The sequence below is a fragment of the Lytechinus pictus genome, chromosome 3 (genome assembly GCF_037042905.1).
Source record: "Lytechinus pictus isolate F3 Inbred chromosome 3, Lp3.0, whole genome shotgun sequence".
Classification (NCBI taxonomy): Eukaryota; Metazoa; Echinodermata; class Echinoidea; order Temnopleuroida; family Toxopneustidae; genus Lytechinus; species Lytechinus pictus.
This window is the reverse complement of record NC_087247.1, coordinates 10,020,107-10,092,195: the sequence shown is the minus strand read 5'-3', so window position 1 is coordinate 10,092,195 and position 72,089 is coordinate 10,020,107. Positions and strand designations below refer to the sequence as shown.

Genomic DNA, 72,089 nt, shown 5'->3' with positions numbered 1-72,089 from the left:
AACTCTTCGCATCGAATCGTTTGCCTGAGCTAGCAGTGGAAGTAGTGAGACAATCATTTAGCATGATGACATCATAGCACTAATTTAGAGGAGTCAAATCAGCTGTAAAATTAGTGTATGGCGAGTGGTCGGTCCTAAAAGAACGGTGCCAATGTGCGAATTTGAAATCGTCACATTCATTGGTCACCGATACAGAATCTGGGTCGTCAATCCAAACATGGGATTCTGATTTTTTCAATTTCTGCACAAATCAGACGAAAACTAGGTAAAACTTAGAAAATTACATGTGGGGGTAGGTCCACCCATACATTATCTCTCCCACTTTATCTGATTTTTCATCCACTTTGGTTCACTTTTCAGCAATATGTACAATCTCTCCTATTTGCAATTTATTCTGATTTTTTTGTTCATCTGTTTTGATAATCATCAGGAGAAAGAATTTTATTTTCCTACCATAACTTTTCAATCATCAAAGGGAATTTTGAAGTTGATTGTTGGACCATGTAGTTCTTTATTATTCTTGAAATATATAAAACTGAACACACTTTGGATTTAGTCTATTATGATGTTTTCATCAATTTTGTGTTCAGGAGCTTCTGTTATTGCAAGAACTCTTATGCTTAATTTTTTTTATAAATGCACTGTCTGGAATTGTAAGGTATTTTATTACAGAAAATGTGGACTAGAAAGGCTGTGTTCTCAATGACCGGTATAGCATTCATAAATGAAGCTTTATTTTGGGAGGTCCTAAACTTGATTTACATTGCATGTCAATATGTCATTTTAAAATGACAATCCTGTCTTTTTGGGAGACCTTGCAAAACAAGTAGAAATCTATCAAAGAAGACAGAAAGGTGTCAAACACTACCCACATTGACCCAAATGACAGGACAGTAGCTAGAGCCATCAAATAAATGAACTGTCCAACACCACAAAGTGGGGAAAACCAACTTTTAATTGCTGCTGATGATGATAATACGGAGGATTTTCAGATTCATTCCAATTCATTTTGACCCAACAGATACAATGCTCCACTCAAGAAGGACAACCAGAACTGGGTCCAGAAGCTTTCCAACTCATCTGACATCCTTGAGAACTGGATGACTACCCAGAGCCTACAGATGGCCCATACTCTGAACCCGGGTTTAACTTAAACCATACTCCAAATTTGCGGTTTAATTATGGGAAGCCATCTGTGACATCCTTTCTAGTTAAAGGGGAATCCAACCCAAATAAAAACTTGTTTTTATAAGAAAAGGAAAAATCAGACAAGTTGATAGGTGAAAGTTTGAACAATATTGGACAAACAACAAGAAAGTTATGATTTTTTAAAAGTTGTAAATATTGGTAATCACTATACCCATGGAGACTTCGAAGTGGCTGCATATGGGATGTCATATGATGTAAGGCAAGGACTACTCTTCCATGTACTCCAATACATATTATGGCTAAATTGTCATTTTCCCCAAAAGTTTTATTTCAAATTATATTTTTCTTTCATGAGGACAAAAAACAATACACTACCTGGATTATATTTAGATTACTGCCCCAGGGGAATGGGTACTTAGGAGAAAACCACAAATCCCTGATAATAAAGTACATGGCCTATGGGGAAGTTGGCCTTGCCCCTTGTCATAATTTACTTACCCAGTTGCCAATTTGAAATCTACATACTATTAGTGATTTCAATTTAAAAGCAGCTATAACTTTCTTATTGCTTGTCCGATTTCTTTCAAACTTTCGCCATTCTGTTTAATTTATTTTTGTCCTTCCCAACACAACATTTTATGGCTAAGGCTGGATTCCCCTTTAAAGATAAATTTATCATTACATTTGGCATTCAAATCATTAAAACAAATTTGAATTGATAAATACAATATGTTTCATCACCATCAAAACACAAAAAATCCCAGTAAACTCAAAAGAAGACTCATATTGTAACAAAGTCTTGACAATTTTAGCTTCCCATAATTTAAGCCGAAAATTATTTAAATCGGAGTTCAGAATACTGGCCTATGGGTCTACCTTGGGGATGTAGTTGTTGGTGGAGCCATCACAAAAAACCTTGTTGGGTAAGTTACTCATACAATAATGGTAATTGTTTTGCATATTGGAGAATATTTTTTCTGAATGTAAATAGGTATATTCAAATGCCTGTTATTTTCTTTATCGTAAGTAGTATTACAAATATCCCATCACAGTCATCATCACCATCATTATTATTATCATAATTATTATTATGATGATGATGACGATGGGGATGAGACGGTTGATGATGATGTTGACAACGATGCTGATGATAATGAAAGCTGGTACATCTAATAGGGGGTGTTTTGGAAAAAAAATTGAAGGAACATGAATATGCTGCATTGAACATTACGTAAAACCTATTCTATGTTTTAATAAATATAGAAATTTAATGATTTTAAGAATTTTAAGAATTGTATTTAAATTTTTTATTTCAATAGATATAGATGGAGTAAATTACCATCTTTTATCCATAATGCCAATTCCCTTGATCAATTGAAGACCTTGCTAACTGAAGACCCACCTTTTTTAATGTCTAGATATCAGTTGTGGGTTGGTCTATATGGAGGTGCACGTCTTAGTTGTGTTTCATTTGTTTCTTTAAATTTTGTTTTGAATTCATTAAGACTTCATTTTATTTTCCTTCAGTAATTTAATTGATAGGCAGAAAAGTGAGCACTTAGAAACATCTGTATTAAGCGCCCTACAAATGTTATAATTATTATATTATTATATTTTTCTTTGCCCTATATGTGAATTCAAATCTCATTTGATCAAAGTTTATTGTCTTTCAGAAAATGAACCTATCAATTTATGTGTAGTCTTTATTTTTCTTAACCTTATATGTGAAGTCAAACCTTATTTCATCAAAGTTTATTGTCTTACAGAAAATGAAAACCAAATCATAGATATCATGAATGATGTGATTTAGCAACATCTACTTCATTTCAGGAATTTTGACAGTAACATCTTTGTGTATTCATTAATCGTTATGTTGGTGCAAGAACACCCTTAGCGAAACATTTTCGCGCACCCCACAGTGCAGAAACGCCCTTACGCAATGCCCTTTCATTTGCTAAGGGAGTTTTGGCGTGTATGCATTGCGCGAAAGTGTGGTGTTAATGCATTGACACAACAAAATATGACCTGTTGTATCAGGAAGTACTTGCAAATCTTTGTCTTGTGTATGGTTTATTTGTTTTGTTTATTCAATGTTTCTTATGTGAGTTACAAAAATATTAACTCATTCATGCATTATTTTGATACAGATGTTACATCACACTAGCCCAGGCATTGAGATGAGCATGGGTGTAGCACCTGCCAGTCCTTCAAGGACGGGGAAAACAGCAACCAACAAGGATATGGACAAACCTCTAGGTGGTAGCTGCTCTGATCAGACGGACTTTGAAGTATCTGGAAAGGATTTACAAAGGTATAGCAAAAGCGATATTTCTGCTTCTTTTTTTTACATGATTTTCCTCAAGAAAATAATGTAGTTTGTTATCACTCATGGACAGAGAATTATGGTTTGAATATCAATTATATTTTTCTTTGCCCTGTACTGTATGTGTATTCAACACTCAGCTGATCAAAGCTTTTTATCTTTCAGAAAATGAACCTATCAATTCGTGTGTATGCTTTATTTTTCTTCTTACCTTTATTTTTTCAACCTTAATCGTGAAGTCAAATCTCATTTCATTAAAATATCTTTCAGAAAATAAACCAAATCTTAGATGGGTTTTAGCAACATCTTCTGTATTCCAGGTTTTTTTTATAGTAACATCTTCATATTTACAATAAATATGACCTTATCTGGCATTATTTGCAAATCTATGTCTTCAATTTGCATTGTTCATTTGTTTTGTGTATTATTCCTATTTTTTAATTTAAGTTACAAAAATATTAATTCATTTACACATTACTTTGATACAGATGTTACATCACTCTAGCCCAGGGGTTGGGTATGAGTATGGGTGGAGCACCTGCCGATCCTGCAGGGAAGGGAAAAACATCAACCAACAAGGATATGGACAAATCTCTAGGTGGCGGTCTTCAGCTGCTCTGATCAGAATGACTACAAAGGTACAGCAGCAATTTTTTTTTGGTTTCCAACTCATGGGTAGTGCATTATGGTTTGCACACCAGTTATTGACAACTGCTTCTACTCATGTGAATTTCTTCCACTTTTCTGTTTCCAAGATATTCTTCTTTTTCATGATACACTGTGTAGTGTTTGACATGTTAACATTATTTTCTCAGAGCTAATTTGTAAATTCAAACGATTTGTTTTTCACAATGGTTTGTGTAATTTATTGTGAATAGTGATTGTAGAAGAAAAAAGGGGTTTGGGATGAATGATATGCTTTACTTGTACTCTTTCTCCAACATAGGTCATACTCAATCTGGCAGCTGGGGATAATTTCGATGGTATTGAGCTTCCTGTGCTGTCTGTAGCTGCACAACAGATTGTCATTGTACTTTCTGCCAAGAAAGAGAGAAAGAAGGAGCTTGTCTTCATGGATGGAGATGTGGTAGACTTGAATCCAGAGTCCGGTCTCTCCCTCACCGTGGTAAGCACTCAGAAGAATGTTTTAATTGCCCAAATTTTATGCTAGCATTGTCAGTCTTTTTGTTAGGACCCACAATCATAGTATTGATTCACATTGTGGCAATTGACATTGAAGATCGACTTGACCTGAAGATTTTTGCCGGGGACTGGCAGGGGCACTTCGTGAGGGAAACCCTAACTCTTTGAAGAAAAATGTCAGTTTTCTAATGTGCTAAGGGTTTGGGGACTCTCCTCTACACGGGACCTTTCGGATGGTCGGAGTGTTTTCCAACTGCATTAACCCCTGCACTGAATCCAGCAGTGAGGCACACAATGTCGTAGCATCAGTTTCTTTGTTGGAGGTCTTTCAGCATGAGTGGGACTCAAACCCACTCAAGTTGAGATCATACAATCTTATCTGAAACAAACGTTCTAACCTACTGAGCTGCCTCCCAATTCAGTGTGATATTTACTATATGATTTATAAAACATGATAGTGTGTGTGTGTTTACTATTTACTAGTAATATGCAATATTTGTTAATAAGAGTCTGAGGACAAATTTTGTGTCTTTAATCATTGAACATGACAATAAAATAATTGAATTGAATTGAATTGAATATCAAAATCACACTTTTTATTTGTGATGTAATATTTCTGATATGTACATTATGTATGAGTGAAATTTACATTGTTGCTGCTCAGGAAAGTCATCACAACTTCACAACTTGGTTGTTTTTACTCTAAGCATATGCTTTATAAAGCTTATCTTCATGATCACTTTGCTATTCAAGATGATATTCAAAGTTATTTAAATGTTGCTTGAACTGCTGATGAAAAATTGAAAATTATGAAAATTTTCCAAATGCTATGTGCTTGAGCAATCGCCAAACATATTGTTTTAAAGAAAAATGTATTTATCTCATTTCTAAATTTGCAGAACCATGGATATGCTGGTTGCCAGTAGCTACCTTGGAACTTGAAGATCCTATCCAGATCAGAAGCCATCTTTGTCTTCTTTCGTCACTACACAAGTCCTATCCAGTGGAGGGTACAAGATCTGGCTTTGAGGTTAAAAGACTCCAGATCTTCGGCAGTGTACGGCTCTGGTAGGAGGGGGCAGAGCAAAATTTGTTGCATCGTCTGATCCTCCCCACAGTTACAGGCAGTTTCTCCATCCCTACAGCAGTCCCTTTTCTGCATAAGGACTTTGCATCAACCTGTTCCAGTTCGCAGGCGATTCAGACATGACCAGTAGCCATGTTGGTACCTGATAGACAGACCATTGTGAGGCTCAAACTGGCCAGCTTTGGTTTCCAGGAAAATGTCATACTCGTTCGGAAGTTCTACACCTACATCTGCAACGTTTGTGAAGAAGAACTCACAAAACAGGTAATTTCACTTTTTTATCTCTCAAGAAAACTGTAACTTTAAATGTCCACCATGTACATACATGTTACAAGTTAATTCACTGATAGAGATATTCTCTATAGTTGAAGGTCCATTTGTAGCTCATTATTTTTTCATTTGTGATTCCTTTATTGATATTTTTATTTCTCCTCTCACTGTAGTTGAAATTAAGTCAATAGTCTGTTTGTATTACCTATTAATGAGTACAGCAAACTGTAGGCCTATATATAATTTTGCCAACTTCAAAATAAAGGTCATATATTTCATATTATTTCCATGTGGGTATGAACTGTTTCTGCCAAAAATAAGAATTTCTTCCCTGGCAATATAGTTTTAGCTATAGGAAACACATTTCCTTGAGGATTTGTCTACTTTTCTAATCAGGGCCAGTAACACAAAGATTTTTCTTGATCATAGGGCTGTTTTACAACAGTTGATTACACTGATCGAAATGTGCATTCTAGCGTTCAAATCAAGTATGCGATCAATCACAAGGTTTTGTGTTACTAGACCAATTTCAAGGAGGAGTTCTTGCTTTTATGGTTAGTTGGTGAGTACTTTATTGTGAAAACATATAATATATATCACTTGGCAAGTTGGCATGTTATCATTGATTACTTCAATTAACACTGTTGATTTTTGTGTCATTTTTGCCATAGCTGTTTTAACAAGGGAAAGAATGCCAGGAGATTGGCAAACGGATTCTGACCTCCTGGATGTCTTGACGAACGTTAAGGACGTTAAGGACCTACCAACTCTTTGACTGAGGCGAAGGAGACGGTGAAGTCTTGGAAAGCACTGGTTGAACGTAAGTCAAGAGCATGCAAGTTGCAATTTGCACTACCCACATACAGCCAGCTGGCGTGATTACCCAGCATTTATTCCAATTCCTTGGGCATCAAAATTTGTTCTTGAATGAATAAGCAAACGTTGCCACCTTGAAAATGGTTTGAAGGTCCTTATTTCTATGTTATCATGAGCTGAGATCCCATTTTTACATCGTTTGACAAGATTTTGGAAGGAAATCTTCTCTGAAAAGTGGCTGTTTCAAACTTTTTGATTCCCTTCTCGCTTGTTTAAATGTTTTAGATACATTTGTTTTTTATAGCATAAATGATACTGTGTTTTGGTCCAACCTTGTTGTAAATTTAAATGTAAAGCTAAAATGGGACATCATGCAGTTTATCCAGAGAATGTTTAGAAAATATATGTTATTCATTGAAATAAGGCATGACAGGAATTATGTCGCAATTGAGTTTTACATGGATATTCATCATTGAAGCACAAAGACGAAAGATCCATAAGATTTCTTTGTGTACAGTAAAAAAAATTAGGTCATTTTGGGGACATAGTCAAGTTGTGTTACTGCTTCCCACTCCTGCTATGGATAATATAAACCATGGGGGTGTTTCACAAAGATTTAAAAATGTCTTAAATGTCTAGTTGCGCACGGTATAAAAGGCATGGCCGCATCGGTCAGATCATGCCAAGAGTACGCGCACTACTGCGTAGTGATCAATAAGATTGCGCGTTGCATATCATGTACGCGTCGGCATTTAAGTGCGACTTAAGTCATACTTATTTCTTTGTGAAACACCCCCCGTATCTGCTTGCAAGCTGAGGTGGAAGCAGAATAAATCACATGTCTGAAAAGAGTTTGCTGGCACATACCGGCCCGAATTCACAAAGGTGGTTTTGAAGACCCATGGTTGAGTTTGTGGTTTATGCAGATTTCCTGTATAAATTACGCTTAATTTACGGCATATATTAAAAAAGTCCAATGCTGATGCGCACTTTTGTCACAGTGCGCCAAATTGACGCCTGTTGCCGTGGTTATCCACGCTATTTTATTCACGAGTCCACTGTTTTTAATTAATGAGTCCACTCTTCAAACAGTGGACTCATGAAAAAAATGGCGTATCTATGGATTGAAACGTGGGTTTTCAAAGCCACCTTTGTGAATTTGAGCCATCATGTCTGCATCATGTGTTCAATACCGTGCATATCCATCAAACAAAGAATGGATAGGAAAAACATATAGTAATAGTGCCACAGTATGATGGATGAATGTTTTGAAATGGAAAATGTTTGTTATAATGATATTTTGTTCTTTCACTTTACACTTACAGTAATGTCACTCAGTGCACAAAATGGATACACCCCCTATCTTGTGACAACCATCTTCCACAAATAAATGAGAGAGATGTTCTACCAAAGACAAGGACATGACACCAGTCTTGAATCATCATCTACGCGCAGGGTTGGCTGTTAAACACCGGAATGTCTGGTTTGAACATTTGTTGTTACTGTTACTGTTATTTTTGTGTAGTATGATTTTTAAAAAAGAGATTCCATTCACTATCTACACTCTCTGTCTGGTGTTAACCATATTCAGAATCTCTAATCTAAAATATCTCCCATTTGATGAAAACCTGAATTTTAATGTGAATCATCTGCTATTTTATGGCGTGAAAAAAAAATCCTATTTATTTGTGCATTTCACAATACAAGTGAAATACCAACATTAACTATCATTAGTAATGAATTGTAGGTTGACCACTATTTTATACAGAATAGGACAGGTAGGAATTGAAAATTGAAAAATATTTAAGAATATTTATCTGAACAAGGAATCCAAAGTTCCGGAGAAAATAATGACTATAAATCTAAAAGGATTGCAATTGTAATTGAATTACCAACTGAATTTAGATTTTGATTTTGATTCCTTGACAATGCTAATTACCTTTTAAATACCCCAGTGTTTTTGTTCATGTAAGAACAACTGAACATAAATGTTTGCAACCAGTTGCTAATTCCATTCAAGATCACTGTTGCATTAGTCCAGGATAGGCCCCATAGACAAGGGGTCGAACCTTGTTTTTTTAGATATACAATGTTTTTTTATGGTTTCTTGTCAATTCGAGGGTGCTCATTCCGAACCTGAATGATGCCACTCTTGTAACCTTGAGCATTTTCCGCAAATTGGCAAAATCCAATATGGCCGCCAAAATATGCAAATTACCCATGAAAATCATAAAATTGCCCACACATTAGCTATAAAATGCATGTAGTTGTTATGCAGAAGCGAGATGCCAATTGGAAAAGCGATATTTGACATAATTATGTATTATTTCATTGATATTCAAAATGGCCGCCATAACCCCTGTATACTTTATTATGTAGAATATGAATGGGGAAAAATATTTTTTCAAACAAGAGCACTATTATTGCAGGTGATTGTGACCTGCGAGTGGACTACTGTCTGAAAACATGACTATTAACAAAACTATGTCATTTGTATACTATCTAATGTAATAAATGCTGTATTATGATATTCAAAATGGCTGTCATAGACCCCTTATACTGTGTACAATATATAAAAGGGGACAAATAATTTTCACAACCTTTGAATTTGTTTGACTTTAAAATGCCAATAACTGCGAAATATTGGTGTAACACTGTCTGACAAAAAGGATTTCTAACGAAACATATCATTTCCCTTGCAATTTCGGTAATTATGCTGCATGTTGACATTCAAAATGGCTGCCATAGGCCCTATCTGTATGATGAACAAAGCGAATGAAGAAACTAATTTTCACAAGAGTAAAAACAATAAAATGAATGTAATTGTAATCTACGAGTGAAATATTGTCTAAAAACATGTTTTCTGGCGAAACATATCATTTCCTTTTTCATGCATGAGATAAATGTTGTATTGTAAAATTCAAAATGGCCCCTATGGGCCCTTACAGTATTATCTAAAATGTAAATGGGGACAAATACTTTTGAAAGAATTAGGATCTGCCTGACTATGAAATCCATATAATTCTGTTGTATAAGGAAAATATTGTTTGAAAACGTGATTTTTTTAATGAAATATAACATTTCCTCTCCCATGTAGGTGACAAATACTGTATTTTGACTTTCAAAACGGCCGCACAAGCCCCTACAAATTCTGTAACATGCATATAGGGAAACTAATCATCACCAGAATGAGAACCAAAAACGCACGTAACTATGTGATGTATAGGTAAAATTTGGTCTTGAACATGATTTCTGACTAAATACATCACATAATGGTTGAGAAGGTAATAAAGGCCTTACTTTGAAATTCAAAATTGCTGCCATAGCCCAAAGTAGTATGTACATTGTAACTGGGGACAGATAATTTTGACAAAATTTTTACTATGAAAATGGCTTAATTTTGATGTAAGTGTTAAGTATTGTCTAAACCCAATGATTTCTAACGAAATATATCATAGCTTGTGTCATAAAGGTGATGAATGTAGCCTTTTAAAAATGAAAAATGGCCGCCATAGTCCCTTATCTTAATATGTAAAATTTGAATGGGGAAAGATAATTTCCACAAAGAAACATATTGCAGCCATTTTGAAATTTAAATATAGCATTTATCACCTAAATAACATAAGAAATGATCTATTTGGTTAGAAATCATATTTTCAGACGATATTTCACTCATACATGCAACACCATTTAGTCAAGCTAAGCCAAATTCTGTTAAAACTATATATGTTCCCATTCACAAAGTACATAATAAGCCTACCGTTAGGGCCTGTAGCGGCCATTTTGACTTTCAAAATACATTATTTATTACCTACCTGGCAGAATGAATGATATATCTTGTTTATGATATGTCTCAATGTCTTGTTTTCAGACAATATTTTACTCTTAAATCACAATTATATGCATGTTATGGTGCTGACTCCTGTGAAAATTGGTTTCCCAGATCGATTGTACATAATACAGTCAATGTCTTTTGGCGGCCATTTTGAAAGTCAAAATACAATATTTAACACAAATATGAAATCCGAATAATATATTTCGTTGCAAATTATATTTGAAGACAGTATTCCACTAATTTACCACCAAAAAATACGTTTTAGTGCTCACCTTGTGATTGTTTTTGTCCTCTCTCACATCGTAGATCATAATTTTAGGGCCTTTGGCGGCCATATTAAATATCAAAATACAGGGTTTATCACATACATGGCATGTTAAATAATAAATTTCGTTAACAATAATGTTTTTAGTCAGTATTCCACTCGTTTATCTTAACAAAATGCATTTTAGTGCTCACTCTTGTGATTTTTTGTGTCACCATTCACATTGTACATAATAGTGTTAGGGCTTTTGGAGGCCATTTTGAATATCAAAATACAGGATTTATCACATAACTGACATAACAAATGATATATATCGTTAGCAATCATGTTTTCAGACATTGCTTCACTCATAGATCATAATTACTTGCATTTCAGTGCTCAATTTTGTAAAAATTAATTTTCCCCATTCATATTGTACAGGGGTCTATGATGGCGGCCATTTTGATATCAAGAAAATAGATATTTTGACAAAAATCATTTTTTTCAGATATTATTTCACTCCGGCAGCACAATTGCATGTACTTTATAGCCAATGTGTGGACATTTTTATGATTTTCATGGGTAATTTGAATATTTTGGCGGCCATATTGGATTTTGCCAATTTGCAGAAAATGCTCAAGGTTACACGAGTGGCATCATTCAGATTCGGAATCAGCACCCTCAAATTGACAAGAAACCATAAAAAAACATTGTATATATAAAAAAACAAGGTTCGACCCCTTCTATCCTGGACTACATGCATCAGGTCCCAAGCAGAATATTTGCTTTATATTTGCAATCCACCACCAGGGCCTATTTTCTCAAAGTCAAATTCAGGTTTTCTATATGGGAGATTTCTTGATATGAACTCGATGAACCAGTTCAGACTTTATTTTAAAATAATTTAGTATAAGATTTGTGACTTGCATTATGCATTCACTACTCATGAACCTATATTTTTAATTATGTACATGTAGCTCTAAGAGGCAGGTCCAAGCTATTTTTTCTTTGCGGATACTGCAGGGCAGGGTTCTAGCCACGACGAGCGGTGCTGGGCGGAGCCGCCTGGCAAGGCAAATCACCACCCGGCTCTTTAGTTGAAATTGGGTGAGCCGCCCAGCACAAGTTTTCGAAAAAAGAGAACTAAAATTTGCTGAATGTGTACTAATTCGATCACATTTCAAGCTAGCAAAGTCATAGTTTTGCACAATGCAAATACTGCATGCATTATTTGGCAGAGACACTCGACAGCGATCTTGAGCAAAATTATTTTGTTGTAATATCTCCCCTTCCTTTGCCTATTCATATTTTACCCGACACTAAATTGTTCCTAGCTAGAACCCTGGCTCAGAGTATCTCAATTATGTATTGCTTCATAGGCCTAAACATATGCCTATAATTTGTAACATGTAAAGAATGGTTTCTTTGAGTAAATTTTGTCTCAAGGTTGGAAATAATTTGCAAGTAGAATGAAGATGATGTAATTAGGCATTTGAGATTTGTAGAGTTAACTCACATTATATTGACGAAGTTTGTATTTGTATTGTGTTGACTATTCTGCAAAAGTGGATCCAAAGGTTTTCCAGAGTTTTTCCCTAATGAGTTTTATCTCTGGTTTTTAACCCTGGATCTACTTGTCGTAGATTTTTCAACACGGGGGGGGGGGGGGGGGGGGGCTTATCTTGGACGTTGACCACACAATCGCAGTGAAATCGGTATATGCACGTATCTTCTTTTCACAATATCTGAATTTTTTTTTTTCTAAGTTAACAAATTTTCTATACATTTACGTCAACCCTAAAGTTGCCCCCATACTGATTTGGTGTACAAAATCAATTCAAAATGTGTTTCAACCAAAAAGAAATTCACAAAACAACAAAATACATAGGAAATGAATTCGGATTCAGCAAATTTTTTGTAGATCTAATTGTAACACAAAAAAAGATTTTATGGTGCCTATTGATTTATAGACAAAAATATAATTTTATACACTTATTTGCACAAATAAATTACTTTAAACATAAAAATCTATTTTTTTATAAATATTTTACTACAGTCTTGTAATTTACATCCGGCTCTGTGTGCATGCAAATTTTCACGGTGATTGCGCGATCAGCGTCCATGATCTGATATAAAAAAATTGTTTGAAATAGCCCAGTTAAATAGGGTAAAGGGTTCAGCTTCAAACTTTAATCATCTACATGTAAGCATATTGGAGAGAGGATCATATGATTAAATTGGGGGGGATCATGAGGTAGAGGTAAAGGTCTAAGGTTTAAAATTTCATAACAAACAATGGTAGCTCTTTCTCATATTAATATAAGAACTGTTCGAGAGTCAATCTTCAGTCTTGGTTAATGCATCTAAGTCTAGTACGGCTGATCTGATTAGATATTTTGGTTACAAGTCAAACGGTTGTTTTTATATTCGAAATTGGTTGCATAATATATATAATCTAGATCTGGCAAAAGCAGAGCTTTGTGCAGTTGAAAGTCCATCTGTTTTAAATTTTACATATATAGTGCCAGTCATGGGGGGGGGGTTCCTTATTAAGAAAAAAAACCTACAGTTTATAGGGTTCGTAAATGCTTTTATGTTTTTAGATCATTTAAATTCATGAAAAGTTTATTAAAAAACAGTTCTGGCGAGTGTTTCACAAGTACATAAACCCGACTTAAAGTCATGCATAAGTGTTAATGTGCATGATATTTGATGCTCAGTATCGTTGATCAATATACAGCACGATCTAAACAATATGGAGATCAATTATATTCTCCACTTTCTGTTGGGGTAACTCCAGTAGGAACTCGGCAAAGAAGCTTTCTGCTGCATCAATGCCAAGCTGGTTTATAACCCAATTACATTTAATAGCATTTAACTGGGAATTTAAGAGGGGTTTCTTAGCCACACTTGATATGTTTTGTGAAACACCCCTCTGATTTGTCTCTTAAGTTAGATATACACGTATGTCAGATAGCTTGGACCTGCCCAACAGTTTATGATTGTCTTTACTATATATACTTGTATTAATGATATTTGTTTTTACTTTCTCGAAATAAAATGTAAGACCGGCAGCCAAGAAGATTCATTCAGGGTGGAGGACCGTAGCAATTGACCTCATCCAGTGATGGTGTAGGCCCTGAACCTCACAAACATGGCTTCCCGTCTGGTTTGAGCTGGGATCTTCCTGCCAGAATCACACAATCAGTGACGTCACTACCCAGAGGACTATTTTTCAGTGTGCAGAGAGGGACACTGGACACTGCTGTGCATGATATACAACTTCCCTAATGTGAGTGCTTTATTCATGATTCTAATGGTATTCTGTGTAGCCTAAAGTGTGCAAGACAATGTATTGGTTTTCCAAGTGATTGTGTCGCCAAGGGTAGTAGTATTTGCGAGCAACTTTACCCACATTGTACATTTTACCTCAAATTCTTTTCTTCGCCAAAACAAAACGCACCACCTTATTTCCTTTAATCTGGACCCTTGCTCCTTATCACCACCACCAATTTCAAGCAATTTTTATTCTGAGGGTATTTTTCATTGTGGAAATATTGGGCAACAAATATCTTCCATATCAAAATTTTTATCAATTTTTCTCATTTGCATAAAAAAAATCTTTGGAATTATTTTTTAAAAATAACAATCTATAAAACCATTCCTGAAGGCAAATCTGATAATTTATTTAGGACCTCAAGCAAAAGAAGAAAAAAAATCCCATTCTTTTGCAGTTACTTTTACTGTGCCCCACTCTCATATCTTTTTTGGCCATGTGTCTCGATCTGTCGATCTTAATTACAATCTCAATTCTTTCCCATTACGGCCACCTCCTCCCCTCACGTTCCACTTTCCCCCTCTCCTCTCACTGTTGATCCCTTAATTGTGCTCTGTCTTTACCTCCCTGTACTATCTGCTCTATAGCTGTTGATCAAAATGCATCTATTTCACACTGTTGCAACATGATATTTACCATGACTGATATAGTAATGTGTTAAGGCATAACAAATTTCTTTTATTTACATCGATTTCATATGAAAAAGTAGTATCAATTAATTTGCAATATAGGTCTTCCCCTTTTCTGTACATGTTAATTTTTTGGTCCGACTAATTTGAGTTAATTTTAAACTTAATCCTGGCCAAAGTTGGCCCTTTTCTCATTCACCGCCATAAACCACTTGTTTGTGCTGATGCCGAGTGCAGGACCATATACAAAAAGCGTTTGTGCGAATGCCGTGTGTGTATCCATCATGTAATCGCATAACGTGTGGAGATAACGGCCTGCGTGGGAATGGTAGGATTTTGGGATGAATGTCGGTTCGTCTGCCAAACAAAATTCATTCAATTAAAGTACCGATAAAGTATAAAGTTTTCACCCATGTTCATGAGGACTGTGTGCTTAAGTGGTTTATCCACAATGTGTAAAAAAACAAAACAAACAAAGCTCCATCAATCACAGAAAAACATGTTAGTCTTGAAGTGCAATGTCAAATTTTATTTCTGTCTTTTGCCTGCAATTGTCATCTACTTTTCATGCCATTATACAAGAGCCTCGCCATTTTAGGGTTTCTAGTTGACCCTTATCGATATTTGTACTGGCTCTTTCCACGTTTGTCTGATATTATCGATGGAGCAGTTTGGCCAAGATGACTTTTGGGCTTGTTGGCATTGATCGAGGTTGAACAATGACTGGTTTGGACATTGAATTGACCCGGGTCTGCTGATAACCATTTGTGGCTGCACCAAGAAGGGAAGAAAGGAACTGTTGAACAATGTTTTGAGAGAGCATTGCTGACATCTGGCAATTTGTTTTAACTGCACGAAAAGTCTTTGCATTTGGTGTTTGGAAATCTTACGTTCCATAAAGCTGTTTGTAAGTTACGAGCGACTCTATGAAGGACTGGTGGCCCTCTCTTGGGAACTAAATCAACACCTATGACAATCTGGTGTATATCACGTACCCCAAGAAAGGATCACCAGTTCGTATAGTTAATCGTAACTTACAAACAGCCTTATGAAACACCCACCCTGGTATGTTGTGATAATCCCCAAGTACTGTCTGACCAAGAGGGGTGGAGTACTTTTCAGCCGACATGTGATATCTGGTGCTCTTCAAAACATCATGCAAGTAGGACATTTTCTATTGAGAATTCAGATGCGAATATATTTCATGAGGTGCTGCATCTTTGATTGTTTTTCTTGATATATTGTGTCATGCAGATGGTCTGAATAATAATTGGGAGATACGATAGCGTTGTGATATACGTGGCTCATGCCATTTGAATTTGACTTTCTTTGCTATCCTGTGAGAATGTAGATCTCCGTTCTGTTGTATAAAGTTTACCGCACTACCCATGATTGGACTGCAATCCAATTTTGGAATAAACATAAAGTCTGATGCAAACATTGAGATATGGAACATCCTAATGTTTAAAGTTCTAAATTGTATGAATACTTAGGTTCAAATCTGTGACTATGCCACCAAAACCAAATAAAACATCTAGCCGCCATAGCACCATAGCAATCGTACTACAATTTGAAACCAGTTTGCCCTTTACTCTAAAATAAAGGCTTGCAATCATCCAAAATTGTTTTAAGAGAATTCTTACAGTTAATTTGAACTTCAATTAAAAAAGTTACTTTTCATTTGCATTTTCAGAAAATAAGCAAAATGCAATTTATTGTTCCAAAATTGGATGGTAGAACAGTCGGAAGGTGTGTGGAGGCCTTTGGAGGAATTCTTATTCCCTGTAGTTTGTTTCAAGTTTTTTGCCTCCATTTGGGATGTCTTCCTTTGTTTATTGGATTTTCATCAGATTCATGTGCCTCTGATGAAATGGAAGTCATTGTGAAGTCTTGGTTTTAAGTCAGGATAAATAAAGACCATTCTGTGCTTTAAGGTACCCCTGCTTACCCTTCCTGTTTCTACTTGGAGGGGGGATTTATGGCTCGGAGAAATCAGCATCACCCTCAAGAGGTTCGAGTGGAACGATTCTTCGAATCTTGACCATTGTGATCAGGGGAAGAGGGTTTTCATACCTTGAGTATCCTCAGCAGCATCCTCATATAGATCAATGCTTGTGGCAGGGACTAAGGGACGCTCTAGCCTGTTGGTATCCAGGTTTAAAGTTTCTGTTTGAAGATAGAAGAGAGTGTTATTGAATTTGTTCTTCTGGTAGATTGATCCAACTGTCAATGACCTTTTGGCTAACGAATGGTTTCCCTCATCCTGTTTGAAACCAGGACCCCGTTGTGTAAAAGTTACCATTATGGTAACTTTGCCTTCCAGCGGTAACTACCATGGTAATGCTGATCAACAGCCAATCACAATCAAGGATTCCATGAAAGATCCCATTGGATGGCAAAGTTACTATATTAAACTGTTATGCAATGGGGCCCTGATTTCGACATTTTTTGGGTGCTGCCTGTGAAATTTGCCATTGCTTCTTCTGTTTTACATTGTTCCAACTTTCAATGATTTGGCTAAAGAAAAGGTTTCCTACCTTAAGTCATGAACTCTTTTTGGACATTTTATGAAGTGCTGTCTCTGAAATTTTGCTCCTTCATGATTCTATGGTTAAAGAAATGGTTTCGTACATCCCAGTCTGGAGAGAATTGTGGACCTTTTTTGGTGTCTCTGAAAACAGACATTGCTTCTTCTGGTAGATTGTTCCAACTGTCGACGACTTTCTTTTGAAGTTTTATCGGGTGCCGTCTCTGAAATTTGACATTGCTCTTTATGACAAGGATACATGCATTGTACTGTAATGATTGATGGGCCATTATTAATAATAATTGCAATATAAAGCGCTTAGAAACAAATTATGAAGCGCTATCCAAATGTTTGAATTATTACTAAAATTATTTAAACCATTGTGGGATATAAAGTGCTCTTCCTCGGGATGAGCCTATGTTCAGGGTTTACCGGTAACCCGTATCGCATATCGTTACATTCCGGCTGCCCTTTGCCTTATCTCTCGGAGTTGTGTGGAAACAAGTGGTGGATACGGTATGAAGGCAATCATTTGGTTGCTATATATGGTGGTGAATGAATAAATGACAGGGAAGGCAATATAAAGAAAAGAAACAAACAAAACAACAAAATTTCCTTTTCCAAAATTGGTTTATTTCTAAATATTAATCAACATGCAGTGTGCATAGCAGATCATAAAAACACAACTGCAATACTGCATCATGTACAATAAAGGTTGATTTATTTGCAAAATAATTGTAATATTTTACATTTGCTCATTTAAAATGCAAAAGCTCCCCCCCAAAAAAAAAAAAAACCCCAAAACATGCAAATCAATAAAAATTTAAAAGGTTAGATTATAATTAGTAATCCCCCCCCAAAAAAAAAAAAATATAATAAATAGATATCAAGATGAATTACTTAGAACATTCCAATATCAGTCATGGATAATAAATGTTGAAATGATGTGAAATGGTAGATTGACAGGTATAGGGAGCATTTCATGAAGAGTTTTGTTAGCCAATCAGATGCAACAATTTACAGTAGCTTATAACATCTGACTCTAAAAATTACTGATGAAAATCTTCAAGAAATGCTTCCCTGGATGGATAGTACAGGGAGGTATGGGGAGAGCGCAATTAGTGGATTAACTGGTAAACCTGTCGAGAGAAGAGGGGGAATAGAGGGGAGGGGGGAGGAAAAGAGCAAGGGTGCAGATAAGACAAGGTGGATTTTTTGGTTTAAAAAAAATGAGGTAAATGTACAATGTCAGAAATGTTGCTCCTGAATACGATTCAGGGGCTGCGGAACGAGGGGGGGGGGGGGCTTCAGCCCCTCCCCCACTTTTACAAACCCCCCCCCCCCCCCTCCAACTAAAAACCAAAACAATCACGATTGTGAATTTTCAGTCAGGCCCCCCCCCCCTCCAATTTGTTCCGCAGCCCCTGCAATTTCCCTTGGCTACACTGACACAATTGCTTGGAAAACCAATACATTGTCTTGCATACACTTTGCTGCACAGAGTATCATTAAACACTTGAATAAGCACCAACATTAGAGATGGGGTATATCATGCATGACAGTGTCCAGTGCCCCGCCCTGCACACTTGAAAATTAGACCCTGGGTAGTGACGTCACTAATTGTGTGATCCTGGCAGGAAGACCCCGCCTCATATCAGGCTGCTGGTCATTTTGTGAGGATTAGGGTTTGCACCATTGCATGGAGAGGTCAGTTGCTATGGAAACCTCCACACTTGAATGAATCTTCTTGGCTGCCGGTTATTTTTTTTGTATATTTTTTATTTTGAATAATCCAATAAATATCTTGGAACATGAAAAAGCAAGCTTCTCTGTATTAGTTTGTGTACCATTTCTTGTCTCGCCCCGCCCCCTTTTAAATTCCTGATACCCCACCCCCCCTCTCTTTAATGGACATTTGCTCCTGTGCCAATTGCTCCTCCAACATCTCTTAGGCGTCGTCACCCTTCCCCTATGGTGGCGGTACGAGTCAAAAACGGCCTTTTTAATAATCAAATTGCTTCTTTTTTTGCACCTGCCGTTTTCAACTCGCCATGCCTGCATCATAGAGTACCGAAGTGTGACGTCATCGATTTTCACATTTCAGCACTTTTGATACCATATTTTGGTAGAGCACGGTGAAAAACCCCCACAACCCAAATTTTGAGAGAATCGGTCTATGGGGCTCCCAAGATGTGACCTCATGAATACATAATTGGGCCAATAATACATGGACTTCAATAGGGCTAATTATGTACGAGGTCATATGTCAGGTCCCCATGGACCGATTCTCACCAAATTTTGGTAGTGGGGGGATTTCATCAATATGGTATCAAAAACACTGAAATGCATACAAGGTTTTGTGACGTCATCACTTAGGTACTCTATAGGGGAAGTGTCACTTTTTGCCCATGGAGCAATTACCACAGGAGCAAATGTAATGGGACCTTTTTTGCAAGCCAAAATTGACAATGTTCCTGAAACCCAGCTCTTTAATAATCATGGCTACTATCAGAGATGCCAGTCTCCAGGTTTTTGCCCTATTTAAGGCCCCGACAACTTTCCCTTTCATGCTTTTTATTGTAAAGAACTTGGGGGGAGGCTTTAATAATTTCATGCTTTTTTCAGACCAAGTAAATGAAACCGACTGGCATCTGTGTACAATGACAATGCACAGAAGGCAATCCAAATGTAGACGGGTGTGATTTATTCTATCACTGTACAATTTCTAACTTTCATGAATGCCTAAATTGAGTAATTTGCCACTGAATGACTTATCAGGGTTTTTTATCAAGTGGCAAAGTGTGGTATCGTTAGACAGCCAAAAATTTCCATTTTATCATCAACCCTCTTGATTTGGATTGCCTTTTTGCACTGTATAAGCCAAATATTCAAGCACACAAGTTGGGGTCATTTTGCAGGTAAAATGACTAAGATTAGTAATTTCAAGAACAATGTCATATTTTGGCTTGCAGCGGGTCATTCTCCTGCCCTCTTTTTACTATCTAAAATGTTGCAAAAGTGGATTGAAATTGATGGCAAACTATCCCGAGATTTAGATAATTTAATCTGGGATTTTAACCCTACATGTATCTTAACTGGGATTTTTCAGAAAAGGAAATAGGGGGTCAGATCTCGGCCGCTGATTGCGGGATCGCGGCGAAAATTTGCATGCGTGTAGAGCCAGATGTAAACTACAAGACTGTATAGTAAAAATTTCAAAAATTAATTATTCTTTTTATTAATTATGCAAATAAAATTTGCCCTAAATTTGGGTTTTTGTGTATGTTTTTGCCTTTAACTCAATTTATATAGATAGTAGAATGCTAATTTTTGTTGAATCAATTTTTACATTTCAAACAAATATCTACAAAAAATTGCAAAAATATAATTAATGTATTTAATTTTTTTAATTCTTATGTATTTCTTTGTTTTTTCCAATGAAATCTGTCGGGGACCCTTTTGTGATCATAAATAGCTTAAAATAAATCCATTTAAACCAACAAAAGTAAAAAATAATCATACATTTATGATTTTTGGTTGAAAAACTCATTTACATTGACTTTGTACACAGAAAGTCACGTTTTTGAGCAATTTCGGGTCTGACATATACTTACAAAATGTTGCGTAATTTCGGAACAGCCTACCTGGGTGTCGCAAATTTGGTCTCAAAAGATGCGCAAGACTTGAAAGTAAAAAGTCAGCGAGCGGCATGGTAAAAAAAACAATCGCGCGACGGCGTAGTGACGAAATTTGTCGAGGGAGGGGGGGTCAAATTGATCCCCCAGTGAGTTAATAAGGGTTAATGTCCACCCAAATGAAAGTAAGCTTTGTCAACCGATAAATTTTCCATAATCCAAAGTAAAATCATGAAGAGTAAAATTTTATTAAAAGTGAATGCCTCAAGAACAATAAATGCACTTTGCAACATTTCTAGATGGTAAAAATGGGGGATGTTTCATTAAATTTTATTTTCAAAATGAACTTCACAAAATGAAAATGTCTTTGTCAAAAGGATTTTGATTTTTCTGACAATGTATTTTATGTTTTGTCATACATTTAATATTATTCAATAATAATCAGCAATGCATGAAATGGCATCATCTCATATACAGTACACTTCAAATGACAATAATGTTATTCATTAATAGTACATAAAGTTCAGATTTCAAATGTTTCTTTTAATATCTTCACAAGAGGTTTTGAAATTGAGGAATTAGTTGAAGTTTGTTCCATTCTTTTGGTGAGGTGATTGGTAAATCAGGTTTAATTTGAACATGCATTTTGTGAAGTTCACTCTATTTTCCAAGGGCTGTGTGAAAATAGGGGGGGGGTGATGTACATGTACAGTGCGTCTCATAAAAAAAGAACAGTTTTTAGGGATAGATATCACAATCATGTTGTACATAAACTTAACATTAATAGCAAGTGATATCATTTCTTTGATTACCAAAGACTTTAAGAATTGCCTATGCATGGAGGATTATAAACAAATAGGCATGTCGGAAATGATTTTTTTTTTGCAGAAAATCCTGTGCGAATCTGAATCTTCTCTCATTTAGAGATTCGTTTAAAAAATACTTGACAAAAGAAGTTAATGAGCCATCCCTTTCTTATTGTATCTGTAACAATTCTTGACCCATTTTTCTGAGTAACTTGGCTTTGAAATTTCCAGATCTTCTTGCTCCTATGTGAATTCCAAATTATATAATTTATGAAAATGAATTAAAATTGAATTTCATGTCAATGAAAGACCATTGATCTGAGACCCGCTTATTTTGTGGGACGCACTGTACCTGTACATATAAAGGGGCTTTCAAAATTGGCTGTGAGACTGATTGCAAGCTCTGCTATTGTGTACGAATATTGTAACCAAATGGTCACACATACACAGCCAATTGTGAAAGTACCTTCAGAGGGTGATCATCTTTTATTCTACTCATGAGCATGAGAGAGAGAGAGAGAGAGGGGGGGGGGGAGAAAAGAGGGAAGGACAGAGGGAAAGAGGAGTGAAGGAAGGAAAAATAGAAGGGTTGCATAGAGAATGTGTATTGGATGATGAGAAGGGGAAAATGACAGAGCCATGGATTAGAGTTACATGTGATTAAGCTAGAATTATACACCATTATCAAATGGGTGAGAATAGATGAAAAAAATTGACATTAAAATGCAAACTGCAAAATGAACAAGAAAAGGGACGAGATGCAAGAGGGTGCTCAGATAATGCGAAAAGAAGAGGTGAAGATTTACACTGAATGGTTTTATGAAGGATAAATGAAGTTTGACTTTGAAAAAAAAAAGACTGGTAAATTTCTGAAGAGTGGGTTCAAGAGGGAATCATCTTATATATATGGGGGGGGGGGGTAAATGAGTCGAAAAGAAAGGAAGAAAATGTTGAAATGATGCATGTAAATCAGCAAAGACAAGAATGAGAGAAGGAAGTAGAGAGATGATGGGGGGAGGGGGGGGGTTGTTCATGATGGAATAGGATTCAAAAGAAATATTGTGCAATAGAATAGAAAATGATAAATACAGATGTGTATGTTCATATAACAAAGGGAAATAAATCCGAAGAGACTGACTGAGATCATCATAGAGAGAAAGGGGAGGGGGGTGGGGTGAGAGATGTACAAGTTTTTCTTATATGGTACACAAATAAAAACAACAAGCCAAATATAAGTGCCATGGATATCGCACACCTTACAACTAGTCGATCTATGGACCCATTTTGGATTTCGCAGCAAATCACACTTTGCTTTATGAAAGAAAATAATCTTTTTATTTGCAGTTGACAAATCAACTGTAAGAATCCTAAAATCCACATTTTTTATAATTCTAAATCTTTATCTTGAAGGCAATGAAGCAAAGGCCAAATTGATTCCAAATAGTAGCCGATCGCATGATTGCTAGGATGTCATTATGATTACATATTGAATTTGCTTTATTCTCATGGATTGATAAATAAGTGCTAGTCTCAATATTCACATCAAATGTTATTTGATGTATATTAAAAAAATCAGGTCGCAGCTAGTCCAGTTGTAAGGTGCGAGATGGCCTTGACACAATTATTTAATCAATCGTCCATGCAAAATAACAAATTATATTTAAATTGTCATCATACATTAATTCTAGGCTCAATTGCTCAGTGAAACTATTTTTGCTGACCTCAGGTTTACCAGATTATGTATCCCGTTTCTTTTCCTCCATTAAATTTTCTGATCATCCTCAAATTGCAGTCCTCAAGTAATGTTTCTTTTTATATAAGTTTTAACCAGGAATGTTGCAAACACTTAATCCCGATCATGGCTATAAAAAGTTTTAGAACATGGGTGTGCAATTTTGAGAGGAATCACGCAAAGCAAAGCAACTGAACTTTACAAAACATTGCCCTTTAAAGTCTCTCCAGACTAAATTTGATGCTTTTAACTTCTACAAGTATTCCTTAGGGGATCATCAAGGACCATAATTATGTGGTGCTTCGACTGAAATCCAAAATCATCCTTAAACAATCTTTATGATATGTTTGACACAGAAGAACAAAATGACTGTATACCAGCTCCTCCTTTAGACTATTAGAGACTTAAAGCATGGGAATGTCCCTGAGAGCATCAATTTTTTTGGCTAAGTCAAGTAAGATTTAAGTATTACAAAGTGTTTTAAATTCACCCGTTTTGTATTCTATTCATAAAGCAATATTTTGTTCAAATACAATAATACATACAATAACCATGACAATCATAATAATACAATAGCTAATAATATCAGTAACGATTAATATTTATGCTGTAGGTGCACTTAAACCTGAGATTTTTTCTAACCCAAACTCTACATATCTTACGGAATTCGTGTAGTAGAACTGGTTGGCATTCATCAACAGTAGTATAACTAACTTTTGCCTTTACTTTTCAACCAAAGTCTAGAGCCCAGCACACACTACACGATCCATTGCAATCCGAGTTTCAAAGAAATTCTAGCATTTGATATGAACATTCTAACCTATAAATTCTTAAGTTCTAATAGTAGTATGAATACTTAAATCAAATTTCTAGTCTATTTCAGGCCTCCTAGTAGGAACACAGCAAAGTCAATTCCAAATCATGACGTAATCATTGGTTGCAGCTTGGCGCCAATTTTGATTTTACTCCATAGAATTCTTATTACACTATGACTAGCATTATGCCAAACTCAATATAAAATGATATTACTTCTTGGAGCTTCACATTTAAATCGTATCAGATCATGTAGTGTGCACTGAGCTTACCACGACACAACCTATCGGTATTAAATCAACTGCTCTCCTAAATTATCAACCAAGTATAGATACGAATGGTGTTATTCTAATTGCCTGTAGTTGCAGAAAACAATTTCTTGATAAATTATTTTTTAACACCAAGGTTAAATGTCACCATTGGCCTGTAACACAAAGCTTAGCAATGATCGTAGAGCATTTTTCTCTGATTGATTGCATTGACTACAATGTACAATCAATCATGGAAATCAAGAGTAAGATTAATCGCTAACCTTTGTGTTACGGGACCCATATCATCATAGATATATGTGGTTTATTTGCAACCTAGCTCTGGGAAATCATGAAATCTAAGCTGAAAAATGACCACACAGAAGATCACCAACACAGATAGGCACCTGTGGGACAGTGTATTTCTATTTGGAAAAAGGCAGACACTAGCTGCAATGCCATGCTTATTTTGTCAATTTCTCAGCAATTACACATTTTCTGCAAGAACAATTTGTTTTTTTAATTTCATTTATACATACAAACAATTGTGTTCTATTTTAGGGTGATTCTGTTTGGACTCAATTCCAGATTGATGCCACTACTAGCATTGATGTTTTTTTTTTTTGAAGGATTAACCTAAAGATGGGGGAAAGGGGCCTTTTAGGCCCCCTTCAACATTTTTCTTGATTAATTCAAACATGAAAGGTTTGTGCCGCATCGTTTCATGAATTTCCAGGGTTTTTATTGGTTGAGACTTGAGAAGCACAGTTTGTGACTTACTATGCTAACTGTTTCGAGTCTAAGATGCAAAGTTAGAGAACAAATTTGTCGCTGACAATTTCCATTAAAAGAGTTGAAATACAAAAGATATACATTTATCCTGAATAGAAAATACAAAAAAAACATTAAAAATTTTATACCAATTGCTTTGTGTGTGCATTTGATCAGAATCCTACAAAGAGTCTGTAAACAAAATAATAGCATTTCAAGGGCTTTATTATTATGGCTTTACAGCCGAGTAAAATTTTTTGGAATAAATAATTAGCATGATTAATTAACTTCAAATAAATTTCAATAAGTTTGGGACTATCAAATATACAATTTTAATGATAACGTCATGGGTGATGGGCATGCATCAATTTTCAATCGCAATTTCCCGATAAACATCCCAGGTTTTCTTTTGGTGGGGGGGGGGGGGGGCTTTAGGTCCCCTGTAATCTTTGCAGCCTCAAAAAATCCCAGTCTTTATAATATCAGGGTTAAACAACATGTTTTGAATGTCTTTCCTAAGAATCAAGGATCAAACTGGCCAGGATTTCATGATGATATATGATCTGTAATCCATTTATACATGTTCATGAAGCAATCTGCCTCGGCATCTACCTTGCTAATAGGATGACTGTTATCAGGATACATCAGTAATCTGGAAAAGAAAAAGAAAAAAACCCAAAATAATAACAAATATATGTAACACTAATAAAGGCACACAATATTTGTAAGCACTGCATATTATTACCCCATCTACAGCATGGCTACCCTAATTGGAAACTCAAGGAATTCCTTCATACTGGATTCCCATTAACTACACCTGGGTGTAGAGTGGCAAATTTAGATAAGCACCTTGCCAACGGACGCGAGTGCTGCGGTGGGATTGAACCCCGGACCTTGAGGTTCAAAGTCTGGAGACTTATCCACTTAGCCACAACACCTCTACATAGATAGCTACAAAAGCTTATACAGGCCAGAGTAGGGGAGGAGAAAGGGAAGAAGCTGTAGAAATAATTCTTGGTAAGCCACAATAAACACACATTGGGAGATTTCAAGTTTGGTGTTGACCTACTGGTGTTGGTGTTAGGTCAATTTTAATGTCACCATAGCACCAAACTTAAAATGCAGCTGGTACAGGGACGAATTTCACTAGGTGTTGGGATGTCAATAATGTGATTCAGATAATATTTATAAGCTCAGAACAGGTTTTGAAGCTAGGGGAACATCTTAATTATTGTGCTTCTAACACCAACAGCAACATCAAGACAGAACTTGAAATCACCCACATGAGGTCAAACTTTTGTTTTGGAGGGAGGGCAAGATAGTACGGAATGCAGGAATGATGAGCCTGCTAATCAAATACCCTATTAGCTAGAGGGCATGGAGGACACCACTAAGGGGGGGGGGGGGGTTCAATGGTAGGTTTATTTTTAATGGCTCTGTGACTTCGAACATCAGTTTCTAATGACTATGATTTCTTGTATATAATCCCAGCCATTGTAAATAGACTACCAAAGAGTGACGTCATCAATTTTTTACTGTTGTATTTCAGCATTGTTGATACCACATTTCGGTAGAGCATGATGAAATACCACCACTATCCAAATGTGGTTGGAATTTTTCCACGGGGGCCCAAAATATGACCTCATGAATACGTACAATTAGCCCCACTGAAATCAGAGTATTATTGGCTTGGTTCTAAGTGTTATGAACCAGGCATTCAATACATTGACTAATACTAAAAAGTTAACCATAATGACTAAGTTACTGTAACAGAAAGATATTATGGATCAGGGCCAGACAGGGAAGTGTACTTACCTTGTTTTGACACCTTGTGCTTTGAGCATTTGATGGTAGCGTATACCCTGCTGGGGTGGAACGCGAAGGTCGTCTGATCCGAGCATGATCAGAGTTGGAGCTTTAACCTGATGAAGGAGAGGGTTCCAAAAACATTTCAATGCATAAAACAAATAAGTAGTATAAGATTTATATAGCACACATATCCACCTTGTTAGGTGCTCAAGGCACTCCTATATTACCCAGACTAAGCTAGTCTACCTATTGCGGTGCTCACAGCTTTTCTAGGAATTACTTCCTGCCGGTACCCATTTACCTTACCTGGGTTGAGCGCAACACAATGTGGATAAATTTTCTTGCAGAAGGAAAACACACAATGGCTGGGAATCAAACCCACGTCCCTCAGATTGAAAGACGACAGTCTTAACCACTAGACCACGACGCCTCCAAAAATAACATACTGAATTTTCTATTTACACAGAACTGAACTCATTGATGACTGAATTCTGTAACAGACAATCCCAACCTTTCTGATTAAAGAATAGAGATAATTTTGCTCAAAAATAGAAAATAACATTTCTCGTAGGATTGCACAGCAAAACTGAAAAAAAATAAGAAAATCTTATTCAAACAAGAGCTCAGAACTGTGAAATTTCATAATCTTTTCTCTAAATTCAGAACGGTTGCAAAATCTGCTTTAATATCATCTGGCCCAGTATGCTATAGGTTGATAAATGTGTCTCCAAGCAAAATCAGATTATAAAATAAAAAGACCCATCCCCTTTGGTTCAAGAATGTTTAGTTTCTCTCAGTTACATAAATTAAATAAACAATATACATGCAATCATTGCTAGAAAATAATGTCTTGTAAATATATAAAATAAAGCCAGTATGTCTATCCCATTCAATACAGAGTTATGGCAGCCATCTCCTGAAACTCTTTTAAAAAAAAATTAGTGATAAATTAAATCAGTTTCAAATGCACGGTCATACAAAAACAGAAATTATCTTTATTTTTTCATAAAAGGTATGACAATTCCATGATTGGTGACATGTTTCTTAGTTACGGTCAAACCTTTCGTAGTGACCACCTGTCTATCGTAAGAACCTCTCTGATATGTCCACCAAAATGTTCTCCCATTTCATAGAAATATGTGTTATGGGCAATTCCATAGGTTGGTGGACATGAGCTCAATGTGTCTTTGTACATATAGCCCATCTGAACCGTAACGTGAGTAACCACTTTATCTGCACCCCTAGTAAAAACCATGTGTTCTCTATTTTTTTAATTATATACAAATTTGTCTCCCTAATATACTTCTTTGAAATGGATATAATCAACTTTCATAAAAGCCTTGCATGAGGACACTTTTCACTTATGTCCACTTTTCATTTTATGCATGTCCAAATCATGTAACATGAGTAACCGACACATTTCAAAGATTTGCCAGGAGCATAACGAAATTTCCCAAGTTTTGTTTTTATACAAAGGATAGTCAGACTGCGTACTATGTTGTGATAAAGAGATGTTTAGTTCCTATCAATAATAATGGAGTTACAGCTCCAAGTATGAGTCAAGGTGTCTCCAAATGTAACGTGTGTAACCGTGGAATAGCCCTTATAGAACCTGCGTATACAGGCAACTTTTTGTTTCCCTTGCGTTGATAGACAGATTTGACTGTATTTGCATCAACAGAAAATAAAATAAAGCAAGATGTATTCTATAAACATACATTTAAATCAAAGAGTGCACAGCAAATCGATTGAAAATTATTAATTGTAAGTTTCTTGAAACACTCCCTAAAGGGGTGTTGCGAGGAAGTTGTAAATCAATTGTAAAGTAACTTAGCATCCCCAAGACAATCATTTCTAACCTACTTCTTGCAACAAGGATTGCAAACTGCCTTGCTCCAGCTAAAATTCATCTATCATTTGTAAAATTGCAACAGAAATTTGCAATTGATTGCAAATATTTTCTTCCCACACACCCTGAGACTTGCAATACCTTATGAACATGAGCCATGGGTGAGCAGTTGAACATCTTAGCATACATCTCGGCTGATGGAGGTATGGTGAAATCAAAGTCTATTCCAGCCTCTGTCATTGTCCTTAAGGGGGAAAAATATTTATCATTGTTCAATATTTGTTTTGGTGTGCATTTTATTTCAATACACAGTGTAGCATTATCAGTTACAATTAAATCAGTAGTATCTATATAATAAATATTTATGTATTTCTAGAAGTATGGAATAATCCACCAAAAACAAAACAAAAAAATAAACAAAAACAAAACAAAATATATCTCTCGAAATCTCATCAATAATGCAATAGAATTCAACGAAAGAGAAGCTGGATGTAGGGGAAAACAAACATACAGTGGTGCTCAAAAATTAGTGAACCCCACCAAAAAAGTGTTTCAGTTCTGCCATGTTTTGATATTTAATCATGAAGTCAGGCAATAAAATATTACTGTACATTCAATGAAGTTTGTTTCTCCGGCCTCGCCGAATATTGTAGTGTTGTTGTCTACATTCAATACTCAGATAGAAGGAGTGCATTTTGTTGTGGGGTTGAATAACTATTGAGCAGAACTGTATATACTACTCTCAAATAAAAAAATCAATATAAACTAAAAGCCATCTCCCACATATTATTGTTAAACAAGGCATTAAATTGACTGCATATCGAAATGGCATGTTAAATACGACTTCGTATAAAAGGAGTTTAGAAATCTGTTACACAGCAGGTATGACAGCAATCTGAAAGCCATAACCATTACTGGATTGTGCAAATACTTAATACATGGAAGTGAATAGGCGACATCACATTTTCGTGATACATGAATTCAAATGCTCTAAAGCTAAATGACCCATTTCAGCACATACGTCGAGCAAGGCTTTAATAGTAGCCAGTCATTATTCAACATGATAGAAATGAGCAGTCATTTCAATACAACCTTATCGTCATATGCACTGCAATATAAAAATCCTATAATAAAAGACTAATAGACGTAAGGACAATAATCTGATTATTTCAAAAAACTTTTCAGAAATAAGTCCAAAACTCTTTCCCTATTACTGTTATGCTATTACTAAATGCTACTTCTGCTATTACTGGTGTAGGATGGTGTTTTTATCACCTAAAAATACAGAAAGATTTCTTAATAAATCTTCACTTACAAGTCAGGTATATCTCCACCACCAAGTTTATCTGGAAATACCAAAGTAAAGAGAAATAAGAGAACAAGAAATGAACATACCATGATGGAATGTCTGTACCCCCAAGCATAGCTGCAAAACAAAATAAAGAAAACATAATTCAGAGTTACTTGAAATTATAACAGAAAACAAGATTATTCATTCTGGAATCTCAGTTAAGAAATCTGGCATCTATTCTTAGTAAATATAACAGTAATTGAGCAGAATAATGTCAGTAATGTATGTACTTCATATATCCAAAGGTGTGACAACAGCTCAAGCATCTGCTTATATTGTCATACCACTGCATGTCTGCAACCTTGGTATAATCTGTTATGTTAATGATCATAATTATACATTATTATTATGTAAAATTTAATGTATTCAATTTTGTGATGGTCACACTATTTACATTGTCATGACATGCAGAAACAAACAAACAAATAAATAAATAAATAAATAAATAATAATGTCTAACGTTATTCATATTTTAACATCTGAAGGTGGGAGGATCAGGGTTATTTTTATCAGTGTCATCCCATCTCCCTTCTACCATTTCTGTTGTCACGCTCTTCCCAAGACCTGAACCTCTTTGCATAATTTGGCCTAAATTACTAGCCAATTTTTATAAACCGCTTTTCCCAGAATGGCTCAAAGCGCGTTACAGCATATTATTACCCCGGTCATTGGATTCATTTCCACTCCCTGGGGAGCATTCCTTGCATTCATCGCAGCCTCATTGTGGCGCTGGCAAATTCAAACATACAATATCTTTCACATCGTACCGGGTACCCATTTAGCACCTGGGTCGAGTGTGGATTAACGCCTTGCCAAAGGACGCTAGACCGCAGTGGGATTCGAACACACGACCCTCTGATTATCAATCTTTTCCTTTTGGTTTAGATTGATTTCACTTTATAACCCACAGCGCGGAGCTTTCGTGGTATTTTCACAATTTATTTCCTACAATTTCTTGTGAGTTATGAACCGTTAGATTCGTTCCTCGCAGATGGCTTGCCTCACTTCCTTCTTGTATTCTTGTATTTCTTGACTTGCTGATTTTTCGCTTCATCTTGAATTTACTATATTTTATTCCTCTTCTCCACAGCTTAGGTTACGTTTGGACAGGTACGAGCGTCACCTTTTGTTTCTTTCTCAAACTTGTTTTTGACTTTGTTGTTGTTCTTGTTTCAAGTTGGTTGATTGTTCCCTTTGCTTTTCAATCAACCTATTGTTTCCATTGTTCTATTAATTAATTTATTTTTAATTAATTTTAATTAATTCTTTTGTCTTTGAAAACAATTTTTTTTGGACTTATCTTTGAAAAAAAATTTCCTTTGAATTTTTCGGGAAGCCTCCCTGTTCTATTTAATCATTATTCTTTGCTAATTATTGTTTTTGACTTTCCAGTTAAAGAAAGTTATTTTTTACTTCTTCCTTTTCAGATCAGCTGCTGTTTCTCTTAAAATTGTTCTTTTTTCCGACTTCTTGTTAAAAAAAAACTTTTCTTAGCTGATCCTGTTAGGAACTAAGCAAGAGTCTCCTTATTATCTTTGTGCCTTTTTCAACAACCAAAAAAAATTATTACAATTAAATAATTTTTTTGAGATAGTATAATTACTTGTATATTATCTTCTCATAGAAATTAAATAAAAATTTTAATTCTCTCTCAAGTTCGTTTCTGACCTTACTTATCTTGTTGAAGTCCCTTGACTTCGGGGTTTTCTTGGGTATTTAACCCCCCCCCCCCTTTTCTCCCCCAACATTCTCTGCTCTTTTTCTTCTCATTACCGTGGATAAATAAAGAGTATACTCTATTAGCACGCCAGCGTGATTACTTGAAATTATAATTTGATGAAACAAATGAGGATTCTTATTGGATTGAATTTCAGAAAATATGTTATAAAGTTAATAATTTGAATAAATATTTTGGTGACTGTGGTAAGACAAGGAAGATGTTAAAAAGGTTGATTACCAATAAGAAGAGTCATTGTGTTGGATTACGTAATGGCGGTGTTGTTGTGACAGCCGCTACTGAAATTTCAAATGAATTTAGTCGCTTCTTTACTCGAAGTGTTAAGAACCCTTTAAATAGTTCATCGCATTTGAAACCGTTTACAATAAATCTTTTATGTTTACCAATGTTACACGTGAATTTGTTCAAAGGGAGTTGTTAAAACTTGAAAGTCGTAAATCGTGTGGTCTTGACAACCTGCACCCGTATCTTTTAAAGATAGCAACGCCTTTTATTTTAAAACCATTAACCTACCTTTTCAATTTATCACTTAACTCTGCAACTATACCTATTGACTGAAAAAAAGCAAAGGTAACTCCAGTTTTCAAAAATGGAAAAAAGGACGATATTAACAATTATAGACCATTTCAGTCATATGTCACTTGATGAAAATTTTGGATAAGGCAATACACGAACAAGTGTACAATTATTTTACTTCATATCAATTATTAAGTCATTGTCAATCAGGTTTTCGCCCACTGCACTCAACGACGACTGTTTTGTTAGATTTGAATGAATATGTTTTAAAAAACATTGATGGTGGTTTTGAAACAGGAAGTTTATTTTTGGATTTCAAATGGGTGTTTGACTCTGTATCACACACTATTTTGCTGCATAAATTATTTAGATATGGTTTTAAGGACAGCGAATTAAACTGGTTTAAAAATTACTTTTCTGATCGACAGCAGTGCGTGTCCTTTCAAGGCATACTGTCAGATTTACAGTATATCAAATTGGGGAATCCTCAGGGGTCTTTATTGGAACCTCTTCTTTTTTCTATATTTATAAATGATATGTGCTGTGTACCGTATTTAAAAAATACAAAATTGTGTTTATATGCAGACGTTGGTGCTGTTTTTTGTAAAGACCGAAATATTAATACAGTATCTAAATTACTCCAAAAAGAATTTACCAAGATATGTAACTGGGTAGGATCTAATAACTTAGAATTGAATTTAAAGAAATGCAAAAGTATGTTGATTGGGTCAAAAAGGAAAGTTAAAAATGCCAATTTGATTTTAAAATATAAAAAAGGAATTATTTAGCAGGTACATGAATTTAAATGTTTAGGTGTTGTTCTTGATGATTGTTTTTCATTGAACATATTATCGAAGATTTCAAGAATAATTGGTTGTATCAGACAGATAAAGCACAATTTTCCGCAAAATATATTAATCATGTTATATAATGCATCAATTTTGCCACATATGGATTACGGTATCGTTATTTGGGGCAGAACTAGTAAATGCAATATTAAGAAAATACAAAAAGTATGCTCGTTTGATTTTTAATGCTGATTTTTCAATACCTTCCAATGTTCTTCGCACCCAATTAAACTGGCAAACCATTGTACAAAGACAACTTTATCAGACCTACCTCATCATGTTTAAATTAATTAATGATTTAGTTCCAACATATTTAAAGGAAACTATTGTTTATCGTGATATTAACTTTCAAACTCGATATGCACATTCTTGCCCATTAAAAATCAAAACACCTCAAACAGAGTATTACAAGAAATCTTTGCATTTTTATGGTTCAAATCTATGAAACAGTTTACCCCAGAATATGCAAAATGTAACATCTTTTCCCATATTTAAGAAACAATCTAGAATTTTAAAATAAAGCAGTATTAATTTTCATTTAATGTAAATATTATACTTGTGTTATTTTAGATTTAATTTAAAGTTAATATAAATAATCTGCTTGTATGTGATGTTAGTTTTTTAATTTTAATTGAATGAGATTTTACTTGAGTAAATATTTGTAGTTTTAAGTTTTTTGTGTAATTTGTTATTTATATGTATTTGTTTTGTTATTATGCAGGGCCCCTTGGTAGAGCAGTTTTGTAACTGAAAGGGCTACCCAGCTGAAATAAAACGGAATAAATAAATACTAGATTCTGGATCTCTTGTCAGCATGAGCCTCTCGGAATCTTCCTTGGACGAGCTCAGCATGGCCGCTGAAGAGGTGTCAAACACTGGAGTAGTTTTCCCAATCAGTGGTAATGTTGAAAGTGGCAGAGAGAGACCCCTTGCGGGCTCTAGTAAGGGTGGAACCGTGTCCACGTGCCCATGGGGGTGGAAGCGCGTCCATGTGCCCGAAAAGCGATAGCCCAGGTATCCGCATCTGAACCTGAACCTATCATGGGGAGCGTCGTACTAGCTGAGAAAACTGCCAGACCCACCGGCTATCGGGTCACAACAAGACCAGGTTGAGAGCATGGGTCTCTCTTCCCGGCAATGACTAGGCTTGATGCCGTGTCAGACTCCTCAAGGGAGCATCAGCAAAGGGCTACCAGCCCCTAGTCACAAGAGACCTCGGAGTCCTATCCCGTCGGACTCACGTTTCAATCTGACCCCGTCAGATTCGGCAGACGTTTCTTCACGATCAGCAAGCGCTCCCCGAGGGTCTGACTCAGGCTCACTGCCTTTCTCGGCGCCCTGCTGGGGTTGCGAGCTCAGGCATTGGAGCCGAATGTGTCGGCGAATGATAGCATTCTCCTCGATGAAGCACTGCTCTCGCTGGTCAGCGAGCTGTGGATGCAGCAGCTACCACTGCGTCCAATTCTCGAAGATCTCGTGTCCCTTGCCAAGTTAGGCATAATTTGGCCTAAATATTTCAGTTTTATTTGATTGATATTTATCAAGTGACCAAATTAAGGGTTTTTTTCTATCCAGGGAATTTTCAGGAATATCCCTCACCAGCAATATTTCAAATTCTCTCCTCTTTCTTTCCTTCTGTAATCCTGCCTCATTGTCTACCATTTGTATTCAAATTTAGTTATATTTGTACTATTCCTTTATTCATAACATGGACTATGTATTTCTGTTTCTGTATGGCCAGGTTACTGTAAATGTTATAACATATTTTGTGCATGTTTGTATATTATTCTCGATGTACTTGTATGTAGTGCTAAAACTAATTGCCCTGTATGGACTAATAAATATATCTGAATTGAACTAATTACATGACCTTAATCTTTATACATTTTAGAGAAAAGAGTCCCCAAATAGTACATTACAACTGGTAGAGTTCTGTAAGGACATGAAATAAGGCAAGCGAAGAACACCATAATAAACCTACCCTATAATTTTTAAGATTTTGAGAGTGACTCGTAATCAGACCAGGGGCCCATAACACAAAGCTTAGCAATGATCGTAGAACATTTTTCTACGATTGAGTCCATTGACTACAATGTAAAATCAATCGTGAAAATCAAGCGTACGATCAATTGCTAAGCAAATCCCTGAAGTAAATCAAAGGTAATAAGCAGCTAAACGAAAAAGTAAGTGATGTTAAAGCCAGACAAACCGAATGAATAGATTATTACTTTAGAACAGAATAGACTTGTACACAACACATCAGCAAACTTCTTCTGACCCTAGACTAGGGCAGCTTGATATAATCAAATAATGCCCTCGTATTCTTCTTAATTGTAACAAAACGTCTAAAGATGAATACAACGGAATGCGGCCCAAGGATGTGTCAATGGACGTTCCAAGACTCACAAATGACTGTACTCTGTTCTGAATTCATATTAGATTATTGTTTTTTCCCACAGTAATGTAATTCAGAACTTAATATGTAAATATGTTTATTAATTTCTCTTTGTATATATGTTTAATCGTTTTATGATTTCTGTGTACAGTGTATACTGAATCATTTTTTTTAATTATTATTTATTTTTATTTGTTTATTTATATTCATTATATATATATTTTTTGGTTGTTTATTTCTTTATTTCATCTTATTTTTTATTCATAAAATGTACTTATAAAAGGGGGCCTTCACCCTACAAGCTCTGCTTTTTGTTGGTCTCCTTCCCTTTCGATTTCATGGTATTATTGTATTATAAACATTGATTTAAATGTTATATTTGTAAATATGTATATTGAACTATCATTGTAAATGTAAAAAGATTGAAAGAGGAAATAAATGAATTGAATTGATCAATGTAGTTTTGTTGAGAGTTTCACTGCCCTGAATTGTATAACTCATATAGGTAAAAGAGGAAGACCATCAGTTTACAAGAACTTACACCAAATTACAGAAGTGACATCTTTTATCACATTTCTACTTGTAGTGGTTTTCAATACCACTAGTCAATGTTAAGATTACCTGTTAATTAACTGTTTTCTTGGTGAAGAGACGGTATGCTATCCACCTAGATTGTTAATTGTTTCAGACAGAGCTCAATGTGGGAATCTGCTGCTTTATTACAAAGGTTTTGCTTACAAGAAAAATCAGCCGTCAATCAACCACTGGTATCAAAGCTTCAAAAGAAAGTAGGAACTACTTGTTCTTGATTGCTGACAACATCAAATCGGATTATTCCCAATTGATACTTATTGTTCCCTATTTCATAATATCAATAATACAATTATACAAAACAATGGTACACCTACAGTAAGTTGAAGCATTAATAGTAGTCTTCTTAATTGTAATGCTTGATAACCAAACACAATATTTTCTTTCTGAATACATGTAGTTGTTTTGCTGTATTTGTTGTTTTCCTTTCTTCTCATTGTCTTTATGTTTTCTTCACTGTTTTGCTGTTTTATCAATATTTCAAATAATGATAATAGAACAGTGTTAAAGTATTTTGTGGTAATAAGGCCTCCTGTCTGTCCCACACATTTGCCATGTATTTCATTATTGTATGTCATTGTTAATCTGTGAATGTATTTTGATATTGCTTTGCTTGTATGTTTAAAGAGATGTGAAATGAATTAGTTGAATTGAATTGAATATCAAGTGCCAACCCCCTTCGATTTTTTTTTTATTCCATAGAGTTTTCAAAGATGCTGAAATGTTCTTGACTTCCGCTTAACTTTTTGGCTTCCCACTCTTCCTCCCTGTTCATTATATTTCATTAATTGCCCTTTCAAGTAATTTCTAATTTCTTCTTTATTACATCTCTGTTTTATTCACCTCAGCCCAGTCATATTATTGACCCTACCTCTCAACCAGTAACCCATCACTTTAACCCTTCCTTCCCCATTTAAACCTCTCAAAATTCACTACATTTTTACATTGAGGCACTTTAGGCGTTTTTTTTTTTCATACAATTTGATTGTTAATTTGAATTTGTTTTTCATTCTTACTTTTTGTAAACTTCTTGTTAGCCTTGCTAAAGATCAGCTTCATGCTTATCACAGCAACTATTTTTACCGCATGTTTTCAACAATGTATGAATAAAGTCAAACAATAGACTTTATAGCACTTCATAGATACAGTATATCATTACCAAGACAGTGGTATTTGGCTTCCCCACTCATTATATTACTACATATTACATTACTCCTTGGGGAGTATTCCAACAAGAGATCCATCCTAAATTGCCCGATATTCGACAATGGTTTCTACACTTACCTGCTACATTGGTGACTGGATTCCTGGTGACACATACTTTGTAAAAATCCTATAAAGAAGAGAGAAGAGAAGAATATTCAACAAAGAGTAACGTAGTCCTTTAACTACCTACAAAATAAAACAAATTGAAAAAGTTGTCAAAATTTTGCTTCATAATGTGATATAGATTTTTTATTTTATTTTAACAGGATATAAAGTTCTAAAGTCTGCCTTATCGGATGATACCAAAAAGTCAAATTTTGTTATCGAGCTTGAGTGAATGAATGCTAACAGTTTTTTGTGTCTATGGTGTCAGTTTCACTTTCTTCTGAATAAATGCAAATACTAACTTAATTTAATAAGCCTCTCATGGCTTACTGACTTTCTTTTTACTTATTAATTTGCCTTATACATTCCTCCCCCGTTCCCCCCTCCCTTGGTTTTATTTCTGTAGCAGTTGTTACGGTTATGTTAAGATTTGTACATGGCAACCCAACCAACCCCCCCCCCCCCCCTCCTGCTGTGAGATGGGTCTTAAGAAACTGCCTCTTGTAAATTGAAGCCTATTTTAAAGCAGACATTTTACTATGATCTGGCACCCAATCATAATAAATCATGATGTCAAATTGGGAAATTTTTCCAATAAAACACATTTCATCAAATATCATTCACATCATAACCTTTTTAGGGCACATATTTATCTAATTTTGACTCGCCTTGAGGGGAACATCAAATATATTGCCCGCAATGGAATCATATTGGCCCAAGTCTTTAGACGAGGCAATATATTTGATGTTCCCCGAAAGAAGAGCCAGTCAATATTTTTATTATTATCCAAATCAAACATCTAGAGCAAAATCGTGAAAATATTTCACCCTTTAAGAATGAAAATTCTATTTTTTCATGTTGAGAAGGCTGTGCCTCTAAGCTTTACCATTGTGACGTAATTGAAATGTTGCAGTAAAAAGCGTTGTCTCATCTTGATTGACATTATGACGTATATTGTTGCTGGGCGCATCAATAAGACGTACATGTAAATCTCTTTCTATGCCAGGGAAAATACAAAGATATATTTTATTTACCAATCCCTTCCAACATTCATGAAATCTTTGGCAATTTGGTTGTGTAAATTACCTGCTCAGATGTCTGATACGGGTAATAATTTCATATAATCATGTCATGAATTGGACAAAGGACATCAACTTTTTGGAGATTTACCAAAACTTAAGATAGGGTTACTTCATTTACTTCAAATTCAATAAAGTTCTCATAACTTACCGAGTACTGTCCAATCATGTGTGTTGATAAGAATCCACCGTGAGAGCCTCCGGATACTGCTATTCTCTTCGGATCTACAAGACCTTGATCTATTAATGCTTCAGCCGCAGTCTGTTAATCAGAAAAGAAGACAAATGTTTACTAGTCAAAAATAAATACAAAGAATCTGGCTTTATATTGTTTGGGACTACATAAATATGTTTAACTCATGTAATTAGTAGGGAGTTTCCGCAATTGCAACGGGGACATATTCTACAACATAGTAGAATCTATTGAAACTGCTCGTCAAATCACAATGAACAGGTCTTTGTAGAAAATTGTGGAAGCGCTGTGGTGTAGCGGTTCTGACTCTCGCCTTGTAATCAGAGGGTCGAAATCCCACCATGGCCTAGCGTCCTTTGGCAAGGCGTCAATATTTACACTTTGTCACTCTCACCCAGGTGCTAATTTGGTACCGGTAGGAAACAGCCGTCAGTGAGGCTGGTTTAGTAAGTGTGTGCCTATATAACACGCTGCTAAAAACGCTATTAATCCAGTGATAATTATTGTGAAGCGCTTTGAGCAGTCGCAGATTGATATCGAGCTATATCAATGCAATTATTATTATTATTATTATTAAAATTGGTGAACCAATTATTGTAAGGAAACAACCGTCATTGTGGTTGGTTTAGCAAGTGTGCGCCTAACAGGCTGCTTGAAATGCTATAAATCCAGTGACCGGGTAATAATAATTGTGAAGCGCTTTGAGCAGTCGTAGATTGATAAAGCGCTATATGAATGACAATTGTTATTATTATTATTAAAATTGGTGAACCGAAACAACTGATCGTCCTAAATTTTGGAGCTTACAAAAAATTGCAAATATGTCATTCGTCCAGAGTCTCGGAAGACACTACTGTTTTGATTCATCGATTTTGGACAGAGACTGCTTTGTCATGAAGTGCTTTAGATTCTCTATGTTCCAGAAAGCATCTGCATAGTGGTTGTGAAAACTCCCTATTAATGATGAGGGAATGACATTTCTTTAGCTAAATTCTCACCAAGTGGGTGATTCATAAAGCTATTCATAAGTGATAAATGACTTTATACATGACTGGTGTACCATTCTGGTGCTAAATGAACTTGGCACTTAGGAGCATGTTCCAGTCCTGCATAAAGTTGTAACTTTACAAACAGCTTTACAATACACCAACCAGGTGGGTGTTTCATAAAAGCTGTTCATAAGTTACGAAAGACCTTGAGAACAACCTTTTCTGGCGTTAAGTGATTTTCGTCCATGTAGCTGACTTTGCGCCAAAGAACATGTTCCAGTTGTGTATAAAGTTGTGCGCAACTTCAGGAAAAGCTTTATGAAACATTCATCAGGGGTATCAAAAGATCAATGCCATTTACAAATTTAAAAGTCTATTTCATTTGTCAACATACAAGCATGTATATGACAGGCAGTAGCCATAGCAGTAGTATTCAGAGTTCATAAACCCTGTGGCTTCAGTCAATCCAAAGCCTTCAGGCAATCAAGGCCACGGCTTCAGATGCCCTGTTGATTGGCCTCAATGCCCCTCTCATTGGCATTTTGGAAAATGTTTGTGCCCTTTTATTTCCCCCCCCCCCCCCATTTGTGCTGTAATATAGAAATGTGCCCAACAGGAAAGTGGCAATGCCCTGAACATTTCGTATTTTAAGGCCTGAAACCCTAATACTTTGTATGAGCATTATAAAGATTTTTTTTCAAACTTGTGTTCCTACTAATGTTGCACACTGTAGTAATATATTCACCTGAACATCTTGGACATCATTGGTCCCAACAGCTCCAGGGAGAGAATGGATGGAAGCTTGTCCAAAACCTACGGAGCCTCTGTAATTGACTGCGAAAATAAATAAATAATGATACATGTCACTTAAAGGGACCTTCCATTGACAAATCATGGGGAAATCAAGGCCAATCTCAGAACAGAGAAGGGATCAATTCAAGTCTTTCATTCGGCTGCATGCCTGGTGGTGTTATGTAATAGACGCCGGCATGTCTGGGATGTCTAATCTAGGAGAGCAATAATAAGTAGACTAACCAACCAGAAGTAAACTGCGTGTTTTCACTTTGAAACATGTAACTCTACAGAGGATATTTATTTTGGTTTGGCAATCAGGAGACCTGCTAAGAGTCTAGGAATTAGGATTGTTGGAAACTAGAACTGCGACGACCCAAGTAAATAACAATCACCAGTTCAGTCAAATTTGTGCTGTCCGAATTTTTATCGCATAAGTCCGACGGGCTCTCATGACGGATTGATTACATTATGCAAGTCAATTGGCCTTTTGCAAATGTCATATTGATTCAATTTCCCCATATGTCAATGGCAGGCCGCTTTAAATGTCATGGCCTCTGAAACCAAATGGAAAATGGATAAAGTGGATACAGACCGAATGGCAATTTACTCTTTGAGACTCATGTTCCAAGTAAATTACAAAGGGATGGCAGCCCAAAAGGATATGGAGATTGAATGCCTCCCATAAATAGGTGATGCCAGAACAAAATTAAGATATAGACAAAATTTTCTCTTATGCACAAGTGATGGTATAGGTTAAGTTATGTGCATTACACTGTTGGCAGTTAAATTTGGGGAAATAATTGTAATAGCATTGGATATGAACATTCAAACCTGTAAAATAGTAGAAGCGAAGTTCAAGATAATTGTATGAATATTGAAATTGAAAATTCAGGCTATTGCGAGCCTATTTGTAGGAATAAATGCAAATTCAATTCCAAATCACATAATGATAAATTTATATTTACCACAGGCAATCACAAATCCTAGTCTGCAGAAAGCTCCAGGAAACATGAGGTATCCTGTTGAGATTAGAGAATGGGGGCCCCCTGTAGAGAGAGAAGAAAAAAAAACAGACTCTATAAAAACACTTAAAAAGTAAATCTTCAAGGAAAAACTAAGCAAGTATAAGATGGATGTTACAGATAAACTGAGCAACATCCAGTAATACCGACTTCATTTTAGGCAATACAAATGAATGAATGAATGATTGATTGAATGAATGAATGAACAAACGAACGAGTGAATGAATGAATGAATGAATGTATGAACGAATGAATGAACGAACGAGTGAACGAACGAGTGAACAAACAAATGAATGAATGAGAGAATGAATAGATACTCTCTTGGTTTAGTAAGTGGGAAGCAAGAGGGGAAAAAAAAATACAAGTTTTTCCCAGCAAGATAATGAAGCGAGATGCAAATATAGGCTGGTCCTATTCGTGATTATGACCTAGCATTGCTAGGAGGTAATTCATACTTAGACACGGGAGATGTCTTTGCTGCAGCACTAAGCAAATTGCCATGCGAACTATCAATAATGACGATGATAATAAATAATAATTACATTCTGAAGCAAAAATATCAATTCTAAGGAATGTTCAAGGCACCCAACAATTGAAATAAAAACATTAAAGTAAAGTAGAAGGGTGGTCCTTTTCAGGACCAACAATTGACCGAGAAAGATACATGGTGTACCCTGAAACCTACTACACTAAAAGAAAATATAATCATACTTGGAAAAGAAAATATAATCATACTTGGAAAAAAAATTATAATGTCATTCATACGTGTTAGACATAGGCACCTATGAGAAATCCACTGAAATTCTCGGAAAGCAGGGGAAAATTAACATTTTCAGTACAAGAGTTTGCTACATGTACTTTACTGCTTCATTCATTCTAAATCAGCTATTTTGGAGATTCCTGGGGCTAATTTGCTGGAGCCCAGGATAAAGTGACATTTAGACATGGGTGCCCATGTTAGAAATACTGAAATTCTCAATAAAGCAGGGAGAAAATTAACATTTTTGGTTCAGCTGCTACTTTCCAGTTATTCAGTTTATTCTAATTCCTTAGATTTCCAGGGCTGGATCATTCTTCGCCCATATATTTTTTTTCTTTGCGTTACCTGAAAGCTATGAGTGGAATATTAGGTGATCAAATAAAGACAATCTGAGATTAAAGGTATTTGCTAACATTGATTTGACTTTTTTAAAATCTGAGCTGCGAGGTCCCACTTGTCACTTGCACCTGTAATATGTTACAAAAATGAAGCCCAGAAAAAATCGCGTCCGAAAATCATTATTAAGTGCTTCAAAAAAGTGAAATATAAAGTGACCGGAAATACCATCTTAATTTCATCCATACACTTTTGTGTTCTATTATTATCAGCACGATAGAAATTACACAAAACCATCAATTATAACGTATATCGAAAGGATTTCTTTCGATTTTTGTTTTGATTTAGAGTTTTTAGGTTGACAGAAAGGCATTCATGTACATATTTCATCTCTCCTTTGATATTTTTTAAATTACCTGCCTTACAAAGGATTGCAAAAAATTTAAATCAAACTCAAAGTGTGATTAATCATAAATTCTGATTTCTTACCTGCACAATTTGAGATCAATCACACTTTGAGTTCAATTTGGATCTATTGCAATACTTCGTGATACAGGGTCTTGAGATCTTACCATGAGGCATCACAATGAGAGGAGGCTTCTTCTCTGAGCTAACCAAATCTTCAGTTGGTTTCAGAATTATAGCTTCAAAATCAATATCACTACCTGAATAAATGAAAAAAAAAATGGAGAAATGGCTTCTGATTCCTTTATGAAACTGCAAACAATGAAAATATTACTTGAAATGTGTTTCTAAAATGAGCAAACACAATATGCAGTATGATGGTAGCCAAACATAACTGCCCCCCCTCAACATTTTTCACGATAAATCTGCAACATGAAAAGATCACGCCGCAACTTTTTTTTTCAAGTCTTGCGCAACTTTTAAGACTAAATTCGCGATGCGGGGTTACGCGGTTCAAAAATTACGTATCATTATGTAAGTGCATGTCAGACCCAAAAATTGCTCAAAAACATGATTCATGTACAAATCCAATGCATGTAGCCAAAATTCATAAATGTATCATTATTTTTATTTTACCAATTAAAAGCTATAGATTTTCATGTTTATGTATGGCTGAAATAGAGTTGCCAATGATTTTCCAAAAAAAAAAAAACATAAAATAAAATAAAAAACAAAGAAATACAGAAGAAATTGAAAAAACAATAAAATACATAAGAAAAAACTTGATATTGTAATTTTTTAAATTTACATTTGATAATAATCATAGGAAGAGTGTCCAGACCAAAATCTAGCACTTTTAAGGCTATATTTAAAGATTTACAGCCAAATTATGATTTTATGCATTACTTAGCATAATTAATTAATTAAAAATTTGAATGATTTTGGCGCAATGACAATTGCATTGTGGAGATTACGTCATGGGTGACATGTGTGCCAATTTTTTACGTGATCGAACGATCAATGGCCGAGATCTGAGGGGGGGGGGGGCAAAATCAGCCCTCCCCCGGGCTATGCAATTTCAAAATAGCTCGGGCTATATAAGGTTAACATTCAAGATAGAGGTACAACTGGAGACATAGCTGCCAACCTTACTTGTGAAAAAAAAACATTTTTTATTTCTTTTTATTTATTTTCAAGCCTAAAATGATATTTTTGTCTAACACTTTGAAAAACATACCGAAAATAGTCATTCTTTGAAGTTTCAAAAATGACATTTTTAGGGCAGGGATGCCACTAGGTGTCCTCCAAAAATACTGAAACTTATCGCGGGCCGGGATGCGGGGATAGTGTCCAAGAAAAAAAAAATTTTGGGGGGTCCACCTTTAATTTTGGGATGGACACATGTCACAGGTAAAAAATTGGACAAGCAAAAAAAAAAAAAAAAAAAAAAAAAAAAAAAATTAGGAGGGGGGGGGTCCGCCCCCAACTTAAATTTAGGGGAGGGGGGAGGACCAAGTGGCTTCTTACCTTGTTGTGATCGATGACTTTGAAGTCAATTAGGTTTGAAAAACTGACGGTAGTTAGTTGTGTGTTTCTCATAGAACGCTAGACCAAAAGCTTCAGTCTCTGTATTTTGGTTGTTCAGCTGAACCGAGTTAGCTCCACTCACCAATACATAGACTGAAGAGTTGTTGGCCCGTACATAAAGACAACGTATCAGCTCACCCAGGGCTAGCTGATACGTAACCCAAGGATCTCCGGCCCGCTTTCCGGGCCGGAGCTCCCTGGGTTCCGTATCAGCATGCAGCAGTAACGTGAGATCTAACATTCGGCGGAAACCCGATTTTCGGATCGTTTTTGGTACATAAAATAAATAAAATAATTACATCCAAACTTACGAGAAAATATATAAAATTCAGAAACATCGTACCTTAGACCGCAGTTACCGCTAATTCCTTTCAAATGATGATCAAAACTTAGTCATCCTCGAATCCTTCGTTGGACATCGTAAGTTGCCATCTTGGATGACGTCATCATATTTACAGACGTATTTACCAGTCGCTATTATACCGCGATTCGTGCCACTACTTTGCGCTTGTGTATGTGCGTGCGTTCGGAACTTGTCGCTCGCATTGATTGGACAGGATATCGATAATTCTAATCAGAAAGCCTTGATAAAAGCATAACTCAATGAACGTAGTAGGCAGTGCGCGCGTTTATAAATTATGTACTGTATAAAAGCAAATATCTCGGGGAAATATCTCTCACTCGGTCGATCGACATGCATCGCAATCGGGAGAGATAGGGGGAAAAAAGGAGGACTTTCCGTTTTTTTAATACACAGAAAACAGGAAAAGTCGGAAATACGGAAATAAGACAGATAGCAGGAAAAAAGCCGGAATTCCGTATAAATACGGAAAAGTGGCATCCCTGTTAGGGGGAAAAAATCCTGTTTAGTGTCACTTTCCCTTAAAAAAATCCTACTAAATAGGATAAAATCCTACTAATTGTCAGCTCTGCTGGAGGTGATAGTAGCAGTATCATTGTAGTGAGCATTAAAAATGTAAATATCATACAAAAATAATATAATATGAAACAAAAATACAGTAAAGACTTACTTTGATCCGTCTTAGGTTTGAGCGTAATGACGTTCCAAGTTACATCTGGCAAAGTCACACTCGCTTCGTGTAACGGTTTCCAGCTAATACCCGATATATCGCCCTCCTGAGGCATAACACCTATAACCTTTTTACAGGTAGCGGTAAGTAAAAAAACAAACAAAAGAATATTGGTTGGTTTTGCCTGATTTCATTGCAAAAAAGGTAATGAATACAATTGTAGTATTACGTTTTGTATTAGTTTGTTTTTAACCACTGAGCTTGAAAATTAGTATGATACTTGACCGCTTTGGGGAGATCGCTGGTAGGATACAAAATACATTGCATACTACCCTATATCAACTTAATCTCATCAACATTTTTTCCAAAATTGGTCTTGTTTAAGAAGATAATCTACTGAGAAAGACCTCTAAAACCTCACGGCAGCAGAGAACTCTTCTTAAATTTGTCATTAAAATATGAACATTTTATAGATTCTTATACATGTTTATAAAACAATTCTCTAGACTTGCTTTACTCTATCCAATAAAACAAATTTCTCCAAATGCATTTACCAACAACTAATATATGAAGTGCCAAAGTATTACGCCAAAAGGCGTAAATATTCATATCTGAATGGTATGTGACTTAAAACCCAAGATAACAATAACAACAACAAATATAAGCCCCAAATATCCCATTCAGTTCTCGTAACAACTATGGCAGTATTTCAAATAATTAATTAAAGCAACATGATGGATAAAGGCAAAGTCTGCCTGTCCCGCGATGCCCTTAACAAGATGAGGATCAAAGACTCATTCACAGACCAACTAATACTTGTAAAGGAAGATCGAATAAATGAAATCAAATGAAAAATTCTCAAACTCAACAATTTCACATTCAATAGAGAACATTACATAGAGATAAAAAGAACAGCCACGGTAAAATCTTGACGTTACTCTGATAGAGTATCAATATTTTCTATTTTCACAAAACATGCTCATTCTCCTGAAAACGACAAGAGCAGTTATAAGTGTTAATTATATGGAAAAAAAGACTCACCAGTTGACCTGAATTAGTTGGTGACGATCTGTATGCTAGAATAAACCTCTCTTTGATGTCACAGAAGAGCCAACTACCAAATTCTTGGGAATCGGTAACTCTAGTGACTTTCCCTGAGCAGATATTGATTGCAATGATTGCCTGAGATAAGGAATATAGAATACAGCAGTATTGTTTAATAATCAAAGTTGAGGCATGGAGGAGAAAAAGTGAACGATTGGAGTTGATAGTTGGTGATATCACTATCATGATCATCACCATCATCATCAATATCTATAAACAGAAGCAATATCTATCAACAGAAGCATTATCATCAACATCATCAGCATCATCGTCAATATTATCATCAAAAATATCATCATGAACATTATCATCATCACCAACATCATCATCATCATTATCATCAACATCATCAGCAGCATTATCATTGTCAAATTTATCATCAACATCATCATCATCACCACCACCATCATCACCACCACCATCATCATTATCATCAACATCATCCTCCTCCTCCTCTTCATCATCATCCTCATCCTCAACATCATTATCATCATTGATTGCACCATACCTGATTACTTCTCCAAGCAGTACTGACCAAAGCAATCTCATTATCCAGCCAGCAGTTTTGATCAAAACGACCAACATATAAACCAGGGAAAGGCCTCTCATCTAGAAGACAAAACCAAAGAAGAACAAATAATAACTTAAAGTGCTAAAAATAGCATCATGAACAAATTATTAACTATTGCCATACATTTTGATAAAATTATTTCCAATTACTTTCCAGAAGATAATGACAAAATCTAGGGCATTTTTACACCCCTTAGATCTGAGAGACTATTTTCAAACTCCCTATTTATGAACCCTGATAAAAAACAAATGAAACAATGCATTTTGGAATTTTATATAATCTGCAAACCTAATCATATATTACAAAATTCCAAGAATTTATTGTATATCTTCCAATTTGAATTCACATGAAGATAAACAATTTCAAAATAAGTAAAAAATAAAAAATAAATGAATACATTAAAGTAATATGTATTTTCAGATTGGTATGGGCCATCTATTGTGTAAACATTATCACTACAATTCAGAATTTCTGCTATCGTAAAAAAGTAATGCACTTTAATCATTTGTATCTGCTTGTTTGAGATTTCGATGAATAAATACCACTATTACTATTATCATTAATTTCCAAAGTATATTGTAAAGTTTGAGTAACATTATAAAGAGAATAATAGTTAATTCATCAATTGATTACCTGAAGGACTTTGAACTACATCAACTGTAATCCTTGTTTCTTTACTCTCCCACTCACACTGTATGGGGAAAAGAAGAAAGAAGAAAGGATTTTGAACTATGTTACAAAATAAAATTGCTCAAATATAGTGTACACGTGACAAGCAATTTAAGAAAGGAAACAACAAAGAAGGGTTTAAAACAAAAAAGACTGGTAGCCGATTCATCCATAAGCAATTTTTTTTTCACACATCATGCATTTCAGCCATGGGCGGAAATCCCAGGGGGGACAGGGGGGACGTGTCCCCCCTACTCAAAATAGTAGGGGGGACACAATATCAAATGTCCCCCCTACTATTTTTGGTCTTTTATAATGATAAGAATTTATAATCATTCAAAATCAAAATAAAACATGTATTTTGGGATGATAACCTTTTTTTTTTTTTGCTTGTCAAATTTTTTTTCGTCGAAATGACTTTAAATTTTGGGTTTTTTTTTGCTTGTCAAATTTTCCAGCCCCTCGTCCCCCCTACCTTTTGGGAGAGATTTCCGCCCCTGATTTCAGCATCACATTTTCACATACCCATTGGAGGATAAAATCTTAAATAAAACTCTTCTACAAACCACAAGAAAGAGGAGATTCTGGACTTTCCTTTTAAGTAATTTTCTTCTAAGAGTTTCAGATAATGGACCATCAAATCTGTGTCACATACAGGTGTTCTTCATTTCTTAAATCTAGCATGCAAAACGAATAGTGGAAATGATGACGATGTGTATGGGTCTGAAGTCTTACCACAATGAGTTTAGCACATTGCATGTGAGGGCCGTGGCATGAATTCTGGACATAGATCAGCTTCGAGCCATCTGGAGTAAAGACAGGTGACCGTACAGACTGACCGGTCACACTGATGGTATCTGGAAAATAAAAACAACAAGGAATATTGATCAAAGGATGGGAGACAAGAGCGGAGGTAAATGTTGCATAACTACGGAACTTTGTATCATGTGATACATGCGTGAGAAAGAGATTTGAGGGGATGAGCAAGAGTCCCCAATGCAGGAGTCTCATGCATAATGTGTGAGACTTGGTACGTCTGAGTTGGCTGGTTTGGCAATACCTGAAGACTGCTTTACAAAATCAACATAATTCATTCATGCTACTTCTTTTTATTCCGAAGCCCTGGTTGTGTAAAATCATCTAGCTTTCACTCATTTCATTTAAGTAACATTCTTTATAAAATGGCAATGTCATTCGTAATAAAAAGCATAAAAACATTGTTCAGTTCAGTTGCAGGTGTTCACCATTGTCACACAAGACCCTACACTAAGAATCATCCACTCAGATAAAATGGCATACCAGGACAACAATGACCTAATGTAGTATACAAGGCTTCCTGAGCTTTTCAAACTCATGATGCTTCTCACCATTGGAGGGACAAAGTGGTAAGGATCGACAATAATATGTATAAATTCGTGGTAACCAGGTAGGGCTAGCAGAGAAAATTTTATTGTGATAAAAAACTGCAACTTTTATATGCATACAATCTGAAAATTCAGAGTAAACTTGTCAGGCCAAACAGTTTAATGCATGATTTGACCTCATGACCCCTCAAATCTCAACAAATCATTGTCACTCCCATACGCATACATTAGCATAGTTCTTCAGTTGTTCGTGAGAACAAGATATGTTGTGGTATATAATGATTTATGACCATTTTTGGGGCGTATAACGGCAATTCAACCTTTCACCTCATGATCCCAAAATATAATATCTGCCCCCCCCCCCCCCCATATCCAATCTTGAAACAAAATTGATGTTGATCTATCAAATAGTCATCAAAAGAACTATAACAGGGATGATGGATGGGTGAACTGAAAACATAATGCATTGGCAACCACCTCTGGCTAGCAAGGGCATTTATACACTGAATCATAATTCCAAAGGCGTAAGAAAATTATCATAATTGAGTAATTTCACAACATTAAACTTACTATTACATTAATTTATCAAAATCACAAGCTAATCCAAAACTCTATTCTTCGAGTTGTTTGTCATTTCCATATATGGTTGGTCTTTGTATACCGCATTACCATGTTTTTTTGAAGATTTCATCCTAACATAATTTTTTTTTGTCCATATAACTTACTGCATGTTTGACTTGTAAGATCCAAATGATAAACTGCACTCCTGATGAACAAGATAATTTATGAGAGAAAAAAAGAACAATTGATATTCAAAGGGGATGATGAATATTACACAAGGTTTTTTAATTCACTTCCTTCACTTCATGAAATTACTGTCTGTAAGGAACGTTCTTTTATCCAAAGAATACAAAAAGGATTATACAACACATGTATAGATCCTTGACAGCTGATTGGATGAAAGCGTGTCACATGACATTCAGAGGAAACAGCTATAGCACGCGAAGATATGCTAGCCGTGCTATAGTCGACTATTGCACGCTCGTGCTATAGTCGACTATAGCACGCTTAAGTAAATGAGCCAGCACTGCAAGATCCCTGGGCACACTGAACCCATTGATAGCCCCGTACACGTTAAGTGAATTAGCGGTATACGCGCGTAATCACTTTTTGTATATCTCTGACCGATGTACGTAGCACTGCGCATACACGTTGCTAAGCTGAACACAATGCGCGTACGTACGTTGCTAAGCAAATTATTCCCAGGGTACGGCTGCATGCGTACCTTCTGGGTTTCCTTCTGGGTTTTATGGAATTCATTCACAAATTAGACTTCATGGATCTATGACTTTATGGATCTATGTTGAAAGTACTTGACTCTCCTGGGATTACTGGAGTAAATCTACTCGACGCTCAAAAGACAACATTGTAAGCAAAATAAGACCTAATGCGCGTTAGTCATCTACTACACCTGTATATATCTAGCCTATCTAGTTCTAGTCTAAAGTGTAAGCTATCGGTGTTGTATAAAACAAATATTCAATGTTGTATTCGTGCGACATTCCGAATATTACATTCGTTGCAAGTTGATACAGCCTATTCAACTCCGCTTCGCGTCGTTGAATAGACTGTTTCAACTTGCACACTCATGCAATATTTGGAACGATCGCACTCATCAACATTGAATATTTGTATACTAATTTAGGTCACTAGCACATATACCACAAGGCCAATTTTCAAGTTTAAAAGTCTTTTAAAAAGACAATTCCAACAGAGTATCTTCTATTCTGGCAGTAAAATATATTTCTTTTTATCTAGAGATTTGAGACAAGACAGATTTAGGTTAAAAGAAGCAAATTACCACAGAAACCCAGATTTATAGTGTACAGTCATGAGCAATGAAATATACTGTCTATTATCAGTTTGTCACGATAGAATAGTTGGTTTTAAAGATTAGTTACTATCCAAAGATATTTAAGAGGAGAGATCCAGGTCTCAAGCAACAAATAATCACAGAAAATCTGAGTAAAGGTGTAAGGTTATAGTCATAGACAATCAAAGATTCCTAACTTCCTTTCCAGTCAATAGAACAATCCTATTTTTTTAACAGGGTTCCCACAGAAATTTGAAAACAGAATTCCATGGCTTTTCCATGACTAAATTGCCGCTTTCCATGACTTCCCGTGACGTCCCAGGAGTTAGATAGAATTTGAGATGTCACAAAACTGGAAAAAATGGAAATCATGAACACCAATTATAAAAGCAGAATATGAGAGTTGCGAGACATGACAAACTCGAAAGCTGCCATAGCCAAGAGGTAAATGCAATTCCATGACTTTTCCCAAATTTTCCAAAATCTCTGACTTTCCATGACTACAAATTTTTCCAGGATTTTCCATGACCGTGGGAACCCTGTTTAAAGATAATTTCCTATCCAAAGCGTTATGAAGCAATAAATAATGGCTTTGGTAATGATTTGCTCCTACCTCCTATTCCTACAGTAGATCAATCCTAGCCTAAAGGGCTCGTTCTCCCATCCAGTGAAGACTATCCCGCTGTCATCAGGAGTCCAGACTGCTTGACCGATAGAGACATCCTTGGGCAGACCCTCTGGTACGGTCACCTGACCGGTCTGAAGGTTCAAGATGCAAGGCACTGGAGAATGCTTCCCAACTAACAGCTCGCCCCAATCTTGACGATGGAGAAACTGGTCTCCCTGTAGCAGACAAAGGAAACATAATCTTTTGTTGGATGTGTAGCGAAAAAGCTAGGGAACGTTTTTACCCATTTTGAACCAGTTGCAGTGCCAAGCAGCATCAAAACATCAGGACTCATGAGTCAATTTGATCAAGCAGCATCAGCTCAATATTGCAGTCTCCAACTACCATCAATTGTCCCATTTTCCCACCTTTTTTTTTCTTTAGAAATAATCAGGGTTGGCGCGTTTTAAACGGTGTGTTTTAAAACATGTTTTAAAACGCGTTTTAAAACACCCGTTTTTTTTACAAAAAAAATGTGTTTTAAAACACCGCATAGACTTGTGTGTTATAAATTTGCATGGATGTGATTTTAGATGAATGTTTTTTTATACTGTTATTTCTGAAGTGGTGTATATTTTCTTCTAACTACCTAAAACTCTTTTTCAACACCTTTCCTTTTCTCCTCTTTCTCTATCCCCCTTTTTCTTTCTCTATTGCTTTGTCTTGTTCCTCTTCTCCCTGTTCAATTGTGCACATCAATGATCCAATCCACATTAAGAATATTCTCATTTTAACAAACATATCTGAGTGTTGTGCTCACTTTTGGGACAGGGAAAGAAACACTATTTAAAATGAGCTCAAATACATGTACTTGTAATAGAAGTACTTGAATGAAATGGAAGTGTTGCACAAGCACAATGATATTTTACAAATAGACTGTAAACCTGACATCATACTCTTGAGATACACACAAAAGCAGGTAAAACTTTGTGCTTCGTAAAGATGAAGAAAAGTACTTTAAACAGTATAAGATAATCAGCTAGCAAACCTTAACCCTAACAATTCCAGGGGACCTTAATGGCCCCCTAAAAATTTATATGATAAATCCATAAACATGACAGGGCCATGCCATATCATTCAAGACTATTTTTGGGATGCATGCATGGGTATGCAGTTATGATATACACCACAAGTGCATATTATCAGATATCGAATTTTCAAAATCGTGATTTCATGTATAAACCCAATGTGAGTTCTTGCCAAAATTTGTATCTGTATCATTATTTTTACTTATTGTTGATGATTGGAAAATTATTGCCAAAAATTTATATTAGTAATAAACAAAAGTTTTAAAAATCTGTACATAAGAAATAAAAAAAAAACATTACTGGTAACCAAAATAGACTGGGCTATTTCGTTTCCTAAGAAGACCGAGGCCCCCCCCCCCCCTTATGATCTGGGGCATCGATCGCGGGATCACAAGAAAAATTGGCACGTGCATTACCCATGGCATAATCTAAAAAACTATAATATAAATCAAATTTTGCATAAATCTTATTGCTAATTTATGCATGAAATCAAAAGTTTGCTCTAATTATTATAATGCCCCTGAAATGCTCATTTTTTGTTCACAGACTCTTTATCTGATAAGAATCTGATCAAATGTTCTTTAAAAAATTTCAACATCACATGTATTTTCTTATGTATTTTATTGTTTTTTTTTCAATGGAAATAGTTAGGGACTATATTTTGACCATAAACAAGGTGAAATTAATTTATTTTAATCAGTAAAGGGAAAAATAATGGCACATTTATGAATTATGGCTAAAAACACAATTTGCATTAGATTTGTACACGAATTCACGTTTTTGAGCAATTTTGGGTCTGCATGCACTTAAAAAATGTTGCGTAATTTCGGAACCGCATACCAGTGCCAATACCAGGGGGTCGCAATTTTGGTCTCAAAAGTTGCGTAAGACTCAAAAAAGGACATTCTGTGAGTGACGTGGTAAAAAAAATTTGCACAGCAGATTTATCGCGAAAAAAGACGAAGGGGGCTGAATCAGCCCATCCAGTCTTATTAGGGTTAAAAAAACATTCTACACTGATTTTTTTTAATATACATTTGATCAGAATTCCTGAATTAAAAAAAATAAATAGTTCAAGGGCTTTATTTATAGATTTGTATTTCATGCACTAAAATTGGTATAATTAATTCAAATGAAATAAAGCATATTGATTGAAATTAAGCTTTGAAACCCCATGTACGTCAATTTCTTCCATTGTGCAAATTCTCCTCGCCCCCCCTCGATTGACAAGACTACATGTATATGTTCATGTATTAGGAATAAAATGTCAAATTACTTATAAAGTGTTCGTTTTTTGTAGGCATTCAATTTCCATGAGTAATTTTGGGGGAAATATGAACTTTTCTGTTGGAAATTCATTAACAAAATTGTGGTCATTTCTTATTGAAAACATCAAGAGCCTAAATCATACTGTATTTAGTGGATGATTTAATCGATTTACAGAAAATTGCATCATTCGTTGGAAAAAAAAATGTTTTAAAACGATTTAAAACGTTTTAAAACAATAAAAAACGTTTTATTTGTTTTTTTTAATAAAAAACGTTTTTTATTACAACCCTGGAAATAATTGTGCAATATACAGTGCGTCCCAGAAAAAAAGGAAACCGGGATTCCCATGTCTTAATTCTTCAAAGGCAAATGAATTATTCATTTACATACTTATATAATTAAATTATTCCTCTTTATTTTGATACCCAATAAGAAACAAAAACTTCACGAATCAATGAGCATGATGAGTTTGAAATTTTCATTTAAAAACCAGGTTGCGCAGAAAAAAAGGACAAGATTGGTTTGTGCTTCTTCAACGATTGGCTCCTTAGCATTTCTTTTGTATTCTTTGTTAACATTCTCTCACTGATCCCTGAAATGAGAGTGGATTCAGATGCACAGGTGAGTTTCTGCGCAAATCATTTCTGACATGTCTCAATATTCATTGTTCGTTATCTGCAATACATGAACAATTTGCTAAGCTGTTGGTTTCAAATTAGCGATGAGATTCTAATCTTTCCATGAGTATCAAATTTATAGTAAAAGCATATACAATAATTCTGAATACGGGTTTCCTTTTTTGCAGGATGCACTGTGTAGCACAATTCATTCAAGAAAGATACCAAATATTCCACTGGCATAAATCCAAGCAGAGAACCCATTCTTCGGTGGGATTATCTATTGTTTCACCCCCCCCCCCCCCACTTGAATAGTATGACATCATGGATTTATGCCAATGAAATATTCATTGTATGGGATTCCAATCAAATCCTCCTTTCACTGTGGGAACTAGTGCTGTTGTCGGGAACAAAAATCCATGTCGACATGTCGCTTAAAAATTAATCCCGACATCGACAATGTCGACATGAAAAAGGGACTGTAATTTAGCCTAGGCTCCCTAATATAATCAAAAAATCATTCGATCATGAAACAACACTCTCAATCAAATGTATTCACCTTGACATGAGTGATATCCCCACACTAGATCTAGATCTATACAATACAGGCTCAGTTCGGGAAACATTTTCACTAAGCTAGAGTGAATTCACTTCCAAAATCACCGATTAATCCACATTTTTTTCTGGAGAATCAAGTTTTTGTACCACGATCCGGTCTCGAAAGCATTGCGCAATAACACTCGGAGCCAATTTGAGAATCACCAATTACAACAGTGATCATTACGTATTATACGCTGGTACACATGTGCTGCAAACGCAAGCTCCTCAAATTGACAATAAAAAATAATGAAAATCGACCGATAATTTCAGTATCACTTCCGCGGCGATCCGTGCAACGATCTCCAAACGAAGGAAGGGAAGTTTTCTGTGACTTCGTGATATGAAGTAAGCGCTCAATTGCGGCGGTCACAACTTTGACAAAAACACATGTTCGCTGCTGCTCACGTTTTTATGTGAAAAGTAATGCATTGAGGAGCAACGTATTATCAAGCACGGTGAATAGCGACGGGTACATATTTCCGTGGATGGGTACGGCGAATGCTACTACGCTACGCTCGCTATCGCGCTAGATATAGATCTAGAGTGATTGTCGGGATCGAGGGCGGCTCGATCGGGCAGGCCGGCCCCGCACTGACGTATTTCTGCTGCTGCGCAGCTCGCAGGTATTCTTTTTTCATTTAATGCGCTGCTAAGCTGAATAAACCTTTTAATCGCGTAAATGCTTCTATAACTAACTTTTCAGCTAAGCTTTACACTCGTGACTTTAGGCTAGACCCCTTTTTATTTTATGTTTACATGTCGATGTGGGTGCATGCATGTCGGCATGTCGGAAACATTGAAAATCCTTTGTATGTCGACATCAATATCGATATGAGGCCTATCGACAACAGCACTAGTGGGAACCTTTACAAAAATTATTTATAATCCATATTTGACTATTATTATTAAGAAACAATTATGCCAATGAAATATTCATTGTATGAACTTCCAATCAAATAATCTTTCCAATGTGGAAACCTTTAAAAAAAATAATTGCTTGTAATCTACATTTAACTATCAAGAAACAATATGAAGCACAATTGTCAAAGGCCCAGGTGGGGTCTGCAAACATGTTTATATTGGGGTCTAAATCAACGATTTAATTATCAGCCGCCAAAATGTAGCACAAATCTTTAACGGAAGATGGAATATTGACTTTCCTGGGACACACCAACAAAAAATCCAAAGTCAAATATTGAATATATTTATTGTCCGTTAAGGACATTTGTTTCACATCGGGCTTACAAATTACAATTACGATTGCATTTGCATATAGACAGAGTAACATAACATTACAATACTGGTGGGAGTACAAAGCTTAACTAATTTGTAGAGTAGTCGCAGAGAGCAATAATTTTTGAGAAAAATTCAAGTCTATTTGTTGATTACATATCACTGAAGAACTAGATCTAGTATGTTCTGCTATGATTTACATTTACACCAACGCTGTGAGTGAAAAATAGGCTGAATCACGAATCAAGTGTATTATCACTGCTAGGAAAAGACCCACCTACAAGTAGGAATTGCATGCTTACTTGGTTCTGTCTGATAGCTCATGTTTTACTATTATAATTTGGCACAGAATATTCACTTTAAAGGTAAATTCCAGTTGTGGGGACGATCTCAAAATGACTTTTTACAGAATTTAATATAATGATCACCAAAGTGTCTGTTTGTATGAATGAAAAATATGTGCCAAAGGATTCTGGAAGAAATTGTGTAATTGCTGAGAAGTAAGCAAAATAAGCGCGGATTCTGTCACTTCCTTCGGGTCTTTATTCCAGCAATAATAATACACTGTCCCACGTGTGCCTATCTGTGTTGGCGATCTTCAGTGTGATCGTTTTTTAGCTAAGATATTCTGATTTCACAAAGTTCAGTTTATGCAACTGTACCAGATCTAGATCCACGATGATATAGTAATACTTAACCTTGGTTTTACAGACTTTCTCACGAAATCAGTATTTTACTGCAACTATTGTCATTTAGCTTTAAGTACATTTCAGTGTTTATTTTCGAAAACATTTGTTTGAACTCATTTTATGACTGTCATCATGTTTTCACGTTGAAAATAATTTCGATAAAACATGTCTATACCTTAATTTCAGGATCCTTGTCTTTAGGATCTGCTTCCGAATTCTCACTCGAGCCCTTTTCTTTAGATTTGTCAAAGTAAGAGGCAGCTTTTGGTTGCTTCTTCTCTGCCACATACAATAGTTGGGATTCACATCTAGACCACGCCAAACATCCAAATTCACCTGATGACAAAAATAGAACAGAAGAAAATAAAAATTTTCTGAATACTTGGTAGTACATAATTATCACATCATATGAATATTAAATTTGTAATCATATCAGGCATCCTATGATCCAGGGGCCGCGGAATGGAAGGGGGCTTCAGCCCCCCCACTTTTTTCCAAAACCTTGTACAAAAACGTAAAAATGACCATACGATTGTGATTTTTTGCATGGTCAGCCCCCCCCCCACTTTTGGCTCAGCCCCCCCCCCCCCCCCACTTTGAAAACCGTTCTGCGGCCCCTGTGATCATAAACTGCTCTGAAATGTAACTTATTCCAATGATCAACTTCTATTTGAAAAGCAAAGATCTCAAATCATGGACAACTGTTTAAAGTTTAAGTGTATGACAATAAACTAATTTTTTTTACATCAAGTATCTACCTTCTTGTACTGGGATTTAAAAAAATATGATATCAATTACCCACCGTCTTCAAACACTTTGCCATGTTTGTCCTGGGCAGTCAGATTGATGTTATGAACCTTTTGAATACTGTTCCACACCTGCAAAACAAGTAAAACAAGACTACATTATTAAGATTTGATTCTGAAATGTTTACATTTCTTGGATCTGCAGCCTAAGGCTTTCATGAAAATGGAAAAACTTTTATATTTGTCGTTCAGTTGGTTTACAGCCTGTAGGGGCCATTCCATTAGCATGATTTGAAACCCTGACCTCTCTCTATCATTTGATTAGCGGCAAATAGGAAAGGTATTAGATGAAGTCAACAGCATTATGGCAATGTTTCGAATGGGGCGAAAGCGGGCATCTATTCAGATCGACCCCTTAATTTGAACATGTTTAAACTTCCTTGGGTACCTTCCCAATCAGAACGCACCTATTTCAAATTGCTCGGAAAACAGAAAGAACAGAAATGATTTATAAACGCAATTGTAGAATCGGCATAGGCATTTTTTTTTAGATGTAGTAATGGTGAAACAATAAAGATTAAATAAACTTGACATGGATGTGGTGTCACTAGAATTTTTTTTTATTCCTACAAACTAGTTGTTGCTCTCAAATGGTAAGAGTTTCATAATTTCCACAATCCTGCCTGAGCTGACAGGTTTGCCAAATCAAGGCAAGAGCAGCATAGTGGAAAAGGAACTTTAATAGACACTAACAGATGGCACTATAGATATATTAAACTTTGGCCAAACTAAAATTGAATCTTGACCATCTAACAACATCTGACAGAGGAATCATTAGATGAGGTTACTAATTATCACATTAAGATTAAACTCTCTCAAATCGTCACTCCTAAAAATGATACAAGGCATATTTCCAGGATGCATCCACCCAACTATCAGACCGATATTAAAATCTTCAGCAATCTATTCTGATGGTAAGAATAAGAATAATCATTACCTCTAGATACTGCTTCTCATCTCCCTTTTTATCCTTGACTTTCCTGAGCACAGCTTTGAACTTTCCAGATGGAGACCATTGTACCAGCTGCCTATTACAGATTTGAACAGGAAAATGAACTTTCTCCTATTTTGTTCTTATTGTATTTTGCACCTGCCATCCATATTGGATAAATCTTAAATTCTTATCATAGTGTATACCTTACATGATTTTGAACTTCTGACATTAAGACCTCATCATCTCTTGGGCTTTCAAAAAATATTATTTTGAATATGTGATTCCTAAAATAATTCCATTAATCAGTTCTGAAATGTACAGCCTATTTCCATTTTATTCACCTACGGTCTTGGAATGGTAACCCCTACAGAAAGCGGATTAATCAATCATGTTTCCCTGAATTAAATCAAATGAGAAATGAACAAGTTTGGTCATTTTAAGTAGGTTCTGAAATTTTTAAATATCAAAATCTTAGATTCTTACTCCGAGTTGAGTTCAGTGCTGGTCGCTGGATCGATGACGTTTCCTACTTGACCTTTGCTGTCGATAGTCACAATATGTGTCTTTCTAAACTTGACTGTAGTTTCTCTTTCCAAATCTCTTTGACTCCATGTTGAATGTACACTGAATAAACAGTCTCCAGTCTTTTGTATGGACGCAGATGAGAGAGTAGGAGCACTGGCACATTCTCTGTACACCGTCACTGCCCTCTCGGCTGATGGAAAATCCTGAAATTAAACAGATTGTTCCAGAGATAACATGGTGAAACCAACTGTTGACCAACACAATTGAGATTTGTTTTATAAGATAGGAGATAATCTTGAGGAACAGGTAGCCAAGAATTTGAACAAAATGGGACAAAAAGAAGGAACTAGAAAAATTATGAATTCATATTGAAGCTGTTAAAGGTTGCAATTGATGTGTGTCCAACAGCGCCTTCTTGAATCCTAGGAATGATTTACGTTTAGGAAAGAAAAGATTGATATGGAAGCAAAGAAATGCAAGAAAGGGTAAAGGAACTTTTTTGGAAGGAGTTTTAAAAATAAAGCCAAAATAAAGGAATGCATCAGGGGAAGGAAGGGAGGGAGGGAATAGAGAGAATGGGAAACAAAAATAATGATAATAATAATAACAGTATATTTACCCAGGTTAGCCACTTCAGTTCCGAAAACTGTTCTCCCAGCGGACCCTGCTTTTATTATTACCCCGCCTAAGCTAGGCTACCTATTCAGGTGCACACAGCTTTTTGAGGAATTACTTCCTGCCGGTACCCATTTACCTCACCTGGGTAGAGTGCAGCACACTGTGGATGAATTCCTTACAGAAGGAAACTACGCCATGGCTGGGATTCGAACCCACGACCCTCTGTTTCAAAGTCCGGAGACTAATCCACTGGGCCACGACGCTCCACAACAATTCTCCAAAAGAATACATCAAGACAAGTGAGGAAAGAGGGTGGATTGATAGGGGAACAAAGAAAGAAGAAAACAAACAAAAAAGAGGATACAGAAATACAGGTTTATGGGGAAACAAAAGAACAAATCAACATAATCAGGGATAAAACAATAGCATGATACTATTAGGAAGAAGTACAAGAAGCTGAAAGGCTAGGCAATGAGGCATCAAATCAGGGAAGGGGGTTCTCGTCAAACTGTGCACGGATCAAGCCATCAGCGACAGGTGGATAGCTTCAGTCTCTATTTGTTGCTAGTGTTCAGCTGAGACTACATCTGGCTCCAATAGCCACTAGAAGAAACAAAAAAAAGTTTTAAAATTTCTTAAGTCTCTTTAGAGCCTATCTTTAGTTTTGGTAAGTAAATCCCCCAAAAGTAAATGTCACCATTCCATTTTATTACTAGATTATATCAATGCACGTGCCCCAAAAGTTTGGATTAAGTTCGGATAAACCAGGGAAGTGGGAGTTGCGCGACAGCCGAAGTAAGTCACTGTTTTTTTCCTTTTAAGTTTATTTTTTTGGTGCATTTCAGCCAAAACGGAATAATAATCTTCATTTTGGTCCAATTCTCTTTATATATTTTTATGAAATAAAGACAAAAACCGATTAGCCCCAACGGGGGGATTTTGCATTGTTAACCCCTAATGGCGGCTGCACGATCGCAGGCCGTCTGTGTACGAGGAGAAATAAAAAATAAAATAAAAAATGTTAAAAACCTCCTCAAAACAGACAGAGAGCTGGCAGCCGTCTGTTTCGAGGAGGTTTTTTAACCGAGGCGAAGCGAAGCTTTCGGTCTAGCCTCTTAGTCTAGGCATGCAGACATATTCATTATTGTTGACAGTATGATGGGGTGTCCAAACTTCGCGGACTTTTCAAAAATATTCATCAGGCTTAAATTTGTTCACAAAATATTCATAATTTATACAAAACCAATTCAAGAAATAGTTACCACATTGACGGCAAGATCATAAACTATAAAATCATGGACGAAAATGTAAAGTAGGTCAAGGGGTTTCGCTGGTATCGCAATCTCAAAATTCTATTCCGATCGGCGAATGCGCGCTGCGCTGGAAAACCATTCTGAAAAAGTGTGACCTAACTTCGCGGACCAAAGTTTTTGTGGAGATTCAAACATAAACTCAAGCTCAAAAAGTGAAATATTTATATCAGATTGATGGCAAAATGCTATAGAATTGGTTCGTACCACATTTAACTCAAAATGGTGATATCGTGATGCTTGTTGAGAATATCAGATTTCTTCGAAACGGGCGCTAACGGTGACAAATTTGCCGATCTTTTGTCAATATTTTCATGAATACTGAACTCATCCTAAAGAAACTTACACCAAAGGGTAATTTTAGGTCGCTTTTGACGTTGATGATGTCAGATTTTAAGGATATTGGCTAGTTTTTTAGATAATGACCGTCCGCGGAGTTTGGACTCACATACATCATCATCATCATCATCGGTACAGGAAGGCGGTGGTGGCCTGTAATTACCAGTCACTCCATCTATGGTTTTAGTCTGGTAAATTTATTACTGTACGCATGCAGAGGAGCGGTAGTCATGGTAGATCAAAGCGATGATCCCACCAATATTTATCTACATGTATGCCTTTTAAATGATTCTGTTGTTGGCAAGACGACTGTACTTTCAGGGAGGCTATTCCAATCATCTATCACTCTTCTGCTAAAAGACTTGCTGCGAACGTCCAATTTATAGTACTCTTTCTGAAGCTTCAGGCAGTGTCCCCTTGTTGATCTACCTACTGATTTTGTGAAGAAGTGATCTTGGGGGGGATTGATAAGTCCATGCATGAACTGGTGCACGAAGATCATGTCTCCTCTTCTCCTCCTGTACAGCAGGAAGTACAAGTTCAATTCTTTAAGTCTGTCTTTATATGGGACGTTCTTCAGCTCTCTAACCAGCTTGGTTGCTCTTCTTTGGACCCTTTCGATCCTCCTTGCATCTTCTTTATATCTGCTATGCCAGAGGACATATATAATGTATATTCAAGGTGGGGTCTTATCATAGTTTTGAAGAGCAGAGGCAGAGTTGTCCTTGTGAGTTGAGTGAAGGTTCTTTTCATTATGGCGAGGAGTTGGTTTCCCTTGCTAACTGCTGATGACACATGCTGGTGAAATTTCAGCTGACAGTCTCCACTATTACACCGAGATCCTTTTCGGCTTCCACTACTTGCAAATCTTTCCCATGCATGTGGTAGCTTCTTTCAAGGTTTCTCCTGCCGATGTGCAGCACTTAGCATTTGTCATCATTGAAGGGTAATTGCCATCTCTCAGACCAGTCAATAAGGTTATTCAGGTCGTCTTGAAGACCACTCGTCTGTGAAGGTGTATTTCCAGTACTATAGAGTTTCGTGTCATCAGCAAATAATGCTACTCTGCTATTTATTACGTCAGATAGGAGGTCATTTATGTAGATCAAGAAAAAGACCGGTCCGAGGACACTTCCTTGCGTTTGCGGAATTCCACTTGTAACAGGTGACCAGTAGGATGATTTTTCATTAACAAAGACTCGTTGTACTTTTCCGATCAGAAATGCTCTAGGCCCTAATCCAGTTCAGGAGTTTACCTTCTATACCATGTGCCTTGTAGCTTGAGTAAGAGTCTTTGATAGGGAACGCTATCGAATGCCTTACGAAAATCAAGGTATAGGACATCGATCGTTTCTCCTTCATCTAACAACCTTGACCATTCCTCAAGAACATAAAGAATTTGAGTGGCACACATCCTTCTACCTCGAGCGAAGTTCGAGCAGGCTCCACTCCACTTCACTACCACTACACTATGCTCCACCTACCTGAACTTCAAGACCGTGAACTCGATCTGATATTCCGAGTCCTGTAAGTTAGAGCTCTGATCGGATCGGATGATCGGGGGCACATACTTATCCCTATGATCGGTATCGGTCGAAAATATCGGCAGCAAATATCGGATTTTGCTATTTGTTTATCAAGCACAATAAACAGACCCATATTGTCCTTAGCTGACCTGATTGTCCTTAGCTGACCCCATGCATTCCAAGCACTACTCACATATCGTATTCATCCCTTGGGAGTCTGGGTCTCACTGTCAAGCGAGGCAGTGATTTACGATAGTTCTACGCCGACATGACCCAGCTGGTTGGTATCACTACCAGCGTTAGAATAGATCCCCGCCCTCAGTACAGCACTTAAATGCCGTGCACTTATAATGTTGTAAATACGTCATCGCAAGCCAACGCCTGGCTGTCCACTAGAGAGAGGGAGAGGGAGGGGGAGAGGGAGCATCGGAGCTCATGTAATAAATACGCCAACGCAGACACTTTCCCCAATCCGATCCGCACAGAGAGTTAGAGAGAAGGTGAGAGAGAAGGGGACGGAGGGAGTTCTGAAAAAAAAGAGAGCAGAGAGTAAACCTCGTGGAATGTTGCCAACTTTCATCTGAGGGTATTTAAAATTTGATCAGTTCTGACGGAAAAGAAAGGTCTGATTTTTTTTTGGTATGAAGTCATTGTTTCTTGTTGGTTGTTTCGTTGTTGCTTTTTTTCGTTAATCATGAAAATAGGAATTAAATGTTGAAGTAACAGCCTCGGTGTCATATAATCATCAATGAAAATACCATATTTTGTATTAAAAGTAGTGGCGGCATCGGGCGATCGGGGGCGGGATGGGGTCGGGATTCGAATAAAAAATGAAGTCCATAATCCCGTAATTCAAAAAAAAAAAAAAATCTTGTCTGCCCTCGGCTCACCCCAACATTTTTTATTATGACTTGAGGTGGGATGAAGGAGAGAAAGAGGAGCAGATACTGTTTTTTTTTTGTTTTTTTTGCTCTTTGCTAGAGGTTTCAAATATGTCTACATGAATATTTAATGTCCATATTGATATTCACTGAAGAGAGTAACTATGGATTTCAATACAAGAATGAAAGACTTGCAATACTTGAAAATCCAAAGAGAATATTTCAGAGATAATTGGTAATTTACCATCACTCAGAAACGTTCTCGAATTGTTTTTCTCCTCTCTTACACTCTGCTTCATTCAAGTTATCATGAATCAACTAAGTTCTCTCGTTCTCTTTTAACAACTCATTCATGAAGTATTATTTGAGACTGACACACAGGTGGAGCATTTCACTTGAAAAAAATTAATCCCTTGCCCACACCATGTCCCCACCCCCACTTGTGGCACTGCCCACGATGCTACACATCTATTTCAAAAAAAAATATTTTGCAAAATATTTCATTTGAAATACCTTTCAAAATTACAAATTTTTATCATTTGAACCTACATGTATAACTGGGTCTATTTTTTTAGACTAACCGAGAAAGTACTGATGAAGGCGGCGCGTGTTGGAATGTCTTTTGATTGTGTGAGGGGGATATAAAAAAGGTTGCATTGTTTGAAACTTGAAAGGAATTCTCCGGCTCACACCCCCTACCTTTCTCTCTCTCTCCCTCATGGGGGAGGGGTCAATTTATTTCTGAAGTCACGACCTTTCCTGATATGGGAACCACGTGGCTTTTTCTGTTTCCCCGAAGGTTTTATTGGCTTTCGAAGCCGAAGGTCCAATCAGCTCAAGTGAGCTGGTTGTGTGTTTACTTTCTGTTTTGAGCACGCAGACAATGACTTATTTTGTGTATCGAGGGCAAGGTCGAGTGGGATTAACATTTTCGGAGCTCTTTCGTGTTGTTGTGTAACTGTGAATGTGATACAATCATTGATAATTTTTCAAAAATTACCTCGGTAGCATCATTTTTAAACCTGTATCAAGTATTAAAAAACTGTTGTCATCATTGTTTTCTTGTCATTTTGTTATTATTACTTGGGTATCTGAGCTATAATCCCAACGTCATAATCGGGATCTGCCGAACATTCACTTTAGTGTAAATTTTGCTGATTGATTGGCGGGCACGCCATTTAAACCATTCGACCAATCAATGTGTACTCCCATGCAGGCCTAAAAGTTATATTAACACAAGCGAAAATAAAAGGCAAGAGAAAGTAAATGACCGAAATTAACATTGGAGTTTTCACGCTTTGCGAGATTGGTTGCTTCTTTTCCCAACTTTGCTAACAGATCACATGTGTGGATGTTTGTGTGTGAAAATGTGGGATGATGGAAAAAATCAGGGGGGAAAAAACTCTTCATTCTGACCCTCTGACATGTGGCACCGTAAGTTGGAGCTAGCTCGTAAATTTTGGCGAAGCCCTGTCCTCCCTGCTTGGAATTGACCAATGAGAATCGTTCCCTCTAATTTCCATTCACGGTACTCGATGCTTATTGGATTTATCATCTGACAAGATCTCCTTCATACATGTATAAAGTTGTTTACAAAACCACTGGAGCGTAATGCCCACCAGTCGATTAGGGGGATTTTCTCAAGTGGATGTTTCCAAAATATCAAAGTTGTCGATGAAGGAGATGTGGGTAGGAAAGGGTGTTCATATTTGTTAGGGACGCACCATTAGAGATATCCAGGGAAGGGGGCTGGAAGTTTGAAAAAAACTTCACTTGCTAAATGAGCAACAGCAAAAAATTGACTCAACATCAGAGTAAAAAAAAAAAAACTTGGTCCACTGACAAATCTTTTCAAAGGCGAAAAAAACCCTTGTCTCAATGGAGTATGGGGGAAAAAATGCTCAAAAAAAGTAAAAAAAAATTGCATGAACTCAAACTTCCAGCTTCCCCCTCCCCCTGGTATCTGTCCCTTACGGAAGATGAATATTCAGGGAGATGTGTACCAGCCATGATCCTTCTACTTTTCTTTCCTATCATTTATCGTCACCAACATAATGTTCATACCTACAGCAGTATTGTTTAACTCGAAAACTCATACTAAGTTTATGTATTAGTCGGGGAAATAAACAAATCCCCTACTGACCTATGAGACTAAAAATTGCAATGAATAAGCCCACTTTTCTATGTCGACTAATAGTCGCACAGTTCAATGAAAATAAGAACAGAAGGGAACAGATAAACATTGATACTCTATTAAAAAGCATGCAATTTTCGTTTCTTATAAGACGCACAAAAATAATTCAATGCCAGCATGTTTTGTTCTACGCACATCACTACCCTGTCCCCGGACTCCCTATTGCTACGATCTGGCATTATTTCAAAGTAACACCTAACATAAACCATTACTCTCATTCCTTTCAGCCCCCTCCCCGTATGGTACCGAAAGTCAATCTCTCTCCCCATCTCTCCCTCTCGAGCTAACTGAATCGTTTGAATTCCCAGGTCATCATATCAGGACGGCCAGCATGGAGCTCCACCAAGCACCTACATGTAGTATACCCAGTTGTTGTGTGTCCGGACAGGTTGTGTGTCCGGACGATCAATTTTAGAAAGTCATTTGTAAAAAATTACAAGCGAAGTTACATCAATTTTTAGTACAAAATGTTAGAAAATATTATAGAGAACAAAATAGAGGATGATTACAACTATTGAATTTATATTTTTAGTGTAATCTTAAGACAAAAAAGAAGGCTTCAAAAATATAAAGTGTCCGGACACCCGACCCCCCATCCTACCTCGATGTGATGTTGCATGCGTACACGTGGTCTTTTTTTTTTTTAGTTTTGTGTTTCCTCCGATCCTTCGCTGCATTCATATCACATTATCACACCCATGGCATGCACAATCCACGACTTCAAGGAATATATGCACTGGTTTTAATCAGTATCACAAACAAGTTGGATTTATACCGAGATTTATAATGGGAATAAAGTATAAAGGTACAGTTTTTGTGTGTTTGTGATTTAAGTTGGAAACTTTGAAATCTATTCTAATTGTAACATGTACAAACTAAAAATTTGAATGGGTGGTCATGAATAAATACTTTACTTTATGGACAATAAAGTTATTCAATTTAAAATGACATGAAGCACCCCCCCCCCCCAAGTAACGTTTTAAACAAATGCAAATGAGGAATGAGAAAGAATAGGGAATGATTTTCAAAAGCTGAGAGCGAGAGATTGAATTGATAACTTGAGGAAATGGAGGTAAAACATGAAAACATATAGTCAAGAAAGGAAAGACCCCTCTTCACTTGCTTGCACAGCCTTAAATAACCGCTCACCTTACTGCCTCAAAGACGAAAATGTAAACATGCTTTTCATATTCTTAGACTGATTAAAAACATAAACATGCTTTCAAAACACATCAAGTTTCCTTTTATTTTTCGAAATCATATTACAGAAAGTGAAATAACAATTGAGAACGTGAAACAAAACAGAGAAAATGATGGGCTCAGAATTTGGAGGTCGCGATAACATTCTTGTGCATGGTGGTGGAAGTTATTTACGAGCGTAGTCGGCCAACTGGGGCTAGCTGGGCAGAAAAAAGTGAACTGTAAATCTTTGTTTTTTAGAAGAATGTGGAATGATTGTGGGGCACGCGACTCCAATTAATCCGCGGTTTTCTGCATGGCAACAGGTATTTTTTATCTTTATTTGTGGTAACCCCGGAGCAATGATGACCTCAGTTAAGGACATCAAAACATCCATTTCACTGTTGCAGTCATATCGGCTTGCAGCACGGCAGCCGACCAAGAGCTAACACAGCGAGCGCACAGCAGCTACGGCCGGCTAGCGCAGCCAACTTTGGCCCGGCGCGGTGCGGGGAATTTCGCAACCGATCATAACGATACATTTGCTATGATCGTTGATCGGCATGAAACGATCAATCAGCATTGATTAGATCGAGATCGGCCGCCGATCCGAGAATCGGTTACAGGGTCACAAAGGTGGGATTTTATGGGGGGGGGAATAGAAAATTCATGCAACATCACAATCTTTAAAAAAAACTAATAATAATATTCTTACTTTACTCAAAGTTTCACTTCTTTTCCATGCTTCTATCAGTCTCAAAATTGGTGATTTAGAGCCAACATGAAGTTCCTCACACGTACTACGTATAAATTAATTCGCTGCCGATTTCAAAACATCGCATGCGCGAGGGTCCGAGCTCGGACCGGACCCGGTACCTCGCGCATATAGCATCCGCATGCAATGTTTTGAAATCGGCAGCGAATAATTTATATGTACACTACTCAAAACGTGCAAATCATGTGTAAGAAAAAACAAAGAGAATAGCCTAGGAGCAAAGTAGAGTTACCCGCGCCGCGCCGCCGGTCCCCGGGGCCGGTCCGAGTGCCTGCCGGCTGCCTGCGTCTGCCTTCGCACGTTCCAGATCCGATTGAACGAGCGCGAGCAGGGAACCGGGCATTTCACCAGGTGAAGCAATTGAGCAAACGTTGCATAGAGACTGATCGAGAAAAGCCAAAAGGTTTATTTTATTTACTCACCATATTACCTAATAAAAGACGCTGAGCTGAGCCTGAAAAATTAAAATCTAACACTTCGTAATTTACTTTCCTTGAAAAAAAGACTGTCGAGACGGACGGTGTTGAGGATAACACAAATGAAATGTGAAAAAGTGCTGTGTCAAAGCCAGAGAGGTGGAGAAATTATAGCCTAGACTAGAGTGATGATATTTTTATCAAAAAAATTATCATCACGGAGTCCTCTAGCTCTTGGCTAGATAAATTAACGGTCACGGGAGCGTTTCATCAACTTTTGAAGAGTTTAGTTGCAAAAGGGGTTAGGTCCACAATTAGACCATTCCGAGAAAAACCATGTTTTTTATTCTCACTTATTGCAATATTATTATGAGAAACTAAAATGCCACGATGTACTACCCTATCATATGAACATAAAATTGGGTATAAAAGAAATATACCTGTCTTAATTTTTTTCTATATATTTTAGAAAAAAATATCATTGTGGACCTAACCCCTTTTGCAACTAAACTGAAATGGACCTAACCCCTTTTGAAAAAAAAAGTGATTTTTCTTTGCCACTTTCATTCACATTTTCATTTGAATTTCAAATTTTCTTTGGTATCATCAGAGTGACTAAAAATTTAGAGGTTTAGAGACAGAAAACAATAACAATCAAATTTGATGAAAAATGGACCTAACCCCTTTTGCAAGTGAGCTCTTCATTTTTGTCCGACAAGTTGTCAGATCCGACAACTTTCCTTGATTCTGATTGGCTGAGAAGCATGCATGGTAACCCTCGGATAAAATGCCTATAAAATGAGACTTGTGGAATTAAATGTCTGACGTGTCCTTTCCCAGGGCTATTGTATCTACTTGACGAAACTGCAAGACATTTTCAATTGTCAATTTGTTTTTTGCCTTATTTTATTTTCGCAGAACATAATAAAATGGTCGTGAATAATTACAATGACATTTGCAAATGAAACTTATACAAACCATATTAAATAGAGATAGGTACAATGTAAGATATTTTTCCATAAGTAAAACAGATTATTAAATAAAGCAAATTAAAATTCACATTGTAAAGATCTGAGAAAATAGAGGGATCCACTAAAAATCACATGCTTGTAGTGTGTGGACCCCACTAAAAAAATATTAATTATGCTTAGAGACTTAGAGTGTATCCCGTTTTTATGTCTAAATTGCCCAGCCCCCCAAAAAGAAATCAGCTCACGCTCGCATAATTTAATATCATGCTCATGGATACCAGAAACTATTGGAATGTTCCGTTCTCAGGTCTAAAACTAATAGGCCCTACTTTGTTTTTAATCGAAATGTGCGAAGGCTGTCCAGTTTTTCGATGTCGGAATATTTAAACAAACAAAAAATACAGGTCGAGCTACACTGCTCTCATCAATAAATTAAATACCTATCCTAGATTATAGATGGTCGGAAAGTAAAAAAATTGCAGTTTGCGCTTCGTGCTCTCATTATTTGATTGGTGATCAGATATGCAGGTGCGTATTCTGTGGGTGCTTTCTGGGCCCGGGCCCCGGGTAGGCGAAAAAGGGGGTGCCAAAAAGAAGAAGAAAAGAGATAGGAAAAGAAAAGGACGGAAAGAAGAAGAGAAAGATAAAAAAAGGAGAAAGAAAAGAAAAAAAGAAGAGGGAAGGTGGTGCAGAATTATTGATAGAACTAGGGGAGCGCCGAATAGATGTTACACCTAGGGGGGCCGAATTGATGTTCGACATAGGGGGGCACCGAATTGATGTTTTACCTAGGGGCGCCAAATTGATTTTAGACATAGGGGGCGCCGAATTGAAGTTGGACATAGGGGCGCCGAATTGATCTTCAACCTAGGGGTGCCAAATTGATGTTCTACCAAGGGGCGCCGAATTAGAGTTTGATATGGGGGCGCCGAATTGATGTTCGACATACGGGGCGCCGAATCGATGTTCGACATAGGGGGCGCCGTATTGAAGTTCGATATAGGAGTGCCGAATTGATCTTCATCCTAGGGGGGCGCCGAATTTATGTTCTACCAAGCCGGGGCGCCGAATTTATGTTCGACCTAAGAGCTAGGGCACCGAACTGATGTTCGACCTAGTGGCGCCGAGTTGATGTTCTACCTAGGGGCGCCGAATTCATGTTCAACATAGGGGGCGCCGAATTGATGTTTTACTTAGGGGCGCCGAATTGATCTTCAACATAGGGGGCGCCGAATTGATGTTTTACTTAGGGGCGCCGAATTGATCTTCAACATAGGGGGCGCCGAATTGATGTTGGGCATAGGGGCGCCGAATTGATCTTCAACCTAGGGGTGCCGAATTGATGTTGTACCAAAGGGTGCCGAATTTATGTTCGACCTAAGAGGGCGCCGAACTGATGTTCGACCTAGGGGCGCCGAATTGATGTTCTACCTAGGGGCGCCGAATTGATGTTCAACATAGGGGGCGCCGAATTTATGTTTTACTTAGGGGCGCCGAATTGATCTTCGACCTAGGGGGTGCTGAATTAATGTTCTACCTAGGGGCGTCGAAATTATGTTCGACATAGGGGGGGGGCCGAATCGATGTTCAACCTAGGGAGGGCGCCGAATCGATGTTCGACCTAGGAGCGCCGACTTGATGTTCTAACTATGGGCGCTGAAATTATTTCGACATAGGGGGCGCCGAATTTATGTTCTACTCAGGGGCGCCGAATCGATGTTCGACATAGGAGCACCAATTTGAAGTTTGTCCCGAGGCGTCAAACTCATGCTCAACCAAAGGAGGGGGCGCCAAATTCATGTTTCACGTGAGTTTGGCGCTCGCCTCAAATGCATAGTTAGATGCCCATCCTGTTTATGATTACCAAAAGTGCTTAGAAAGTCAAAATTTTAGGTCAGAATATCAAAACTTTAATCTCGCTCTTCGCGTTTGCATCATTGTTTAGTAAGGTGACGATCGAT

General features: G+C 36.5%; 2 protein-coding genes and 1 long non-coding RNA gene across 4 annotated transcripts in view; 1 reads left to right on the top strand and 2 right to left on the bottom strand.

Moving 5' to 3' along the window:
- The window catches only part of LOC135153515 (uncharacterized), a 14,132-nt gene extending 5,677 nt beyond the window's left edge, over window positions 1-8,455 (top strand). The window contains exons 3-9 of the mRNA XM_064096335.1: window positions 1,022-2,072; window positions 3,297-3,460; window positions 3,961-4,110; window positions 4,419-4,598; window positions 5,515-5,966; window positions 6,644-6,792; window positions 8,114-8,455. Coding sequence (XP_063952405.1) covers window positions 2,016-2,072; window positions 3,297-3,460; window positions 3,961-4,093 — 354 coding nt within the window. The 5' untranslated portion in view covers window positions 1,022-2,015 and the 3' untranslated portion in view covers window positions 4,094-4,110; window positions 4,419-4,598; window positions 5,515-5,966; window positions 6,644-6,792; window positions 8,114-8,455. The remainder of the gene's footprint in view (window positions 1-1,021; window positions 2,073-3,296; window positions 3,461-3,960; window positions 4,111-4,418; window positions 4,599-5,514; window positions 5,967-6,643; window positions 6,793-8,113) is intronic.
- A 14,055-nt stretch (window positions 8,456-22,510) lies between these two features.
- Window positions 22,511-69,376, bottom strand: LOC129257852 (acylamino-acid-releasing enzyme-like). Of its 2 annotated transcripts, none has more exons than XM_054896277.2 (21): window positions 69,164-69,376; window positions 59,878-60,122; window positions 59,398-59,488; window positions 58,457-58,532; window positions 57,830-57,990; window positions 52,165-52,394; window positions 50,404-50,444; window positions 49,050-49,171; window positions 48,279-48,336; window positions 47,583-47,683; window positions 47,012-47,152; window positions 45,971-46,097; window positions 43,520-43,612; window positions 41,795-41,875; window positions 40,780-40,868; window positions 39,004-39,114; window positions 37,747-37,795; window positions 30,419-30,449; window positions 29,165-29,267; window positions 27,181-27,287; window positions 22,511-26,017 (listed from the first exon to the last, which is right to left on the bottom strand). In XM_054896277.2, the coding sequence occupies exons 1-21, from the start codon at window positions 69,164-69,166 to the stop codon at window positions 25,912-25,914; spliced, it is 2,166 nt and encodes a 721-aa protein (XP_054752252.2). In that variant the 5' UTR covers window positions 69,167-69,376; the 3' UTR covers window positions 22,511-25,911. The 2 variants fall into 2 exon arrangements, 1 of the variants encoding a protein (XP_054752252.2); XR_010292904.1 differs by having other exon boundaries at window positions 23,438-26,017; window positions 30,339-30,449; window positions 69,164-69,282.
- Window positions 44,880-45,339, bottom strand: LOC135153514 (uncharacterized). The gene is made up of 2 exons (XR_010292905.1): window positions 45,283-45,339; window positions 44,880-45,032 (listed from the first exon to the last, which is right to left on the bottom strand). It is a non-coding gene; the product is annotated as an uncharacterized LOC135153514 (long non-coding RNA).
- Window positions 69,377-72,089: the final 2,713 nt, after the last annotated feature.

Coding starts and splice junctions, on each gene's coding strand:
- LOC129257852 (XM_054896277.2), bottom strand. Junction 47,684..48,278: donor TGTAGTTCAAAGTCCTTCAG/GTAATCAATTGA, acceptor TTTGTCTTCTAG/ATGAGAGGCCTTTCCCTGGT. Junction 27,288..29,164: donor CCATGGCTCATGTTCATAAG/GTATTGCAAGTC, acceptor CTCCTTCATCAG/GTTAAAGCTCCAACTCTGAT.